This window comes from Solanum dulcamara, chromosome 5 (assembly GCF_947179165.1).
Source record: "Solanum dulcamara chromosome 5, daSolDulc1.2, whole genome shotgun sequence".
Taxonomy (NCBI): domain Eukaryota; kingdom Viridiplantae; phylum Streptophyta; class Magnoliopsida; order Solanales; family Solanaceae; genus Solanum; species Solanum dulcamara.
Genome location: NC_077241.1, coordinates 13,256,171 through 13,328,259, shown reverse-complemented (window position 1 = coordinate 13,328,259; position 72,089 = coordinate 13,256,171). Strand labels below are relative to the sequence as shown.

The 72,089-nt window shown below is 33.8% G+C and overlaps 3 protein-coding genes across 4 annotated transcripts; 2 read left to right on the top strand and 1 right to left on the bottom strand.

Annotated features, from left to right (window-relative positions):
• Positions 1-36,602: 36,602 nt before the first annotated feature.
• LOC129889046 (calcineurin B-like protein 7) lies at positions 36,603-40,828 on the top strand. 2 transcript variants are annotated; one of them, XM_055964155.1, is made up of 9 exons: positions 36,603-36,690; positions 37,431-37,557; positions 38,262-38,344; positions 38,412-38,471; positions 38,689-38,797; positions 38,877-38,929; positions 40,133-40,213; positions 40,303-40,415; positions 40,520-40,828. In XM_055964155.1, the coding sequence occupies exons 2-9, from the start codon at positions 37,473-37,475 to the stop codon at positions 40,593-40,595; spliced, it is 660 nt and encodes a 219-aa protein (XP_055820130.1). In that variant the 5' UTR covers positions 36,603-36,690; positions 37,431-37,472; the 3' UTR covers positions 40,596-40,828. The 2 variants fall into 2 exon arrangements, with proteins under 2 accessions (XP_055820130.1, XP_055820131.1); XM_055964156.1 differs by lacking the exon at positions 40,133-40,213.
• A 955-nt stretch (positions 40,829-41,783) lies between these two features.
• LOC129889045 (aladin) lies at positions 41,784-46,380 on the bottom strand. The gene is made up of 2 exons (XM_055964154.1): positions 46,091-46,380; positions 41,784-43,835 (listed from the first exon to the last, which is right to left on the bottom strand). The coding sequence occupies exon 2, from the start codon at positions 43,731-43,733 to the stop codon at positions 42,411-42,413; it is 1,323 nt and encodes a 440-aa protein (XP_055820129.1). The 5' UTR covers positions 43,734-43,835; positions 46,091-46,380; the 3' UTR covers positions 41,784-42,410.
• A 1,692-nt stretch (positions 46,381-48,072) lies between these two features.
• On the top strand, positions 48,073-49,867 carry LOC129890480 (uncharacterized). The gene is made up of 3 exons (XM_055966025.1): positions 48,073-48,109; positions 49,045-49,547; positions 49,760-49,867. The coding sequence occupies exons 1-3, from the start codon at positions 48,073-48,075 to the stop codon at positions 49,865-49,867; spliced, it is 648 nt and encodes a 215-aa protein (XP_055822000.1).
• Positions 49,868-72,089: the final 22,222 nt, after the last annotated feature.

Below are 72,089 nucleotides of genomic sequence, written 5' to 3'. Positions count from 1 at the left end.
GAACACAGCTTGAAGTCTAAGTACAAAGCCAGGTTGGTTGTTAAGGAATTTGGTCAAAGAAATGGTTTTGAATTTGACAAAATATTTTCTCCTATTGTGAAAATATCCTTCATTCGTACAGTTCTTGATTTGACTGTTAATCTTAATTAGAGATTGAGAAGATGGATGTGAAGATGGATTTTCTTCGCGATAACCTAGAAGAGGAGATTTATATGGAACAACCTGAGGGTTTTAAAGTAAACGGTAAAAAATAATTGTGTGCAAACTCAAAAAGAATCGTTATAGCCTAAATCAAGCTCCTAAACAGTGGTACAAGAAGTTTGAATCTGTTATGAAGGATCAAGGCTACAAGAAGACTTCCTCAAATCACTGTGTGTTTGAACACAAAAAATTTGACAATGATTTTATCATCCTTTTGCTATATATGGATGATATGTTGATTGTGGGCAGGAATATTTCTAAGATTAATGAGTTGAAGAAAGAGTTATGTAAGTCTTTTTCTATGAAAGACTTGGGTTATGTCAAGTAAATTTTGGGCATGAGAATTACTCGTCTCATAGATGAAAGAAAGATTTATTTCTCATAAAATAAGTACATTGAACGTGTACTGGAGCGATTCAACATGAAAAATGCTAAGCCTGTTAGCACATCTCTTGCTGGTCATATGAAGTTGAGCAAGAAGATGTGTCCTACAACTAGGGAGGAAAAAGAGAGCATGGCCAAAGTTCCATATCCCTCAATCGTTAGAAGTTTAATATATGTAATGGTATGCATTAGACCTGATATTGCTCATGCAATTGGTGTTGTCAGCAAATTTTTCAAAAATTCAAAAAATAGTGTTGGAAAGCTGTAAAGTGGATACTCAGGTATTTGAATGGCTATACTCAGCAAATTTCTCGACAATCTAAAAAAATATTTTTGTGTTTTGGAGGATCAAATCCAATCTTGAATGGTTATACATATGCTGAAATGGCAGGTGACCTTGATAATGGAAAAAATCCACTAATGAATATTTGTTTACTTTTCAGGAGGAGCTATATCATGGCAATCGAAGTTCCAGAAGTGTTGCACTATCTACAACTGAAGTTGAGTATATTGCGGCTACTGAAACTGATAAGGAGATGATATAACTCAAGCAATTTCTTCAAGAGCTTTAACTTGCATCAAAAGGAGTATGTCGACTATTATAATAGTCAAAGTGCAATAGACTTGAGTAAGAACTCCATGTACCATGCAAGAACGAAACACATTACGTGAAATATCACTGAATTCGAGAGAAAAGATAGAAGACAAATCTATGCAGATTGAAAGATCTCTACAAATGTGAATCCTGCAGATATGCTTACCAAAATAGTAACAAGAGACAAGTTCGAATTGTGCAAAGAACTTGTTGGCATGAGCTCTCTATATTAAGACAGAGATATCTCTTTCTGGTGCATGAGATTGGAAGGGAGGAGATTTGTAGAGGTCCATCCCATGCCACAAATATTTTTACTTTTACAAGGTTTAAAATTAGATAGTCAAAAATATGAATTTGGTAGTTGAAAAATCTCAACAACCAACATATCACCATTTTTGTCAAATCAAATTTCATCTATAAACCTACTAAAGTTTAAAATATTTGTTTCTTCATGATGTCACTAATGACATCACAGGGATAAATTTTTTCAGTAAATAGAGCACTCTTGCTCATTTGTAAGTACACACCAAGATAGAGAGAAAAAATATTAGAGAGAAAAGTGAGATATTCTATAGACTATAAGAAAATAGTCTATAAAGAAAAATAGAGTGTGAGCGATATTTTTAATAAGCTGAAAAATCAAAAGAATGTTATTCCTTTTGAGTGTGTTGAGTGTTATTCCTTTTGAATGTGTTGTGTTCACTTTGAATATTGTACTCGTGACTACCTAATGTAAAATTCCTTATTATAGTGAAATCAGTTGCTCCTCTTGGTCCTTGATTTTTTCCTTATTTAAAAGGGTTTCCACGTAAAAAAAATTGTGTCATTATTTTTTCATTTTATTTTTACTATTTTGATCATTTATATTTTTGTGTTAGTCCGCATTTTTCCAACAATGTATTTGGTTTTTTATACTATACAGGTGGTCTCACATTCCCGGATCATTTTAAAATTTTCTCTTATCCGTGGAATGTAGATGATTTTCCTTTCCTTTTCAACGGATCTCAAATTTCTACTTCTCTTCCATTTCGTACCTTCCATCAGAACGAATACTTTTGACACATGTCATTCATTCGATTCTATTCCAAGACACATGTCAACGTGTGAATGGTCCTTGGGGTGAATTAGTTTATCGAAGCCGTCACACCCCAACCTCAGAGTCAAAATTGATATCTGATACTCTACTTGATCGACAATCATAATTTTTGTGTTTAAATAAAAGTCAATATATACAATCGCAATTTTTGTGTTTAAATAAAAGCCAATAAATAAAATAAAAGAGAAGTACTCCATCATATTTATAGTCAAAGTCCCTGAACTTGAAATTAGATAGCCCAGTTCATCTCCCTTGAAAGAAATATAGGAGTATACAGCGTGAAGTTAAATTATCTCTGCTGAACTTTCTAGTCACTAATTTATTTGATAAATACAGTAAATATTAGTAGCCACATACTGAAAAGTGATAATTATACATTTTTCTATATCTCTTTCTTGTCCTAGTCGAATATAAATCTCTCCTTATTGAGCAACTATAAAGTCAAAAATAAATTCTGAAAAAATAGCCTTTAATAGAGTATTGTTAAAGCAATGATATAATATAATTTAGGGTGAACATTATATTCACTTCCCAATTTTAATTTATAATCAAACTTCCCTCTTAAGTATAAATAATATGTATTCTTCTTCTTTTAGTTTATGTAATGTCTATTTTATCCTTGACACATTTTAAATCTAGCATTTGTCTAGTTTTTTTTCTTTCTAAATCTACGTATTTATAGATTTTTGCTTAAGCTTATTAACTTTGCAAGTAAAATAATATGGTCCATGTTTTACTTCTCTCTGAAGGAGATTTGACGGGTCACCCACGTGGGTCAATTCGGACCCATGAGAGATTAAATATATAATTATGTATTATATATATTAATAAATATAAAGGAAAAAGACTCAATTATTTGAATGGAAAAGACACAACTATTTGAATAGTTATATCCTTTTAGACTTATAAAAGGTTTTTGTTGAAAAGAAACAAGACATCTTTTCCTCACTAAAATTAGAAAGAAAAAGTTCCTTCTTCCTTCTTCTCCAATTCATGTAAAGTTTTAGGTAAAGATTCTTGTGAAGTTTTCTTCTACGAAAAGCATTGGAACTATTTTGTGACAAGGTACGATTCATATTCTTTGGTATAGTTCGTTTCTATATACATGTGATTACACTAGTAGACTAGTGAAACAAATTCAATGATCCTGCAAATTGTGTGTTTGAATTAGATTCTTTATTGGCATTAGAGCCCATATTATTTGTTTCCTAGATTACCGTCGCTAAGAATAAAAAGAAATTGACTCACGCCACAATTTTTTTTATGCGTGACATCTTCTCACTGGGTATTGCTTTTAAAAATAAAGTTGTTGTGTTTTGTTAACGTAATTGGACAAAATGATATGTCCAAGAAATTATTGAAACAGTATAATCTTTTTTCCTATTATCTCTTACAACTTACAAGGAAGATATTTGATGCAGTAATGTGACAAAGAATGATTTTTTTTACTCTCTTAATTGTGACCTCTCTAGTTTGGAGGTGCTTCTAAAACAATTCTCTCCTTGATTGGTTCATAAGCCAAGTGTCTTAGGTTTTTGAGATATAAGATTAACTTTTTTTTAATCTCTTTCTAAGTACTATTGTGAATAGTTTTTGAACTAAGAATTGAGAAAATAGAGGCGATGCATAATTGATTCTTCGGCAATTTTTTTTATGATTCTGCTTTCTAAATAATAACAAATGGCATCGTTTCAGAGGCAATGAACCATTGTATATATTTAGAGAACATTTCTAATTGTGTTCGTATATAAAGTGTTTTTTGGTAAAACTTTATTATTGCCTACTTTTAGTATTTACATGTGTACATGTGGTTAATTCTAAAAAAAAGTTAGTATGTGTTACAAATAAAGGACTTGAATCATTAAATAAGTCTCATAGTTTGATTTTTGTCTGGCGGTTGGGACGATTTGATTTTCTTAGAATTAGACATCAAATCTCAGAAATATTTGAGAGTATAGATCGTAGTTGATTTTCTTTCTTAAACCCTTACAAGATACTTTTATACAAACTATTGTATAATTGTTTCATATATGATTGGTCCTAATAATTTTTCTGTATGTGTTACAGAAAATCATGGTAATGATAAGGACACCCAAACGAGTTTTCACAGTGCAACCGTAGAATAGAATGAAAAGTTTAATCGACAATTTGGTTAATCCTTCATCAGAATCCAATGTTCAAGATGATGATGTTACAAGATTTGTGTTAATTCAAGAAGTTGTGTGGGCTAGGGTTTTATTAACCGTAGAGAAGAAATATGTGGCTATACGATCAACACTGTTACACCCCGTACTTTGGTACCTTGGAATGCTTCTTAAGCTTCTTAAGTTTCTGGGAAGGCTCTTAAGTTTCTTAGAAGTCGTCATGTGAGTCAGATAATCTATAACGCTATCAAATAATCCTAAGAAAAGGAGAAGGAGATACTCCATATGTGAGAAGATTGGAAATAGGGTTATAAGAATCCGGAAGAAGTTGGAGGTTAAGTAGTGAGTCGTAAGACTCAACTTACTTGTGAAAGCTATTACTTGGGACATTTTACATACTAAGCTACTTGAGTACACATCGAGCTTAAGTAGCAAGGAATACATAGGCTCTTGAAGTAAGATAAGATTACGAACCCACGGAAGAGGCGGAAGGAGGCGTAGCACCTACTCGGAAGCAAGTAGGTGATGCACCTACTTGGAAGCAAGCAGGTGATGCACCTACTTGGACCAAGTAGGTGACACACCTACTTGAGGTGGGTCCCACATTGCCACATGCTGGCTTTGGGTTGGATGCATGGATGAGGTGGCGCCCTAGGGGGCTTCCACGTGTATCAACCTAAGGAAGTATATATATACATGTGTTGATGACTAAGGATTCATTTCCTTAGTCTTTTACCTTGGAAAAAGTTGGAGAAAAACTAGAGAGACATGGGAGAGTAGCTACGACAGCAGCTAGGCCAAGATAAGGCCTCCATTATCACTCCGTGAATTAATTATTTCAGATAGCCTACGGTTATATAGCGGTGTTTAATAATATAAAATCTCATTTTGGGGCAGCAAGGAAGAGATACAAACTGTCCGCTAAGTTTCAGCATATTAAGAGAACTTCCGAGATAAGTTTTAGCAAGGTATGGCTTGGTTCTATTCTCTCACGTTTTGGTAAGGGTTTGGAAATGAAATGAAGGTGTTAATAATGTAAAGTTATGGTTTGGAGAAGCACAAAATAGATAGCAAACAACCACAATATTTCAGCCGCAATTAAGGAACTTCCGAGGCGAGTTTTGGCAAGCTTTGGTAAAGTTCGGGTAAGGTAAGAGTTTTTCTTTCAAGTTGGAGTTTATGGTGTGATTATGGAGTGTATTACACGTTTTATATGTGGATTGAAGTATAAAAATTGCACAAGGATACTTGACGTTAGAAACAAACTACACTAAGGTCGTTATAGTTAAACCGAAGTCGAGTAGTGTATTGTGGTTGTTGTTCTGTTCTTGCAGGTGGTTTGATTGTGTGTTGCAGCAATGAAAAGTGTTATAAAAGGGGTGTACGTGCTTCTGGTTGCATCCACACGACCCTCCATTTTGTAGGATTAAAGATTTTATGAAATAGAGACTAAACACCCTATTTTGGTATCGTAGTTTTGAAAGAGTTGTTTGGAGTTTGTATCTTGTAATGTTGAAGTGAATTACTTGTATATGTGCTGCATGTTGTTGTTGTTAGTTGGATGTGGCAATTAGGGGTGTAATTATAAGTTCAGATAGGGCATGTTATAGGGAAGGTGCTGCCCAATTTCCGTTAACTCCTTAACTAACTAAGGAACTAGTAATGAACTAGTCTAAGAAAATGGATAAGGGAATAGTTCCTATGGGCAAGTGGTGGAAGAATTACAAGCTGAGAAGTTGAAGGTCACTAACCTTAGAATTACTTTCATGTTAAATAGGTTCAAGAGATGACGAGGCGAACGTGTTAAGAGTAATCGGTAAGAGGTATGTAAAGAAAACATTTCCTTCTTTTGGCATGTCTTGGCATATGTATGTAAGGCTTATACTTTCTTTTAGCATGTATTTGACATAAGTATATAAAGCTAATCTCCCTTTTTGACATGGTTTTTACGAAATAAGTATATGACTTTCATATGATTCCCAAGAAGTTCCTATTCTTAAAACCACTAGGATGGCCAGTTTCTTGACTTCCAAAATATATTTTGTTATGCCCTAATACGTGTATATGATTCTCAGAAGTTCTATTTTGATATAGTCCATAGTGACTTTCAAAAGGTACTTTATATGACTCTTGTCTCGATTTTGAACAAAAGCTCATTTTGATTATTCCGTCGAGTCTTAAATATGATTTAAATTGCATATAATTTCTCACTACTCCACTCGTGAATGCCTCAATGTTTCCTTCACCAAGACCGGGTCAGGTTTTGTGGCATATGTTCACCGAGTCCCATAATGGGGCTGGATATGGCATATGTTTTTCTGCATACATTATCTGTGGTTATGAAAAGTATTTTGATATTCTGGATATTTTGCTCATTTTTGCACCTTCTGTTCTGATAATGGCTTTACTTGTTACAGTCCATGCTTTATATACTCAGTACATATATTGTACTAACCCCCTTTTCTTCGGGGGGGGGGGCTACATTTCATGCCCGCAGGTACAGATGTTCATTTTAGAGATCCGCCAGCTTAGGATTTCCACTCAACTATGTTGGAAGTGCTCCACTGTTTTGGAGCCTAACTTTTGGATGTTGCTCATTCGATGTATATATTCATTTATTTAAGGGTACGATGGGGGCCCTGTCCCGCCATATGATACAATTAATACTCCTAGAGATCTGTAGACATGTGTATGTGGGTTGTTTGTGAGTTTGTTCAGTTGTAAATGTTTTTATGATATGGCAGCCTTATCGGCTTGCGTGCTCTTTCATGATATGATATGATATGAATGAAAGAGGTTACATGTACATAAAAATGTTATTATCCACTGGGGTTCTTGTGTATAGTTCTTATATTTGACAATTATGTTTACGGAGGTCCAGGTTGGACCCCAGTCGCGGCCTACGGGGTTGGGTTGTGACAAACACAGCCTGATGATTTTCAAAAGAAATTATTTGATAAATCTTAGCATAAGTTACATCTCAAAAAGTCGAGATCTTACAAGTCATTGGTCTAATATTTTATAGATAAATGCATTGACTTGATAGTTAAGAAGATTATGTGTCATTCTCATTAGTTGCCTATAATATATAAATTGTCTATGGACTTGCATATAAATTTTATTTTATCTATTCCTATTCACAAAGAAATATTACATTGATAATGTGTATATTATTTGTAAGTATTTGTAGTTGTATGAATTTAAATTTATATTATTTATGCAATTACATTCTTAATAGATTTTTTTCTGTATTTGTTATAGAATTATGCATATTTAGTCTTGAATTATGTGATTTAAGATAAGTGGTTCTTAGATGATTGATTGTGTTAGATTTATGACATATAAGAATTCTGATGATGATTGGGAACTTAGTGAACTTTTGAATCTGATCTAATGTGAAATAAATATTGACATAATTAATTATCTTAAGAACAATTATGTATATGCATTTAGGCTATAATTTATACATAGTTGTCTCATGTTATTTTATACTAGTTTAATCTATATGTTAACTGGTGCAAAAAAATATTATTGTTGAGATTAACAGTGATAACTGTGAAATATGGAACATGAAAATTAATTATGTCCAGAAAGAGCATTAAACTCTTGAAGCTCTAAATGTGTCTATGACACTTCCTAAAAATGGTAATACCCTCCAACATATGAAAGTCTCAAACAACCTTAAAGTTAATCAACAAGGAGAGAAAAATATCCCTACTCCAAAGATGTATAGAAATATGGCTAAGCTTAAGTGTTACAACACTAAGAGCAAGGGACACTTTGCTCGTGATTGTCCATCCTAAAAAGGTGCATGTCCTTATGAACAATTTACATAGTGATGTAAATGTTTTTTTGTCACACCTCAGGAGGGTATCCTAGACGTGGCCGACACTCAACAACCATTACTGACTCTCAAGAGAACCACTTGTCCCGATCTATCATCCGTTCATTCATTCAATCAATGGAAGACTTAAAATAAAGAGATAAATAGGTGAGAAATTTCAATCAACAATCTAACTCAACGAAGAAAGGCCATAGGCCAACAAATCAAACTTTAATCTATGTCATGAGAGTAGTCTGACAAGAACAATTCAAGGAATAGAAATACTTCATCAACCCATCTCTATCTAGTATATGAAGCCTCTATCGCTACTGTCTAACTGATGTTAATAACAGGTTCATGTCTACATCAAATCAAAATGAAAAGACTAAAGTCAAAGTAAGAATAACATCAGTGGTATCCTCCGAATGCAGGGGAGGATTCACCAATTAGCTGAATGCGAACATATCCTCAACGGTGCGCCTGTTGATGATCTCTAAAACCTATCTCTGATTCATGAAATGATGCAGGTCCAAATAGAAGGTAATACGTGGAATGTACGAGTATGTAATATGATAGAATGAAATATGCATCCAAGTAGAATAATATCAATTCAGATATCTCAAATCAAAAAGATGAGAAACTCAATCAGGATGTCATTAGTCTAAGTAACAATAAAGTTTAGACAGAGACCAATCATATACAATCCAATCCAATCATTAGAGTACTATCAAGACCTATATAGGAGTTTCTCTTATCCAACAACTATTACCTATGAGCCGACGAGGTACAACAAGCCGACATCATTGGCACATCCATCCAATACTTTGCCAGAATAAGGGACAAATCAACCAATCAAGGATCCACAATCAATCATTAAAGTCCACTTTAGGGACAATAAGGGAATTCATCCAATTTATGGTACAATCCTCACCTACGCTGGCTATGTAGTTATTAAGTTCGAGTTGTTAGTTATTCTTACTCAATTCGGTGCTCCATACTCCTCATGACACTCAATGCTCATAAGACTCTATCCAATTAGTTCAACCTAATCATTCGACAAGTCTCATTTGAAATATCAATTCATTAATTCTACCACAATCAAACCTATCAGCCAATTATACTATCTAATCATACCCATCATTCAAGTGAAATAACAACATGCATTTATGAAAGTGTTTAGTTCTACTCAGTTATCCATTCTCAATCTTAGATTTCTAAGAAGACCTTCAAGGTTTATTAAGGTTATGTTCATATTCACTCTCACTCACCTTCAAACATTCATACTTTATGCCTTCCAATCCATTCAATACATTTAGACCTTCAATTATCACCATCATTTAGTTAGGGTTCTTGTAAGGAGAAACGTAATCATTTATTTCAAGTGTTTAATTTATGAAAGCTATCAATTATGCAAGGTTATGCAAAAATATACTAGGATTTAAAGAGAACTTTCAGGGATTCATTCATGGGGACTCAAATAACTCACTACTCAAACAATCATATACTTTTGGCACATGAAAGAACTTGATACTTGCTTTTAGTTAGCCTTAGATACCTGGAAATTGAAGTGATAATTGAGACTTGAAGGAATGGCTTAAAAACCTTGAACCCTAGCTTTCTTTTTTCTCTCCAATTCTATTCTCTCAATGCTCTAAGTTTTAAATGAGAGAAAATACCCTTTGGGTACTGATAAGGGATTAATTTTAGTCCCCAAATGGTTTGGGTTAAGTATGGAAAAGGTGGAGAAAATTTTAGAATGACCTTCATCAAAACAATTATGAAAAACAAGTTCAGGCGCACTGTTGGCGCACTCCGCCAGTAACAAAAATACTGCAGCTTGTTTGGGTGCACTGCTGGTGCACCGCGCCAGGACCCAAACTGCTATAACCTGAAATTCTAATCTAGCAGTCTCTGGTAAAATGCTCATAACTTTTTACTTCCAACTCAAAATGAGGCAAATTTGGTGACTTGGAAAGAAAAGACGTATATCTTTAATTTGATAGGTCATGGACAACCTAAATCTTAATATTAAGAGAGCTATGGTCATTTGAAGTTGATCCTTATATGATTTTATATGAAAACCTAATCGGTAAAGGATCTTTGAACTCGACTTAGTACTAGAGCTTCCTTATAACCCTAATTTACCTCTAATATACCTCGAATACTTAGGAATTGATCCTAAAAAATATATACAATTGGAAGTCATTGAGCCTGGGAATATACACATGAGAAGAATGACTCAGGTGTTAGCTTAAACTTTTTTAGAGTATAACAATATCTCCCCCTTGGGATAATTCGTCCTTGAATGATGAGTAAACCAAGGATGAACTTGAGGCATGAATAACAATCAAGAATTAATCATTCAACCAATTAAATGCTCTGAATAATCAACTATTCAAACTCAAGGATGGGCATACTAATGTGTCGTGAATTTATGACACTTTTGATACTCGAAACGGTAGATTAGTGTACGTTGCAAGCATGTTTTAGTAGATATGATGTGCATTTTATTGGTTTTGGAGTGATCAACAAGTTTGCTGTGGAAAAACTAGCTAAGTGTGGGTTCATGTGAGCTTTCATGAGTTGTGGACAATTGAAATCCCCGTGGTAGGGCATCGTGAAAAGCTTGATGAAGACTGTGTTGAAGAAATTATGTGAAGTGCATTCACACGACATCCTTCATGTGGTGTGGAGGTTTGCACGAGCCGTGAAAGGAGTACGTAGATGGTGAGAAAAAATTGGATCTAGAAAAGTGAAGGAAGACTCCACGAGCCCAATCACAAGTCATTAACAGTTCTACATATCATGCATAGTGCCCTTGAAGAAGCTACATAAATTCAAAGGAAAAGTTAAAGGAGATGTTAACGATGCATTTCACGAACCATGGTATTCTGAATGGACCGTGAAAGATGGTCATGAAGATGTTATCTATGCAACAGATCTTTGAAGGAGAGAACCACGACTGCATATGACGGAGCATGAATAGCTCCACGGCTCGTGAAGACACATCGTGACATGCACCAACCTAGATTTCCTAGTTGGTTTAGGATTAAGTTTTGTAACTCCATAAATACCCGAATTTAATATATTTTTAGGGTTATACATTATATTTTTGATTATTATTGTGAACACATTGAGGATACATTCTACTACTTTTTGAGATTGATTCTTAAATTACAATTTCGGTTCTCACTCTTAATTCATGGTTCGTGTGTGTGATTCAAGGTTTAGTTCTTCATTCAGTAGGTATTGATTTATGAATTCCACGCGAATTCTTATTCCTTTACCAACAATTATGAGTAGCTAATCTCACAACTAGGGTTGTGGGAACTATGACAACATAACTAGATAGGCAAATGTTTAAGTGTTATTCGTGATTTATTTTTGCATGTATTGCGATTTCTTTATTCAAAAGTCATTTTTAGTGAGTGCACGCATTAAGAACTTGCCTATATTCATTGCTTGCCTGGGAGGGAGGGAGTGATTAGGAAAAGAATATCAATAATAGAAATTCGAAGAGTCTGACTTTGAAAGAAGGGATAAACTTCGTCTAAGTTACTTGAGCCCAGGAGGGGATAATACTCTGAGATCTAGAGCAAGGGTTAGTAAAACACATATTCTGAGACTGAGAGGAAATGAATGATATGTGTCTAAGAAGGACCGGGAGATGAATTAGATGTTACCTAACTCGCTAGATTTTGTATGCAAAATATTGAATCGACATCATGAATACGAGTTGTCTATTACGTTAAAAGTCATGGGGATCATAACCCTAGCCTATTTTTATATTGTTTAAAACTTTAATATTTTTTACTTGCTATTACATTTTCATTTGTTTTAAATCAAAACCAAAACCTCCACTTTTAATTTATACATCTTTATTTTTGGGAAGTAGCTCCTACAACTGAATAGTGATAGCGAGCAAAATTGTTTCAATATATTCCCTATGGGATCGACCCCAATTCTTAGTTGGGTAAAATATACTGCTAATGATCATCTATATTTCTTTCAGAGTTATAATTGATAATTATCACATACCAATTCAAATAAAGAATAGGGACATTACCTTCAACATTCTCATCGATGGGTATGAATAGATCCAGCTATTTGTCTTTCATATCTTCCTTATCTTTCCATGTGGCTTCCTCAACAAATTGATTCCTCCATAAGATTTTGACTGAGGTAATCTCTTTGTTCCTTAATTTGATAAATTGATGATCAAGAATTTAGACCGGAACCTCTTCATAGGACAAGCTATCTTTAACTCCAATACTATCAATGGAAACTACCAATGAACGATCTCCCAAGCACTTCTTCAACATTGAGACATGAAATACCAGATGAATGGTGGCTAACTCAGAAGGTAACTCCAACTCATAAGCGACACTCCCAATTCTCCTCACAATATGGTAAGGACCAATGTATTGAGGACTAAACTTTCCCTTCTTCCCAAATCTCATAACAACCTTTATGGGTGATACTTTCAAGTACACCTAATCATTCACCTCAAACTCTAAGTCTCTCCTTCTCACATCAATATAAGATTTCTGGCAGCTTTGTGCTGTCTTCAGCCTCTCTCAAATAACCTTCACCTTCTCCATAGATTGGTAAAAAATATCAGGTCCAATCAACTCAGTTTTACCAACTTCAAACCACCAAATTGGTGATCTACATCTCCTTCCATACGAAGCTTCATAAGGGGGCCATCTGAATACTTCCATGATAGTGATTATTATATGCAAGAAGAATGATAGTAAGTGATCATCACAATTACCTTTGAAGTCAAGTACATATTCCCTCAACATATCCTCCAATGTCTGAATGGTACGCTCTACCTGACCATCTTTTTGGGATGAAAGGTTGTACTAAGATTCACCTTTGAACCCATTCTTTTATGAAAAGATCTCTAAAATTAGGAGGTGAATTATGTTCCTCTATCTGAGATGATAGACAAGGGAACCGTATGCAATCGTACAATCTCTCAGATGTACAATTTGGCATAATTCTCTACGGTATCTGTCGTCTTAACTGCCAAGAAGTGGGCTGATTTGATCATTCTATACACATTAATCCAAATCAAATCATACTGCTTTCGAGACCTCGGAAAACCTATAATAAAGTCCATATTAATCATCTTTCACTTCCATTCAGGGATCTCATAGTTCTGAGCCAACCCACATGGCCTTTGATGCTCAACTTTAACCTGTTGACAATTTGGGCACTTGGAAATAAATTCAGCAATATCTCTCTTTATTCTACTCCACCAATAGACTTCTCTCAAGTCATGGTACATATTTGTAGAACATGGATAAATAGAGTATCTGGAAATATGAGCTTTATCCATAATCCTCTCTTGGACATCATCAACATTCGAAACATATAATCAACTCTGGTACCTTAACATACCATCTCCCCCCTTTGGAGAAAACAATCACCTTTTGATTATGAAAAACTTCCTTCAATTGAAGTAGAATATGATCTTGGTCATTCTTTCCTTTCACCTTTGCCACCAGAGATGATGCAGGCCCATTTTGAACATTAACTCCACCTTCACCAGACTTCTCAAGTTGGACTACTAATCGAGCTAATCTATGCACTTCTTTAGCCAATATTTTCCTTTCTTCCTCAATATGGGTAGTGCTACCCATAGACAACATGCTTAAAGCATCAAAAAATATTAGCTTTATCTGAGTGATAGAGAATACTCATGTCATAATCATTGAGAAACTCTAGCCATCTCCCCTACCCCAGGTTGAGCGCTTTCTGACTAAAGATGTATTGAAAAATCTTATGATCAGAACACATCAACATGCACTTCATATAAATAGCAGCTCAAAATTTTAAGAGCAAATACCACAGCTGCCAGCTCAAGGTCATGAGCTGGGTAATTTCTCTAATGAATCTTAAGCTACCTAGAAGCATAACCTATCATTTTCCCCCTTTACATCAACACATAACCCAAATCAACTCTAGATGCATCACAATAGATTACAAAATCCTCTGTTCCATTGGGCAAAGTTAGAATAGGAGCAGTAGTCAACTTGGTCATCAATTTCTGAAAACTCTCCTCACAAGTATCGAACCGTTGGAACTTAGCCTTCTTTTGTGTCAGCTTAGTCAATGGTAATGATATGGATGAGAATACCTCTACAAACCTTCGATAATAGCCAGCTAAACCCAAAAATATTCTTATATCAGTTGGGGATGTGGATGTGGGCCAATTATTCACTGCCATAATTTTCTAGGTATCAATTCGAATACCATCTCCAGATATAATATGGCCTAGGATAACAACCGATGCAAACCAAAATTCATATTTGGAGATCTTTGCATATAATACCTTGTCTTTCAGAGTTTGGAGGACAACTCTAAGGTGATAGGCATGCTCTTCCTTATTCTTGGAGTATACCAAAATATCATCAATAAAAATAATTACGAACATATCAAGATATAACTTAAACACCCGATTTATGAGATGTATAAAGGCTGCAGGTGCATTTGTTAATCCAAAGGACATGACCAAGAACTCAAAATGGCCATAACAGGCTAAAAAACTATGTTCGGTATATCACACTCTCTCAGTTTCAACTGATGGTAGCCTAATTTTAGGTCTCTATTTGAGAAATAAGTGGCAGCTTGAAGTTGGTCAAATAAATCATCTATCCTGGGGAGAAGATATTTATTCTTTAGGGTGACCTCATTCAGTAGTCGGTAATCAATGCATATTTTAAGGGACCCAACTTTTATCACATGAATAGGATAGGAGCACTCCAAGGTGAGACACTCGACCTAATAAATCCCATATGTAAGAGATCATTCAGCTTTTCTTTTAACTCTTTCAACTCGGAGGGAGACATACTATATGACAGAATATAGATAGGCTACATATCAGGAAGGACATCGATCCCAAAGTTGATCTTTCTATCAAAAGAAACTCTGGGTAGATCCTTAGAAAATACTTTAGAAAAATCATTAACAATCCGAACAGATTCAAGGCATGGAGACTCCACACTATCATCTTTAACTCGCACGATATGATAAATACACCCTTTCGAGATTAACTTTCTAGACATAAGGTAGTAAATAAATTTACCCTTAGGCATAACAGGACTATCTTTCCATTCTAAGACAGACTCATTTGGGAATTTGAACTTAACAATCTGATTTCTATAATCACCAGAGGCATAACAAGCATAAAGCCAGTCCATGCCAAGAATCACATCAAAATCAACCATGTCACACTCAACTAAGTCAGCCATGGTATACCTATGATAGATTAACACAGTACAATCTTTATAGACTCTGTCAGCTAAGATAAACTCACCAACAAGATTAAACACACCGAAAGGCTAAAGAATACACTCAGGGATTTTATCAAATTTATTAGCCATATCAAACTTATTAGCCATATAATCAAGCAAAGTATAAAATCAAAAGAGAAGATTCGAAGCATACCGTGACCACATTTGGTGAGTTCTCCTGATCCTGGAGGTTTTCCATAGCATATAGACAATTTGAATCCCCACCCGTACCTGAAGTGGTACATTTATGATTAACTCGAGCTGGTGGTGCCATAGTAGAAGACAGGGCTCTATTGCCCCACATCGGACAGTCACTCTAAAATTTCCCACTTGAACACATTTATAACAACCATTCCCGTCCTTTCTAAACTCTCCCAAGTGGAGCTTACCAAAATTTCTACAAGGTGGCTTCTCCTTCGAACCTTGAGCCACGCTCCCTTGGGAACGAGAACTCTGGACTCTAAATTTCTGGTGACTATGTACCTTCTGATCATGCCTATTTTTTGGCGCAGGTGCACTTCCCAATAATGGAGCATAGTTAGAAAACTTCTTTTGGAAGAACAACCTTTTGCCCTTACTTTGCCTTTTCTTATTCTTATGTTTGGCTGATTTGGCTGCCTTGTTTAGATGCTCTTCATTATCCTTCTTCTTATCATCCTTAACCTATTGTGCATACACAATTTGTATAACAATGTCCATGTCAAAAATCAGCAATGATGCCTTGTACTCCTTCTTCACATATCTGCACAATCCAGACACAAACTTCCTCATCTTAGACCTCATAGTTGGGTTCATCTCTAGAGCATATCTAGACAACCGGACGAACTTAAGACCATACTCTTTCACTATTATTCCCATTTTTTAGGTTCATAAACTCTTTAACCTTTGCTTTTCTCAACTCTCTAGGAAAGAAATGATCAAGGAAATCACCCACAAACTAATCCCAAACAGTAGGCTCAACATCCTTATCTCTACTTTCCTCCCACTAGTTGTACCAAACATTTGCCACATCCTTGAGCTGGTAGGAAACCAACTCAACTCCCTCAACTTCAGTAGCATACATCTCAATCAAAATTTTCCATATCTCATCAATGAAGTTCTGGGGTCCTCTTCAGCCTTATAACCTGTGAAGACTGGTGGGTTCATTCTTAAGAAATCTCAAATTCTCACAGAACCTGACAGTTCATAAGATCTTGTAAGATCCTAGAAGTTAGAAAGTTATAAAGAAGAAAGAATCTCAAGAAAATGAGACAAATCTCAGGTTTACAACTCTATCTATGGATCATAGGCATTTCTACGACTCGTAAAGATGAGTCATAGAATCAACCCTTGAGCTTGTGCAGGACAATCTTAAGAGAGACCTTACCGCTCAACAGGATGAGTCATAGTAAAGTTGACGATTCGTAAGGATGATTCATAATGAAATTTCAGAGACATGAAAAAAATTGTAAGTTTTTAGACCTGCAGGACGACTAGGGTCTACGACCTATAATCCTTTTGATAAGTAGTAAAGACGACTTGTAGATGCAACTTCAGAGACCCAAACCTTAGGGACTTCTCAGACCAACAGTACGACTCAAGTCTATAATCCGTAGACTTGAAGATGAGCCATAGGAATCGACTCATAGGGTTCAAATTCTGAATTAATGAAGGACAATATTATTTTTTTCCCAAGTTTGGAATAATGAACCAACATAATTTTATAGCTAAGTTCAAAGCCTATAAATACCCATTTGTTCAAATTCCCCTTCTATTCTAATTCATTCTTCAAAATTTTCCTAAGGCAAGATCAATCAATTCTCTCAAGGCTCTCTCACACACTCAAGCTAGGGTTTGAAGAACAATCAGTTCTTGTTCAATTTTTGAGTTAATTTCATTAAGGTATGTGAGGATTGATCCATGGGTTTCTTTCACCCATGAAGTCCCAACGTTTCTTCAAATATCTCTTTAAATTTCATTGGTTTTCTAACCCAAGTTTTGATGAATTGTATTGGGTAGTTTCAGTTACATTTTAAAATTGTTATCAATGATCATTACAAGCATGATTCTATACAAATTGTATGATTTCAAGTAGAGTTATGAATTCCCATGCATAAAGCTATTTTTAATGATGATTTACATAAATCATGATTATGAAGTTCAATGATTTTCAAAGAAAGTTTTAAGAATGAAGTTGAGATCCATGATTTAATGATGAAAGTTATAATGATGACCAATGATGGTCCAAGAAAGTTATTTTGGTAAGATAAGGACAATTCTCACATAAGTTATGATTTAAGATGATGATAAAGAGAATTCTCACCAAAGCTATGGAATCTTATGAATTACTAAAGTTAATGAGCTATTTTAATGACTATTTTCATGATAAAGTTAATTATAACGCTTCTATGTTTTTAATAATTTATATTGAGATATTGACTAAGCATCTAGATGACTTGTAGGTGGGGTTTGATCCGGTCATAGTTAGTTATCCAAGGGAATCCTAGTAGCAACCTAAAGTCCCAAACTATGTTGCCACCTTAGATTGCCTTATGGCCTAGCTAGTGGATCTGTATATAGCTCACAAAGTTAAAGTTGTTCTCAGGGAGTCTACCTTGGCATGTAGCCTCTCTCTTCTCGATGTAGGAGTTACATCAGATTCTATGTTATATCTCCCATGGTCTTAGATGTCCGTTAAAGGTCTTATCCCATACAAGTTGTTTGGAAAGATCTAAGTTATACTATGAAGTCCTATGATGCATTGACCATAAGATTTTATGTGATTTCAAGTACTTTTAAGCTTTATTCATATTCATTTATGATTGATCAGGCATCCTATGTCATATTGCTCATGTTCTATCAATTGTTCATGCATAACTCACAAATATTCAAGAAAAGAGTCTTCTAGAAAAATTCATAGAATTAGAGGAACTCCTCTTCTTGGACGAAATGATCAAGGAACCTTATATGTACTAACACATATTTTGCCTACATTGACTCATAATATACGGACGGACGATACTCACGCTCCTCACATTCGTGGCTAGAGTTGACTTAGCATTCTTGAGTTGTTATTTGTGAGTCCTCATTCATCGAGGATAGGAATTTCTTTCATATGTTACTTTGACTTCTTTTATGATTTGGGTGAGCCCCCATCAAATTTAGTATAGAGGCATGTTTAGACATTGAAAGTTGATGCAGTCCATTTTGGACATTTGTATTGAGTTTACTTTTTTTGAATTCTATGTTGAGTTGATACTTCCGCTTATCTTATTATATTCTTTTACCTTATGTATGTGATGTATGCTAAGATGGCTAGGTTAGGATCCTTTGGTTTTCCGATCGCCGTATTACGTCTAGGCCATAGGCTTGAGTCGTGACAAACTTGATATCAAAGCATAAGGTTTAGAAGTGTCCTACGGAGTCTAATATGTCGCGTTATGTAAAGTCTTGTTTATCGGTGTGAACTGTGCCATATTTATGAATAGGAGGCTATGAAGTGTCTTAGGAAAATCTTACTTCTTTCATGATCTATGTCATGTTGTTGAGTGGTACTCTAAGTCTTTCCCTCTAATTCTTGTTCTATGCGATTTTCAAAAAATGCCTCCACGAAGATAACCCATTTGAAGGAATGTGGTTGAATAGGAGCAACAAGCTCTAAATAACCCTTTGAATGACCAAATAACTAATGTCGAGTAGGGGTGGGCATAAAATACCAAAAATCGAATTATCGAACCGAACCGACAATTTCGGTATTTCGATATTCGATATTCGGTAATTCAGTTTGGTATTCGGTATTGAAATATTAAATTTTGATATTTCAATATTTATAAATATACCATTTGGTATTCGGTATTTACCAAATACAGAAATTAATCTGTTGGGCCACCTAACCTAAAGGACTCCTTTTAAACATAAAGGGCTATAGGCCCATTGGTAAAATTTAATTCTAGCCCAATAATATCTTTAACTTATCTAACCCTAACACACTAATACACCTTTGTTATCATCTTTATCTTTATAGCGAGGAAGAGAAGAGTAAGCTGTAAAAATAGGAGTTTTCACCTTCATTTTCAAAGGGTCAGGAGATGAATGGAGTGCTAAGCAATACAAGGGTGATCTAGAAGCATCTGCTTCTTGTACCTATGATCTTCAACACAAGCTTGTTCAATCTGATCTTTCTTCTGACTCTTCTGGTGGTGTTCAATCATCTTTCTCCTTTATTACACCTTCCTCTGTTGTTTTCCAGGTGATCATTAGTGGTGGTGGCGGTGGTGGAGGAGCAGTAGTAGCTCCTTCTGGTGGTGCAGCAGCTGTCAAAGCAGCTCTAGTTGAGGAGAAGAAGGAAGAGAAAGAAGAGAGTGACGACGATTTGGGATTCTCACTCTTTGACTAGATTGGCATTAGTATATAGTAGTATAATTTTTGTGTTACTGCATCTTTTGTTAGCTTCATTTTATTGGTTCTAAAGTTTTGATAAATATTGGATTTTTTTATTTTTTTAAAATTAGAAGCCACTTCTTATATTTTCTCCAAATTTCAATCTTTGTTAAAACATATAGTACTATACTAACATACATAACCAATACAGAGAGCACTAAACAAGTTATCTCCTTATCTAAATCATTTGGTAATTAAAAAAACATATAAATTTGCTAAGATTCTTTAAGGTGCTAGCCTTGACACCTACAAGCAATAGCTGTAGTTCTGGTTGCTATTTAGGATTTAGGATTTCTGGAAAAATATTGAAAAGATGAACTCAAATTCAGTTCTTTGAAAATATTTTCACATACCCCTTGGCCTTGAGATTGAGTGTCTTTGATGATGGTTTGGTTCTTTTCCATTTTAGACTAGTTTGGGAAAAGGTTGGATGTAGAGGAGATGGAGATCATATGGAGTCTAGTTTATTTAATCATGTTTCTCGTAAACATTGGATTATCAGTTGTTGTTTAAGTGTCTAATGACATTGCTTTTTATTTTTCTCCAGAAAAAACACACACTAACACTTAAGTTAAGACCTCATCACCTCAATACTTTAGTTTTTGAAATTGGTCATGTTGCAAGGGAGGTAATCTCTTTTACTAGGTGCTATCCATGTTCTCCATTTTTTTAATTCTGTATGCCATTATTTTTTTGAATCAACTTCTGAAAAGTGAGGATACCATATAAAGAAGTGGTACATTGATAGAAAAGCTTGGAGCCAAAATTGATTATACCTAATCAAGGAGACAAGATATTGCATGAAATTTCAGTACCAAAATACTGAAAAGAGAGTTTTGTAAGGTTACATGTTAATACACATACTATTTTGTTTTGTTTTTCTATGATTTTTAAGGATTGCAGTGAGCACGGTTGATCCTTCATGTTGAGTTAATCAGGCAAGTGCTTGAGAAACATTTTCTGAAATTATGTCTACTAACTAGGAGACAAAGATACTATGATTCTCTAATCTGTTCCAAGATAAGGTTGTGGTGTGTGACTCTTCCTTTTGTCAACATCTAAAGGATACAATGATGCTCTAAAGAGTTTCTGGCTTTTTGCAATGTCGGGATTTTCATCACTGGGGTTATATGAGTTGTTGAAGTTGGGAGATTTTAAATAAGCCATAATGTACATGTTTTTACAATTAGTTTGAGACTCAGTTATATTTTTGTATTCGATCCATTGTTTAGTTTGTTATTAAAAATCTTTGCATCTCTTATTATTGCTATTGTGAATATGATCTACTATCATATTCCGTGTGGACTTCAACTTCAATATGGTATTACCGAATACCGTACCGAACCGAAGTTTGATTTACTGATTACCGAATTACCGAATCAAAGTTTGAAATTTTGGTATTTGATATATACTTTAAATTACCGATTACTGAATTACCGAACTTGAATTTTAAAAATATCAAACCAAATACCGAACGCTCAGGCCTAATATCAAGTTTCAAGCGGCCTTTTAAGTACTTGCTCAAGCCGTGATGGCATAAGCTAACCGTGAGGTGGTTGCTACCGTGAACCCAAGTGTGGGTACGGTAGCAACGAGGGTTTGTGACTTAATGAGGATGAATCCTCTGTAATTTTGGGGTTCTAAAGTGGAAGAGGATCCACAAAAGTTTGTTGATAGCATTTATAAGATTTTAGAGATTAAGGGGATTAGCTCGGTTGAGAGGGTGGCATTGGCTACTTATCAACTGAAATGTGTGGCTAGAATTTGGTTTGATCAATAGAAGAGTAAGAGGCCTAGAGAGGCAGATTTCGTGACTTGGGAAGAATTCGAATGAGTGTTTCTTGATCACATTTTCCCATTGGAGTTGAGGGAGTCCAAGATACAAGGGTTCATCAATATTAAGCAAGGAGGTATGAGTGTGAAGGAGTATGCCCTTAAGTTCACCCAATTATCAAAGTATTTCATTCATGGTTGCCGACCCAAGAGCTCGTATGGCAAGTTTGTGTCGGGTATGTCGGATTTTGTTTCTAAGAAATGTAAGATAGCCATGTTTATTTAGGAAATGGACATATCTAGACTTATGATCCAAGTGGAGTAAATAGAGGCTGAGAAGCTAAGGGAGAAAACTAGGGAGTCCAAAAGGGCAAGGACGATGGTGGTGATTCCTCTCATGTTAGGTACGAAAGTGTTGGACATCCTCATTTTTGCCAAATATATTCCGGTCAAGGTTGTTCTAATGCTACTACTCCAAGGTTTGAAAAAGATAGGGTGCCAAACCCCAAGCCTCAGGGAGGTACTCGTATTAACCAAGTTACCCCCGCATTCAAAAGGTGTGGAAAGAACCATAAGAGAGAGTGTCTAGAGGGTTTGAATGTGTTCTATCGATATGGCAAGCCGGGTCCTCATGCCAAGGAGTGTAGGGTTAACGATGGTCGTCCTCAAGAACAAGTTAGTCATGGAGGCCAAGTGCAACAAAATACCCAAGTGCAACGAAAGGATGGTCAATGCAACAACTAGTTTTATGCTCTTCATGGTAGGTAAGAGGTGGAGGAGACTCCCGATGTTGTCATCGATATGTTACGGGTTTTTCACTATGATGTTTATGTCTTACTTGATCCGGTGCAAATCTGTCTTTTGTTACTTCTTATATGGCCATGAGATTCGATGTTAACCCCAAAATATTGTTAGAGCCTTTTTATGTTTATACTCCTGTAACTGAGTCAATTGTGGCTAAGAGGGTCTATAGAAATTATCCGATTTTGGTTTTCTATAAAGTTACCATATGTGATCCAGTGAAGATTGATATAACCGATTTCAATGTTATCCTTCGTATGGATTGGCTATATGCATGTTATGCTTCTACTGATTGCAGAACCCGAGTGGTTAAGTTTCAATTCCCTAATAAGCTGGTCCTAGAATGGAAGGGTAGTAATTCCGATTTCAAAGGTCAATTTATTTTGTTCCTTCAAACTCAAAAGATGATTTCTAACAGTTTCATATACCATCAGAGATACTAATTTTGAAATACCTAGTCTAGAGTCGTTCACTATTATTAATGAGTTTTTGGATATGTTTCTCGATGATCTGCCCGATGTTCCTCTCAAAAGGAAAATTGACTTTTGCATAGACCTTCTTCCTGATGCCAAACATATCTTCATTCCTCCTTACCAAATGGCTCCAGTGGAACTAAAAGAGTTAAAGGATCAATTGAAAGACTTGTTAGACAAAGGTTTCATTAGACCTAGTATATTCCCATAGGGTTCTCCCATTTTGTTTTTAAGGAAGAATGATGGTTTTCTTCGTATGCGGATTAACTACCGGCAATTGAAAAAAGTGACCATAAAGAATAAATATTCAATTCCGAGGATAAATGATTTGTTTGGCCAATTGCAAGAGGCAATTTACTTCACTAAGATTGACCTCCGATCTAGTTATCACCAATTACGGGTAAGAGAGTGTGATATTTTCAAGACGACATTTTGAACAAGGAATGACCTTTATGATTTCTTAGCTTTGTCGTTTAGATTGACTAATGCCATCGCGACCTTTATGGACTTGATGAATAGTGTGTTCAAGCAATATTTGAACATATTTGTAATTGTGTTTATTGATGATATTTGGTTTACTCTTGGAATGAGGAGAAACATGCTAGTCACTTGAGGATTATATTGCAAACTCTAAGGGACAAGAAATTATTTGCAGAGTTCAATAAGTGTGAGTTTTGGCTTAGGGAGGTTGCTTTTCTTGGTCATATTTTATCCCTAGAAGGGATTATGGTTGATCCTAAGAAATCAGAGGTAGTTAAGAATTGGCCTAGGTTGTTGTCCCCTTTGGAATTGAGAAGGAAGGACGCTTTCAGAGGAAAAAAGCTATGGGGAGATACCATCTGTGATTCATGGATCTCCGATCGGGAAACCGTATCCAAGCTCCGTGGCTAGTCTGCACTCTTTGTACTTTTTTCGAATATTAAGGGTTTCTTGGGATTAGCCGGATATTGTAGAAGGTTTGTGGAAGGCTTTTCATTGATTTTGTCACCCTTGACTAAGTTGACCCAAAAGAAAGTGAATTTCTAATGGTCGGAAGCTTGTGAGAAGAGTTTTTTTAAGAGATAAAAGATCGTCTTACTACCGCTCCTATTTTGACATAACCAGAAAGGTCTGATGATTTCGTAGTGTAATGTGATGGCTCAAGGGTTGGTATTGGTTTTGTTTTGATGCAACATGGTAAGGTGATAGCCTATGCTAATAGGCAACTTAATATGCATGAAAGGAATTATCTGACTCATAACTTAGAGCTAGCAGCGATTGTGTTTGTTTTGAAGATTTAAAGACACTATCTCTATGGTGTCCATGTGGATGTGTTCACCGATCATAAGAGTTTACAATACGTGTTTAAGAAAAAGTACTTAAACCTTCGATAAAGAAGATGGCTTGAATTATTGAAAGACTATGATATAAGTGTGTTGTACCATCTAGGTGAAGCTAATGTTGTTGCCGATGCACTATATAGATTGTCCATGAATAGTATTTCATATGCCGATGAAGGTAAGAAGTAATTGGTTAAGGATATGCATAGAATGGATCATTTAGGTGTTCGGTTGGCTGACTCCAATGATAGAGGTATTTGTGTTCAAAATAGTTTGGAATCATCTCGTGTAGCGGATGTCAAGGCCTAGCAAGATAATGATCCAGTGTTCGTTAATCTGAAGAATTAGGTTGCTGAAAAAGCCATTAAGGCTTTATCCCAAGGGGGAGATGGTGTGCTTCATTTTTAAGGCCGGTTGTGTGTATCTAATATTGATGGTTTGAGAGAATTGATATTAGGTAAGGCCCATATTTCTTGGTATTCTATTCATCCGGGATCCATAAAGATGTATTGTGATTTGAGAGAGGTGTATTGGTGGAATGGCATAAAAAAGTACATATTAGAATATGTGGCAAGGTATCCTAATTGTCAACAAGTGAAGGTTGAGCATCAAAAATTGGGAGGTTTAGCTCAAGACATTGACATTCCTACTTGGAAATGGGAAAACGTAAATATGGATTTGGAACAGGCTTGCCACGTACTAAGAAACAACATAATTCTATTTGGGTTGTTGTAGATAGAATGACTAAGTTGGCCCATTTTTTACCGATTAGGACTTTTGATAGTGTCGAAGATTATGCTAAGTTGTATGTCTGTGAGTTGGTTAGACTACATGGTGTTCCATTGTCTATTATTTTGGATCAATGTACTCAAGTCACTTCACACTTTTGGAAGTCGTTCCAAAAGGGTCTTGGTATGAAAGTTAAGTTAAGTACCGCTTTTCACCTTAAACCGATGGTCAAGCCAAAAGAACAATCCAAACTTTAAAGGATATGTTAGGGTGTGTGTCATTAATTTCAAAGGAAGTTGGGATAAGCATCTACCGTTGATTGAGTTGCCTACAACAATAGTTATCACTTTAGCATCCAAATGGCTCCTTTTGAAGCATTGTATGGGAGAAGATGTAGGTCCTCGGTGGGATGATTTGAATTAGGTGTGATGTCCTTGATTGGTCACGAGTTGGTGATAATTTCTATGAAAAAGGTGAGACTCATAAAGGAGAGATTGAAGATGGCTCAAAGTCGTTAATAGTCCTATTCGGATGTTTGGAAAAAGGAGCTCGAATTTGAGGTGAATAATTGAGTCTATTTGAAGGTTTCACCCATTAAAGGTGTAATATGTTTTCGTAAGAAAGAAAAATTGAGTCCTGGATATATGGGACCTTATAAGATATTGAGACGTATTGGCAAGGTGGGTTATGAGTTAGATTTACCATTTGAGTTAGCTATGGTTCATCCGTTGTTTCATGTATCAATGTTGAGGAAGTTCATGGGTGAGCCAAATTCCATTGTGCCCTTAGCAGATGTGAGTGTTGAAGAGAATTTAACTTATGAAGAAGTTCCGGTGGGTATTTTAGACCAATAAGTAAAAAGGTTAAGGAACAAAGAGGTTATCTCTGTCAAGGTATTGTAGAGAAATCAACAAGTAGAAAGTGCAACATAGGAAGCGGAGGCATATATGATGAAATGATACCCGTATATCTTTTCCTCTACTCAAGCCTATGGTATTAATACATATGCATGCATGTTCATGAAGATTGATTTTAAGTCATGTTTTATGTTAAGTTTGAAAATCTCATGTTCTATGTATTTTAAGGTGTCATCATATTCATGTTGGGTTGCTAGTCCTCTTTTCGTTCCTTTCTATGCTAAGTTAAATCTCATTCCAGTTCTCCTAATCCTGGAGGTTTTCCATAGCATATAGACAGTTTGAACCCCCGCCCATACCTAAAGTGGTACCTCTATGATTACCTCGAGCTGGTGGTGTTGTAGTAGAAGACAGGGCTTTGTTGCCCCATATCGGACACTCTCTCTGAAAATGGCACACTTGACCACATTAATAATATCCATTCTTGCCCTCTCTATGCTCTCCCAAGTAGAGCTTAACACACTTGCCACATGGTGGCTTCCCCTTCGAACCTTGAGCCATACTTCCTTGGGACTGAGAACTCTAGGCTCTGAATTTTTGATGACCATGTGCCTTTGATCATACCTATTATTCAGCGCAGGTGCACTTGCTGATGATAGAGCATAGTTAGAAGACTTCTTCTAGAAGAAGGACTTGTTTCCCTTACTTTTCTTTGCTAATTCTCATGTCCGGTTGATTTGGCCTTCTTGCTCAGATGCTCTTCTTTATCCTTTTTCTTGTCATTCTCAACCTGTTACGCATACACGATTAGTATGGAAATTTCCATGTCAGAAATCAACAATTATGCCTTGCACTCCTTCTTCATATGTCATCCCAATCCAGAGAAAAACTTCCTCATCTTAGACCTCATAGCTGGGATCATCCCCGGAGCATATCTGGACAGTTGACGAACTTAAGACCATACTCTTTCACTATCATTCCCTTTTGTTTTAGGTTCACTAACACTTCAACCTTATCTTCCCTCAACTCTCTAGGAAATAAATGATCGAGGAAAGTATCTTCAAACACACCCAAATAGCAGGCTTAACATCCTTACATCTACCTTCCTCCCACTAGTTGTACAGAACATTTGCCACATCCTTGAGATGGTAGGAAACCAACTCAACTCCCTCAAATTCAGTAACCTACATTACTTTCAAAATTTTCCACATCTCATCGATAAATATTTGGGGGTCCTCTTCAACCTTAGAACCCGTGAAGACTACTCTTCAAAACTAGAGCTATGAGCAGGTGAACTATGGTTACCCCTCTGGCCAGCTATCAGCTGAGTGAGCATGACAATGGCTCCTCTAAATTCCACTTTTGAAGTAGGAACGGGCTGAAAAGTAGGCATTTAGGGTGTATCAGTAGACCTTGTAGTTCGACCCTAGTTCTCGGTGGAGGCATCTCTAAATGTGGGATCTCAGTGCTAGAATTGTTCCTTTAAATGGTTGTACGTTTAGGAGGCATTATCTACAAACGCATAAACATATGAATTAGAAAGGTACTTTTTAGAGTTAAACTCTTTTGCACGAACTCAGAATATGAAGAAGTGAAATAATTCCTAATGTTGTATGGACTCCTGATTATAAGTGTGGTGCACGACACACCCATAAATAAGACTCTACTAGATACGGCTTCATAGACACCCTAGGACTGTTAAATTTTGTGCTCTAATACTAAGTTTGCCATGCCTCGAGAGGGTACCCTAGATGTGGCTACCACTTAAAAACCTTTACTGACTCCCAAGCAAACCACTTGTCTTGGTCACACACCCGTTCATTCATTCAATCAGCGGAAGACTTAAAATAAAAAGACAAATAGAAGGGAAATTCCAATCAACAATCTAACTCAAGGAAGAAAGGTCATAGGCTAACAAATCAAACTCCAATCTATGTCATGAGAATAGTATGACAAGAATAATTAAAGGAAAAAATACTCTATCAACCAATCTCTATCTAGTATGTGAAGCCTCAATCACTGTTGTCTAAATGGTACAAATGACAGGTTCACAGCTACCTCAAATCAAAATAAAAAGACTAAATTCAAAGCAAAAATAACATAAGTGGTATCTTCAAATGTAGGAGAAGACTCACCAATCAGCTGAATGTGAACAAATCCTCAACGGTGCGCTTGTTGATAATCTCTAGAACCTGTCTCTACATCATGAAATGATTTATTCCCAAATGAATGTCAGTACATGGAATGTACGAGTATGTAATATGGCAAAATAAAATATGCATCTAGGTAGAATAATATTATTTCAGATATATGAAATCAAAAAGATGAGAAACTCAATCAAGATATCATTAGTCTAAAGTAAGAATAAAGTTTGGACAGAGACCAATCAGATATAATACAAGCCAATCATTAGAGTACTATCAAGACCTATCTAAGAATTTCTCTTATTTAACAACCATCACCTATGAACTGGTGAGGTACAACGAGCCGATGCCTTTGCCACGTGTGTCCAATACTTTGCTAGGGTAAGGGGTGAATTAACCAATTAAGGTTTTATAATCAATCAATCAAGTCCACTTTAGGGACAATAAGGGAATTATCCGATTTATGGTACAATCCTCACCTACGTTGTCTATGTAGTTATTGAGTTTGAGTTGATAGTTACTCTCACTTAATTTGGAGCTCGATACTCTTCCCAAAACTCAATTCTCATAATACTCTATCCAATCAGTTCTAGTCATTCAACAAGTCTCATTTGGACTCTTATCAAGTCATCAATTCTATCACAATCAAACCTCTCAACCAATCATACTATCTAGTCAAACCCATCATTCAAGTGACATAAAGATATGCATTTATGAAAGCGTTTAGTTCTACTCAGTTATCCATGCTCAATTTTAGATTTTTAAGAAGACTTTTAAGGTTTATTAAGGCTATGTTTATATTCACTCTCACTCACCTTCAAATATTTATACTTTATGCCTTCCAATCCATTCAACATATTTAGACCTTCAATTATCGCCATCATTAAGTTAGGGTTCTTGTAAGGAGAAACATAATCATTTATTTCAAGTGTTTAATTCATGTAAACTATCAATTATGCAAGGTTATGCAAAAATATACTAGGATTTAAAGAGAAATTTCAGGGATTCATTCATAGGGGACTCAAATCACTCACTACTCAAATAATCATATACTTAGAGCACATGGAAGAACTCGATCCCTACTTTTAATTAGCCTTACTTACCTGGAAATAGAAGGGACAATCGAGACTTGAAGGAATGGCTTAAAAACCTTCAACCCTAGCTTTCTTTCTTCTCTCCAATTCTCTTTTATCAATGTTCTAAGTGTTAAACGAGATAAAATACCCTTAGGGTACTGATATAGGATGAATTTTAGTCCTAAAATGATTTGGATTAAGTATGCAAAAGGTGTAGAAAAGTCTGAAATGCTCTTCATTAGAAAAATGGGTTCGGGCGCATTACTGGTGCGCCGCGCTAGGACCTAAAATACTGCAACTTTTTTTAGCGCACTGCTAGAGGTCCGCGCCAGGCCCCAAACTGTTGCAGCCTGAAATTCTGATTTGGTAATGTCTGGTAAAATGGTCATAACTTTTTACTTCGAATTCAAAAAGAGACAAACTTGGTTGAGTTGGAAAAAAGACGCATCTAACTCTTAATATTATGAGATCTATGGTTGTTTGAATCTGGCCTGGCCCTTATATAATCTTATACAAAAACTCAATCGGTAAAGGATCTTTGAACTCGACTTAGTACTAGAGGTTCCTTATGACCCTAATTCACTTCTAATACACTTTGAATACTTAGGAATTGATCCTAAAATATATATACAATTAGAAGTCATAGGATTTGGGCTTATACGCATAAGAAGAATGACTCGGGTCTTAGCTTAAAAAATTTTGGGGTATAACATTCTTGTTCTGTTTTTTTCAACTAAGTCACTTCTTATGTGGATTGTAGACGCGGGAGTTACCAAATACATAGCAATGAAAATAGATGCTTTTGCAGATTATCGATGAATCCCACGAGGATCCAAATGGGTGTATGTAGAAAATAACTTCAAAGATGAGGTTAAAGGGATTTGTACCTGCAAAAATTGAATATGTGGTGGCCGAACTCTGCTCCTACATGATGTATTATTTATCCCATCAATTAGTCGTAATCTAGTCTCTATCAGAATGTTGATTAAGTAAGAATTTAATTTATTCTTTCATGAACATGGTATGAATATGTATTTGGACAAGACAAAATATGAAACTGATATTTTTAAGATCAGTTCTTTGTATTGGACTTTTGTCTAAGTCCCAATAACAATGATATTAGTTTTTTCTTATTTACATCTTCTGATGGTGAGAATGATGTAAATAGTGGTTTCAGTGACTGATATGTATAGTAATAAAGGCTTCCTGACGTTGTAGGCACTAGAATGGAAATGGTCAATAGTATTTCTGCCATACTTGAATTCTTATTATTTAGAGCTAGAAGCCTCGGCTCGCCGTGCACTACTTACAGAAAAAAAAAAGACTTTTCCCTCTAGTAGAAACATGCTTAGCTTTCAAGAGTAAGTTCTCTGATGAGATGTAGAAAAAGGAATCAATCAAATTCCTTTGGATCATGAGCAAAAAAATGGTTTTCCACATGGAATGCTAGGCTTGGTCAGATTGGTCAACAAAAAATGAACCGCTTAGCTAAGAAGATTTTCTTGGCACAATAGATAAAGTAAAATTTTCTACTTGTGAATCTTGCCTAGCCGAAAAAATGCAATAAAATCATTTGAAAAAGGCACAAGAGTTGATACTCCATTGAAATTAATTCATTCTGACATATGTGGTCCAATTAATATAAGAAAAAGACATGGTGTTATTTACTTCATCACTTTTATTGATGATTTTACTCAACTTGGTTATGTATATTTGATTTTTCACAAATATGAAGCTTTAAGTTGCTTCATTAAGTTTATGAACTTAATTGAGAATCAATTGGGTAGAAAAATTAAAGCTCTAAGAACCGATCGAGGAAGAGAGTATTTGTCTGATGAGTTCAAAGGATTATGTAAAGAAAAGGAAATTCAAAGATAATTAACTACTCCTTATACTCTACAACAAAATGGTATTGTGGAACGATGAATTAGAACCTTGTTAGAAATGGTAAGGTTGATGATGGCGCAAGTAAAATTATCGATCACCTATTGGGTGATTCTTTGTTCACTGCTGCATTAATACTTAATCGCGTCCCTTCAAAATCAGTTACGACTATGCCATATGAGTTATGGACCAAACGAAATCCTGATTGAGCATTTTGAAACCTTGGGGTTGTTATGTGTCTTTTCATAATTCTTCTTCCCAATATAGAAAATTAGGCCCGAGGGGAAGAAAATGTATCTTTATAAGATACTCTAAACAATCTTAGGGTTATGTGTTCATAGGTGAACAAAATAGTGGCACTGTAACTGAAATTGAGTCACGTGATGTTACATTCATATAGAATGATTTTTCTAAGCAAGGCGAGATAGGTCAAGACTTATCTCTTTATGAAACTACGGACCGAGACGTTTTCACTGTCAAAGTTCAAATGGATTTGAGTGGGAGCCATTTTAATGATAATGGATCAGTTACTATTTTCACAGATACACCATCTGAATCAAATCTTGTTGATATTTCTAATTTGAGTGGGAGTAACTTACCAATTGATAAATCAATTTATCAATCTCAACCTCAATGAATAAGTCGTCCACAAATTCCCCATCGTCGATTTAAGATCAAAGGGGAATCATTTATAGCTAATGAAGATCCAAGAAATAATAAATGAGGCTCTTACATGCCCCGCTAAACAAAAATGGTTAAAAGCAATGGATGAGGAGATAGAGTCAATGAAATCTATCCAAGAGTGGGAATTGGTTCATCTACCTATAGGCCAAAAAGCAATTGGAAATAAATGAATTCTTAAAATCAAGTATAAGAAGATTCAAAGCTCGCCTGGTTGCTAAAGGGTACACACAACAGGAAGGAATTGATTGTGAAGAAACTTTTTTACCTGTTGTACGCTTCACTTCAATAAGATTAATTTTATTTATAGTAGCTAAATTGGATCTTGAATTACATTAAATGGATGTGAAAATTGCATTTCTCAATGGAGAACCAGAAGAATAAATCTATATGGAATAACCTGTAGGTTTCGTGAAAAGAAGAGAAGAAGAAATCTATATGGAACAACCTGTAGGTTTCGTGAAAAAAAGAGAAGAAAATAAAGTATGTTGACTTCAAAGGTTGTTTTATGGCCTTAAACAATCTTCTAGATGATGGTACTTACATTTCCATAATGCGATCATATCGTATGAGTTTGTTATAATTCATGAAGATCATTGTGTGTACATTAAAATATTCAAAGATAAGTTTACGATCTTATCATTGAATGTAGACGACATATTAATAGCTGCAAGTGACATTGATTTTATAAAATAAATAAAAAGTGGTTATCATCTACTTTTGAGATGAAAGATATGGGTTAAGCAATATACATTCTTAGAGTTAAGATTTCAAGAGATCGTTTGAAGAGATTGTTATCTCTTTCACAAGAACTTTACTTTAAGAAAGTTCTTGAATGCTTTAATATGCAAGACTGTAAATCTTATACACACCAGTTTCTAAAAATGAAGCTTTGAACTGAATGATGTGCCCTCAGACTCCACATGAGAAGGAACAAATGAGAAAAGTTCCTTATGCTAATGCAGTTAGAAGTCTTATGTATGCTATGACATGTACAAAAACATATATTTGTTATGACGTTGGGTTGGTTAGAAGATATCAATCCGATCCAGGACCACAACATTGGAAAGTAGTTAAAAGGATATTGAGGTTTCTTAAAGGTACAGTCGATTATTCTTTATGTTATCAATGAAATGATTTGCAACTCAAATACTACACTAATGCTGATTGGGGAGGAGATTTAGATGAAAGACAATCCATCTATGGATATACATTCTTGCTTAACAATGGTGTCATATAATAAAGTATAAAGAAGCAGTCATGCATAGCCTTGTCTACTATGAAAGCTGAATTCATAGACTTTCATCTACTGTGCAAGAAAATATTTGTCTTAACCGTTTTTTGGTTCACTTGAGCATGTATAATGTTGTTGAGCCTATCACAATCAGTTGTGATAGTCAGACTGCAATAGCCTACACAAAAGATCCAAAGTACCATAAAAATATGAAACATATTGACATAAAATATAATTTTATAAGAAAAATGATAGCACAAAAAGAAGTGAATGTGAAATACATATCTACGCATCAAATGATAGCAGATCCCTTAACAAGACCCATAGCATGTGATTCTTATAAGAGAGAGATGTGAAGTCATTAGGTTTACGTATATGTTAGTGTATTTATATTTTTCTTTCCCAAACATGTTCATGTAAATTCACATTATTGAAGTTAATGTTGATTTATGCCTAATTTTCATTCTTGTTGGTTCATATATATATATAAATTTTTTTATGTAGTGTACATAAAATTCTGAGGATAAAAAGTATGTCAAACAGACAAAACGATTAACCAATTCGCACAGGCAATCGAATCTATTGTCTAAGTGACAAGTAGAGATGAAACAGTTATAAATTAATTATTGTCAGAAGTGATGGTAATAAAGAGATGAAAGTTTATAATCAGAATGTCGTTTGTTAGTTTGTGTTTAATCATGTGTGATTAAAGGTGAGTTAGTCTATTTCTAATGCAAGATGTGAGTTCTGAAAAATTAAATTATGAGCAGATTTGTGAACTCAAAGTTAGACATGAGTTGTCTGAACTATCATCTTCACAATATTTGTTAATGAAAGACATACGCTCCATGGGAAAGGAGTTAGTACTGTGATACATGTATCATACCATGTATGCATATAGTGACCCATAAGGGCGATACAAGTTTAGTCTCTACTTGTTATCGTGTGAAGCCCTAAAAATTATAAGTAATTTTCACATTGTATCCTCGTGACTTTAATCAGTTTCTTGAGATTCAATTTGGGCTTGCTATCTTAGTATATTGCCAAGAAATCGTGCTTGATTCGATCTAGCGGGACATTTCTAAAAAAGCATATCACATTGAGATTAAGAGATTCATAAGATGACGAAGATAATTGGATATTATCACATCAATTATGTTCATTGACGTCCTTTATGTTTGTCTATGAGACAAGTACATAATGATGAACTCAAAATTAAAAATAAGAGATGATGAAAAATATGAATGTGATAAATGATCTAGGGTATTGCATTTATAATCTACTCTAAGTTTCATTGATCGAGATGATGTATATTCCTAACAGATGTATAGCAACGAAGCTCTCAATGTATGCACTGGTCACACAGTCTAATCGTAATGTATGAAAGTTACAGAATATGAATGAGAGTTGACCCACTATGTGTGAGTGGGAGATAAAGGAGATTGGACGGGTCACCTAGATGGATCACCCCAGATCCATGAGATATTAAATATATAATTATGTATTATATATATTAATAAATATAAAGGGAAAAGACAACTATTTGAATGGAAAAGACACAACTATTTAAATAATTGTATCCCTTTAGACTTATAAAATATTTCTGTTGAAAAGAAACAAGACATCCTTTTCTCACTTAATCATAAAGAAAAAGTTTCTTCTCCCTTCTTCTTCTCCAATTCCTGTAAAGTTTCAAGTGAAGATTTCTTCTACAAAAAGCATTGGAAGTATTTTGTGACAAGATACTATTCATAGAATGTGGTTATTTGGTATAGTTCGTGTCTATATACATGTGATTATACTATTAGACTAGTGAAACAAATTCAATGATCCTACAAACTGTGTGTTTGAATTAGATTCTTCACTCTCTTATTCTCTAATATCTATATAGATAATTAATTTTTGGTTGTCAATAATGAAATATTGTTAAATTAAAACTTACAAATTTATTTACAATTTAAATAGATAATCTTAAAAAAAATTGTCATATATGTGTGTGTATATATATTTGTAAATTATTTTTGTATTACCTACATTGAATTATATTTAAAAAGCTATTATTATCTATATTTTACCTGTATTATTATTAATAGATTTTAAACTTTTGGTTATTATTAAATATTAAATTTTATATTCTACTCATTTATTTTATTATATGACGTTATTAATTTATATACTTAATTAGTATTTCTCATTTTTCTTTTTTAGTTAGAAAAATAATATTATGGACTATATAAGAATGGAGAGGGATGAGAAGAAAGCCTATCTGCAAGCAAGAGCTTAGCCAAGAGTGGACCTAGCTATATGAAGGTCTCCCAAAGCCAGATCAGAAGCAAAGATCCTTCTCAATTATTTTGCTGCAGTAAACAAGCATCCAAAATTTGAAATTAATTTTATCTGGAAAAAATTTCCCACTACAAGAGACCGAGAAGAACCAACTAACGCTTAGAGTTTGGTGTGAGGATCAACTTGTACCCTTTTTTCAGATAGTTAGCGCTTTGAACGAGATGAGAGAGTGTAGATAGATGCGGATAAGAAAGCAAAGATCATGTTTGAACTAATATTGGCGGGTAATTGATTCTATGAGCCGGATAAGGCCTAAGAACCTAAAAGGGGAACTAAAATAAGATAACTTATTCAGCTAGGAAATGCGTTAAAGAGTCATTATGTAGCATCTGAGAACAAGAAAGCAGACACGCACACAAATTATTTTTTTGCAAGACTAAGGTAAGGCTTAACTTAATTTTTTTCATAGAAAATTTATTATATAAATTATTTTTTAAAAATCATGAAATTTTAAAAAGTAAAAAGAGAAGACAAAATTGATATATAATGTAAAGGGTGAAATAGGCATTTAAACAAGTTAATTAAGATAAGACACAAGAACATTTATTATTCATAATTGAGAAGAAATTTAAATTTTAAAGCAAAGTTGGAGGATGAAAATGATTTTCACCCAGTACCATGATTTGCTTTCTCCTTCACTGTTGAAAGCAACTAATTTATTCCCACGCATTTTGTTTCCCTTTGGAAGAGTAAATAGCAACTTAAAAGAAAGAAATAGGTAATTTAGATGCACTGACGTTATACAGTTTTTTTTTAATCATCAGGTTAAAATGACTAACAAATAGGTAATTGTGTAGAATAATTCGAATTTCGTAACTTAAAAGTGAAACGAATAATCTGCTATAAACTATTATTAAACTATATTATATAGTAAAGATTTTCCACACCTGGACATGGTAAAAATGATATATCTTCTCTTTTCAGGGTTAAATTATATAGAATAAGAAAAATAGATTGATTAACGACACTAACCTAGGAACGTATGTAAATTAAATCCTTTTCATAATGTCAACCATTTTTAGTAGGAAATTGGAGGGTCACAATGTCAAAAGTGCAGACAATTGAGGCTTACACGTACGTAACTGCATTAATTAATGCACAAAATACTACTAATAATGTAACTACATTAATTCATAAAATACTAGTAATTATGTAACTACATAAATGCATAAAATATTGCTAATAATGTAACTAATTAAATATTGAGGAATTAGAAAGAGCATATATTATTAGTTGGTATTCTGTACGATGACTTTTACGAAATCATTTACCTAATAATGAATCTCACTTTCCCACTATTAAAAGATTTTATTTTTAAAAAAAGAAAAAGGATAGTGAAGACATCATCAGAAGACACTTTTGAAGGATACAAATAAATCCCCAAATCAGTACTAATATAACAGCAAACAGGTTAGTTCATTTCTTCTTCTCTCACAATCTTTATTCTTCATTCTAGCTTCTCAATCATCATGGCTATTTATTTCTAATTACAATTTATTTATTTTGATATCGTGATACCAGCTTGCATAAATTTCTAACAATATTATAGATACTTTTTATTTCCTACTAGCGCAGACACGAACGATTACTTCTAGTTACATATTGCCATATGCTTAAAGTAAAAGTGGTTTACGCAATCATACGCTTAATGGGTCCACAAGGCATGAATCTGAAATAATCGGGCTAGTAGGTTCCGAACACTTAATGATTATAGTAGGAAAAAAAGTAGCAATCATGATGCTGATTGCAGAGATACTTAAATTAGCATTTCCATGAAACTAGAACTGCTTAATTGAATTAAGCTAATGTTTCTAAAGGCAACTTTGATATTAAAGTCTGTCAAAAATGATCTAAATAGCCCTTTACTAAGACTGAGGTTATGATAATTTCTTCTGAGGTTGAATTATGTAGGTTGTGAATAGCACCGTGGTGGTATGTTTGTGATTTCTCAACTCATTAACCAGAAGTCTCGCTTTCGAACTCGGGAATAGAGAAACCCATAGTACAGAGCTCTTGTCTCTTTAATAGGTCATACACAACACGAATCTAAATTAGTTGGGCCCGTGGATTTCAGATACCGGGTGGTTATAATACCCAAAAAAGGGTTATGAAAGGCATGGGCATTTAACTTTTCTGTTGGATTGTGACAGGTGAAATCTTAACCTGTGGTTCTTCAAGTCCTCTGCTGGATTATGCATTCTCTGAAGAACTTCTTTTGTTTGAAGAAAACTAGACATCTGCTTGAGGCCCATGATACTCTTGCTTCTGAGACTTGTTGTGAGTTAAAAATGCCACTATAAATCTAAATTAGTGCTAAATAAATTTGTTTTTTTTGATGTCCTTATGATATTTTGCCCTGTTTTTGCCCCTTTTACTTGTTCTGGTGAGAGATGTGCAATCATTTAGATACTTCACCAATTGGAATAGTTTGAACATCCAACTGGAAAATGTTTCGTTCAATACATTCACGAAAAAGAGAGCAGGATATATCCTCAATAACATCCTTTACAACATGGGACGCGTTGTAAATTAAAGCGTTTATGTTGTATTTGCTATCTCCTATCTGATGTGAGATATCTCCTTGATTTTGTGATCTTCCGGCAAAATAATGAGTATAATAGAGAATATGTTAGATATTTACAGTGTTACTACTATTCATAGACAGGATATGACACACTTGCCTCTTATTGAGGACATGACCGCAGACAGGAAGATATGAAAGTTGAGAATTAGGTTAGAAGGTAGTCGAGGATGTCTAGTCCCCTTATCATGATTGTTATTATTACTCACATACTATCTTGCTATCGGGTTTTATTACTATTGGAAATAGCCTTACTACATTCACAAGGTAAGGTTACGCACCATCTTCCCTAAGCCCCACTTGGGGAATTGCATTGGGTATGTTGTTGTTACTATTATCCATAAGTACTTGTTTTAAGGTGGAATTTAGCATCTTAGAGTGCTCTGTTGTACTATTGCAGTTACTGTGAATGATGTGGAGGCCTTATATATTCTATACAAGAAACTAAGCAGCTCCATAATTGATGATGGTCTTATTCACAAGGTATTTTTTTATCACAAGCAAAATACTGAAAGTTCATTTTGTGGATGATTTCTAATGTTCAATGCAGGAAGAGTTTCTCCAAGCTCTTTTCAGCTGCAGCCATAGGCAAAATCTCTTTGCAGACAGAGTAAGTAATTCATCCTTCCTCGTATAATTAATTATTCATTAACATAAATCATATATATGATCGACAGTTTGGTTGAGACGTTTTCATTTACAAACAAATTCGAAATGTTATATAACTGATGTGGTCGCTGGTTAACTATTTTGGGGCAAAAAGCCCCTTGCTTGACCCTTTAGCCGGCCCTGACAAGAACCTATAACTACTTGTCACATTATTGCAGTTGTTTGACTTATTTGATGTTAAGCGTAATGGAATTATTGAATTTGGAGAATTTGTTCGATCGTTAAGCATATTCCATCCAAAGGCTCCAGAAGAAGATAAAATCACCTGTACGAGATATGTCTGGAATTTCATTTTCTTATTGAAATACAGTGGTTGCTGCTTAACTTTAAAATAATGTTGTGACAGTTGCATTTAAAGTGTACGACTTGAAGAACACTGGATACATAGAACGCGATGAGGTAAACAACTCAAATGAATGTTGTTGTCTGGTTTAAATTTGCTCTACATTTTGATTCATAATATAAGTTAGATTTACCCTTACTGTCATCAAAGTAGACTAGATTTGCCTTTATTGACTAATAGCATAACCTTTCCAGGGTGTGCAAAACCCTATTCACAATATCTTACTAGTTCCTAACTTTAATTTTCCCTTTTAGCTTTCAATTCACACTTCACAATAACTTTGAATTCACAACTTCACATTATACAAATCGTCAAAACCTAAAGTAAGAACCCTATTCCTCTTAATTTCTCTGTGTTGCACCTGTATAGTTATTTTCATGTTAGTTATTATTGTTTCTATTTTATGAGTGTTCTGTAAAGTTACATTGTAGTCCTATTGCGTCAAATATTTATTTCATATGCATTTTTTGTTGGTTAAACCGAAAATCGAACAGTTAAAGATCAAAACCGATAAAAAAATATCTTATTAATTTGATTATTGGTTTAACATATTTAAAAAATAAAAAACAAAAATCGATCGATACACACCCCTATAATTCCAACCTTTGGGTCTTTTTTTTCTAGGGACAAGGTCAAAATTGACCTTGAACTATGTAAAATGGTCCGGATTAGCCCCTAAACTTTGAAGAATATAGGGTCACTATTCCGAGAGTGACACCACCATCGTTTCGAAAGTACTGCAAACCTCCAACGGCTGATCTCTATCCTCGAGCTCATACTAATCGCCTTCAAGCCTCTGATCATCCCAAATGGACCTCAAGCAATGATCAATTGCACCAAAAAGTTGAATTTCAATCTTTGTAAGAACTTTATCGACACAACTTCATCATTAATCCTTCTCAGATCATCAATAGTGATGACAGAACTCCGCATCGAGCTCCTAATACTAAAACAAACCTAGCTACACAGTGCTAAAGATGAAAGTGTGAAAGAGAGCATCGGAACAGAATAGTTTTGTTATGGAAATTTTAATCATACATTGGGATTTTTTATTTCCATAAAGATAAGGCATTCGGATCAACTCAACCCCAAGCTAGCTCATGAGGGAAGAATTATCAAGTCTATACAACAGGCCACCAGTCAAATTCCCAAAACTCTAACACACTCTACCAATCTCTATGATCATTCTATTCATATCACAAGTTGGAGGTACTCAAAATTTTAAAATTTTCATCGATCGTTGTTCAATCTTCATGTAGCTGAAGGATATGGTATTAGCTATTCTCCAAGAATCAAAATTGACACTTCCAAATGATTCCATTGAAGCAATAGTCCACAAGGTTAAAAAAAACGCTTCGTTCAATTTATTTCACAGATCCCAATGATGTTATCATTATTCAGATAGCTAATTTTGCGCGCTAATGAACAGACTATTCAAGAGGCAGATCTAAATGGCGATGGACGGATTGATCCAAAGGAGTGGAAGGAATTAGTTACAAGATATCCTTCTTTGATAAAGAATATGACCCTCCCATACTTAGAGTAAGTTTTTAGAATTCCTTCATTTCTAGCCTGAAATTGCTGCTTGATATTGGGAAAATATATGAAGAATTCTAACATGAACTCTAATATTTTGTACATTCCAGGGAAGTAACTATATTATTTCCATGCTTTGTGATGACAAGTAAAGTTCGGGACTCAGAATTGGTATTTGGAAACTGATCGTTCAATCAATTATGGACTGATCTTCAAGAACTTGAAGACTGTCTACTTTTTTTCTTCTTTGTTCTTGTTATATGGTTGTTAGTCTGTGCTAAGATAACTTTAGTTCAACACTGGTTGTGTTTGGTCAAACCTCAAACAGTGGCATTGATTGTAGATGTACTGGCTTCTTTTGTACAAGAAAATTTCATCTTACCGTTTGTGAACGTTAAGTGTTAGTATAGTATATTTTACCACTATTTTCGTTTTTCATGCACTTGTATATTCCATTTCTGAGGTGCATTGGTAGTTTGACTAGTTTATAAAAAAAAAATTATATCTAAAATAGCCAACATATATTTGCACAGAATTTCATGAGATCTAAATTTTGTTTTAATGTTATTTCCACAAGCCACTCTAGAACTCTCTTCAATTTTTTTATCCTCTATTTTTCAAATTTATATAACATGACATATAATAATGTATATATACTTTTTTTACATTATTATATATTACATATACATCTTTATATATTGGATATGCACAATATATATATTATGTACAATAATGTATATACAATGTATCAACACTATTATACAATAACAATACACTTCTTATACATATATGACAAACACACATTATAAACCGAACTAAATAGACAATTCAAGAAATTATAATATAATAATATTTAAGAAGAATTACGCAAATCTAATAGTGTTAAGAGCCAATTACATCATATCCCTATTCTTTTTTCAAATTATAAAAATTCCTTAAATTTGATAAAATCCGAATACAACTAAAAAGGTCCTGATATATCACTTCAATTCATGTATCCAACATCTCAATACATCACATAAAGTAATGTCTCCAACCAATACATCACGTAAAATGATGTATTCAACCAATACATCATATAAAGTAATGTATCTTACATTTTGATACATCACATAAAGTGATGTATCCAATCGATATATATCGCGTAAAATGATATATCCGAGAATATGAGAGAGTGAAATTTTTTTTAATTTTTTCAAATGATAGTAAGTTTTAAAAAATATGGTGAAAAAAATTGTGTATTGAAGTAATTTTTCTTCATATTTAATGTTGAAAATTCCACTATTTCTTAATTTGCTGCAAAGTAGTGGGGGGCATGGAAAAGGTAGGAAGACTTCAACGCAAATTAGATTGTCGAAGGACTAATTGGGGTAATAAGCAAATAATTGAACTATTTTTGATAATTTAGATGCCCGAATGGACATTCTGCTTAATTTTTCCCTAATTTGAATGTTAGGTTGGCATTGCCTATTGTAATCTAAAAGTTATGTTGCTCAGATATCCTGAAAATGTTGTCATATTCATATTATATTCTACAAATATGCATATTTTTTGAAGGATCAAATAACAAAGGTGACAACAATTTTGAAGTATCTGAACAACATGACGGAAGAGTAGGTTGCACATTCTCACTTTTTAGTGGATTTCACTCTCCTTTTGCAAGGCAGAATGAGTGTAAAACAAACGAGCTCCTCAGTTGTCCCTTCATTTCCACATATAGCTCTGGTCTACGACCGAAAGCATCAGAAATTGGAACGATATAAACATCTTGACAACTTCATCATCGGAGCTTCTTTTTTTCTTTTCTTAGTTCCAATGTTATATTAAACCCTCCAAACAAAGGTATATAATGTAGGAACTTCTCCAAATGACAGAAAAGGAGTTGAAAATGATGCATCTCGAATTATGAAATCAGTTTCTTCAATCTAGCATTTCCAAATATTGGATAAAATTGTTTTTCTTACGTTGTAGTTGATTGTAAAACTTTTGCTGTACCTTTGATTATGGAAGAACATGTGAGCGAAATATGAGGGGATAGGTGCAGCAAAGTCCACTACTCCAACACACAGAAAGCAACGGTCCCTGCTTAAACTTGTCATGAAATGAGAAGGCTATTGGCTTGGGGTTATCTCCAGGACCCCTAATGAACCCAACCAAAGATGCTGAAATCAGTGGACTTCTTCTGACATCGTATATTGCTATGAGACCCCTGTACAAGTCATCCCCATCTCGATAAGACAAGGCTAGACGTTCTCCTGAAGCATCCCATGCTATCTTATCTATTCCTCGACTGCCAGTCAAGGACACTATCTCTGGCAACTCAACGGGTATAAGATGTGCATCTAGGGACGGTGGCCTGGTTGCAAAGTGAATGGAACCCAAGGTTGAAGATTCAGAGAAAGCAACTAGTATTCTGCTACCATCAGGATCCCAAACTGCTCCCATGACAAAACCATTTGTTGAGGACCATGGTTCTGATGTCCATGTATTAGTCTCCCAGAGATAGAATGTCCCATCAAATTTCGCAGAGAAGAAATAGTCTCCTGACGGGGACCATCTCAATAAAGATATGCCCCCTAAGCCACGTCGAATAGGTGTTCCCACTCCTTGAGCAACATCCCAAATGATGAATGAAGAACTCTCAAATGAAGCTGATGCCAAATACTTCCCATTTGGGTTCCAGGAAAGTGCAGTAATTTGTTCATGATCAGGACTTAGAAGGAAGTCCACAAGAGTCCATTTAGTTCCTGAGCCTCTAGAGAGAGTACCCAATGTGACACCTGATCTCACTGAAGCTGTATTGCCTGGAAATGAAGCAGCCCAAATGCAAATTCCACCCTTGCAGGCCACAGCAAGTGCCCTCCCACCATTTGGCCGCCATGACAGACTTCTAACATCTTTTTGGGAGTCATTGATCAAAATGCAAGGACTCCCTCCTTCAGAATCTTCATAATCACGAATTGTCACCTGATGTTGTCCTGAAATAAAGGCTAATATATGTTTGTGCTGGTGCCAATCAAGGACATGGAAATCAACATCTTGTAACAATTTTACATCAATGGGGTGAAAAAAGTGCTTCAGCGAACCAGTAGAGACTGCCTGCAATGCTGTCCAAAGTAGGCCACTCTTCCTCTGGTCGGCACCTTGTTCAGAGCTCAGTGCACTCAACAAATTTTCTGATTGAAAAGGAACTGGACTGAATATAATTCCAAGAACCTTGCCATAGGTTTCCTTAGCTGCATCATCAGAGAGTTCATCTGCAGTAATGAGGTCTCGATTGATCTCGCAGATGGTAACTGCACCTGGTTGAGGAAATGACAGCATTTTTTTTCAAGCAAGAGACAGAGATACGGTTTATGGTTTATGTTTAGTGTTGATTCCTGCCAGCTCTTCACCTTTTCTAAACATGCCTTGCGGAATGGAAGACTGGAAAAAAATCATCAGAGCTTTAAGCACAAAAACATCATGCCAACTCAAAAGGCAGACCATAGAAAACCCAGAGAATAGGGTTAACCAATTAAAGTAAAAGATGCAGAAAGAAAACAATCCAAGAGAAAAAAAATTGTATGGCCAAAGTATACCTTGCTAGCTATGTCATGACCAAGAATGGGAATTGTTTTGAGGAAGAAAACTAGAGTGGTGGCCTTAGATGAATTTAAATGGATAAACATGGGCAGTGAGGAATAAGCCTTACACCAATGCAACAATACAGAAAGCAGTTAAAGTAAGAACCAGGTTTACTGATCATACCAGCAGAAAATATGTAGCATTAAGAAGCAGGGAACAGGGTCCTGGTTAACTGACAGAAGTCTAGTGCGCAGAAGCCTTCAGAGTTTCAACAAAATATACAGAAATAAGAGGAACACACAAGAAACCTTTTTATTTTTTTGGATCTGTAACTTCGTATACTTCTCACAAATAGTACATAGGTTGTACTGAAAACCATATTTACAAAATTTACTTCAAAATCATGCTAACTCCTACTTAAATTGAATCTAGAACATCAATTATGGAGATAGTGTCATTTGAATATATTTGATTACACCAAAAACATAGTAACAAAAGGCAGTTTAGCTTAATCTTTTGCATACTATTCTCTATGCAGACACGAAACCCTTTTTATGCAATGGAACTTCTGAAAGAGATTTAACTCTCAACAGTCAACACTACTCAAAGATGAAGCTAAAAGAAATTATACCCATGGAACAAAATCAGAGGCAATATACAAGAGTGAAGCCCAGACCTTATTCAACTATAGCAATCCAGATTCAGTGCACCACGACAAGGTATGATATTATGCAATACACAAAAATAGAGGACATACACTAGTTCCAAATGTCTTTGGTGCTCAGTATGCTCTAGAGAATTAGCTCGTATGACATCCTCAATAATTTCCGAAGCCAGTCAAGTTAGTTCAGTTACTACCGAAGCAAATAGGTTTTTGTGGATTTATATGTTCTAAACCTTGAATTCTATTGAAAATTATGGCAACAACTGTCTATGACAAATTTCAAACTCTCAATTAGAGTAAAGAAGCCAAGAATTGCAACAATCATGAGAAATTCATCCCATTAGACATTAGGGGAAGTACACACGTATTGAGATGCATTGCAATATAAAAGACAGATTTACAATCAATAAACAGCAGCCTATATGGGTTCCATTTAACACATCAGTACCTTATATTAACCCTTCAAGAAATTCTTGAGCTATTAATCTAGATGCCACGGCGAGAGACAGCAAGGAGCCTTGACACAACAATATAAATCATCCTTTGGTGACTTGTTGTGACAGATTTGAGGTCTGGATTAACCTATTTCTAGAAGTAGAAGGGAAGGCTATGTACAGTAGGTATACATAAACTCTCCCTCTACCCCACATTAATTCTGAAGCATTTTGAGTACAGGGTAAGCCCTAATCTAAGATACCCAAACATGACTACAAGGTCTCCCTTCATCAGAATATTTCAGACGTCAAGGGATAAGAACAACACAATGCCAAGAAAACAGGCACCTATTGAGCATTGGCCAACTGATTAAACCCATAATGCAAGTGCTACTTTCGTTTTAGCTAGTATTCAATGAGCATTGATGCAAAACCTATTTGTAGTACAGATTTCAAGGGATAATCCAAAATACAAAGCAGATTTAAGTATTAGCATTTCTGGTAATTCAAAAAACTCAGAAGACACTAATAACGTAAATGCCTAAACACGAGGAGAAAAAGAAATCACAAATGATGATCAGGATAAAAGGAACACACACAAAAAAAAAAAAAACAGAAACATGAAACATTAATTAGATTAGAAACAGTTTATTGCACCTACCTGTGCTTTGTTCTTATTCAGTAATTTTAACTTATCAACGATTAAGTTGATATAGAAATTAATCGATAAACGTCAAACAACCCCTCAATCTTGAAGGTAATGCTCGTGAAATCTTAGTCTACCTGAACTTTTGATACCCCACCTTGTAATCCCCTACCCAAATATTATTTTCTTAAATCAGAAACTTAAGATAATTGAAACACATTGTAGAGACTAATCAAGATAAAAGAGTTCATTAGCCGGAAGTAATTTATACAATCATATATGAATTGCAAACTTCAATCCCAAATTCACTCCGACAAGAACGTACTGCATTATATATTTGTATATTGAAAAGATAAAAGAAAGTTCGAACCTTTAATAAGAAAACTGGCTCTTTAACCAGCCAGCAATCAACATACCCAAATGCTATAAATTTTTAGAACTGATTACAAACCAAAAATTGTGGTGAGTGGTTATGGCTGCAGCTACAGCAAAACTTAATAGCTAGGGCTTTATCTCTGTGAGAACGAGCTCCTAACCCTAAGATATAATATTACTTATAAATTTAATTGAACACTAAACAACAGAAGCGCTCCCACTGTACTGACCGGGGTTCCATTCCCCGTATGCTCAACAACCTTGTTTTCCTCTTTCTTTCAAATTAAGGTGTTGTATTTCTCTAGGTTTTAATTTATGGAAAAGGGTTATATTCATACTTGCACATATGCATGTAAATTTATTCCATTTAAAAAAAAATTAATTTAATTATTATATCCAACTTAATATTATACCCACCCATCTAACTCATAAAATTAAGATAAAAGGATCAAAAATACTCCTCAATTTTCATCTATTAGTTGACTTTGCATTTACCCTCGTCATTTACAAACTTATCACACATAAAACTCGATTGGATAGAAAGTCTCAAATCAACTAAAATTATCCAATTTTCTCTTTTAATTCAAACTCAACCCATTAAACAAAATAAACTTATACTAAATTAAAAAACCCAAAACCCATATCTCCAATCTTCTTCATCTCCTCCTTTCATTAAAATCCAACTACAAATTTGTGATGACCCTTTTAGGGTCTGTTTGGAAAGTCACCTGGTAATTAGAATTAATATAATTACTAGGGTAGTAATTACTAGCCTAGTAATTACACAACTAATTAATTATGATGACTTGTTTGTTTGCCACAGTGTAATTACAATTGCACTGTTTGGTTGCACAAAAATAATTACAAGGTTATATTAAATTTTAAAAATAAAAGTTAATTATCTAAACTTAAAATTTATATTAGACAAATAAGGACCTTTATAAATGATATTAAATTAAATATTAATTAATAAACATATGCTCTTAACTAATATTATAAAAAATAATTTATTTATATTTTTTAAATCAGTATATTTTAATTAATTTAATCAAAAAAACTAAAAGTATAAGATTTTTATGAACATCATGAAATGTATGTTTGAAAAAATGTTAATATTATAAATAGGAAAAAGGCATAAATTCCCCCTGAAGAATTACCGAAAAGTCAGTTACATACTTAAACTATCATGGCGACCTATTACACACATAAACTACTTAAAAGTGAATTTATTACCCCCCTAAACGTATAACACCACTCTCATAGTATGTGGTGTATTACATTCGCTTCCACGTGGCGCCATGTCAGTGCCACGTCAGAAATTATAATTTTTTATATTTTTTTTCTTTTCTTTTTTTTATTAATTAACTTTTCTTTCATTAACTATATTTTATACTAATTAAATTCTAATTAATAATTAACTATTCATTCAATTTTTTATATTTGCTTTCTTTTCTTTTCTTTATTAATTTACTTTTCTTTTATTAACTATATTTTATACTAATTAGCTTCTAATTAACTATTAACCACCCATCCAATTTTTTATATTTCTTTTCTTTTCTTTATTAATTATTTTTTCTTTTATTAACTATATTTTATACTAATTAACTCATAATTAATTATTAACTACCCACCTGATTTTTTATATTTTTTTCTTTTCTTTTATTTATTAATTAACTTTTTTTATTAACTATATTTTATATTAATTAAATCATAATTAATTATTAACCACTCATCCGACTCCCCCCCTCCAAACCCCAATCGCCTTCTCCACCAAAATATGGAGAAGAATTCTTCTTCTTCTTAATGAGTTTTGAAAGAAAAAAAATCAAGACTCAAAATGGGGAGTAAATAGAGGTGGGTGTAAAGAAGAAGAGGGTATGTGGGTGTGAAAAAAAAGGACGTGGGGGGTGGGTGATTTTGTTTTTAATTTTTTTTTACTTTAATGGATTTTGAAAGAAAAAAAAATCAAGATTCAAAATGGGAGTTAATGGAGGTGGGTGTGAAAAAGAGGAGGGTAGGTGGGTGTGAAGAAGAAAGGATATGGGGGTGGGGTGATTTTGTTTTTTTAATTTTTTTTACTCTTCAGAATTTCTGACACACTGCTCCTTTTTTTCCACATCAGTTGTAGGGGGTAATAATTTCACTTTTAGGTAATTTAGGTGTGTAATAAATCGCCATGATAGTTTAAGTGTGTAACTGACTTTTTGGTATAACTTTAGAGGGGAATTTATGTTTTTTTCCATTATAAATATAATGTCATAAAATTATTAAAACATTTGACAAAGAATAATCTATCAAGTTTAACTAAAAAATAAATAGTTTACAATGTGAAATATCAAGTCAATACTACTAAAACGAATGAAATTGAAAATATGACATAAATTCTAAATTCAAACACAAAAAATTTAACATAATACTCATATATCAAATTTTAACAACGTACATAAATATGATTTTAAAAATTAGAATACTAACAAAATTATGTAAATAAAAAAATAATAAAATAAATAAATAATATGAAAAATTGCATGGTATCACATGAAAAAGTAAAGGTTGAGAATGAGAAGCAAATAAAATATAAATAATAATAAAATAAAACATATATTTTTAAAAACTATTAGACTAACAAAAATACTTTTTAAAAAAAAATAGAAATAAAAAAATTAATTAAAATGAAAAAATATAAATATAAATAAAAGAAGAATTTTAAAAAGTTTCATGTAATTACATGGTATAATTACACCAATTTTTTATCCTTTCTTAGTAAGAGGGAGACGGGTTTTCGTAAGTTGAGAGTAGGATCGTGGAACATAGGGTTGCTTACAGGAAAGTTCATAGAGCTAGTGAAGAGTCTTAAGAGGAGAAAGATTAATATATTATGTGTTCAAGAGACTAGATAGGTAGGTTCCAAAGCTCGTAACGTGGATGAATTTAAATTATGGTACTCAGGAGGCTCAAGAGATAGGAATGGAGTAGGTAGTCTAGTTGACGCGGATCTTAGGGAGTGTGTGATAGAGGTGAAGAGGATCAGTGATAGGATGATCTTTATTAAGCTAGTTGTAGGCAGGATTTTTGTGAACATTGTTAGTGCGTATGCACCCCATGTGGGTTTGGATGAAGAAGTCAAAAGGCTCTTTTGGGAGAATTTGAATGCAGTAGTAAGAGGTATACATAGTACTGAAAAGATTTTCATTGGTGAAGATTTCAATGGTCATATCATTACAACTTCAAATGGTTTTGACGATGTCCATGAAGACTTTGGTTTTGAGGAAAGGAATGGAGGCGGGGTTTCTCTCTTGGAGTTTGCCAAAGCTTTTGAGTTGGTTATTGCTAATTCGTATTTTTTAAAGAGGGATAATCAATTGGTCACCTTTAGTAGTACAATAGCTAGGACTCAGATTGACTACTTACTCCTCCAAAAGGGTGATAGAGGCCTTTGTAAGGATTGCAAGGTTATTCTGAGTGAAAATATTACCACCCAACATAAGTTTTTGGTAATGGACTTGGAGATTAAGAGAGATAGAAAAAAAAAACCTTTATGATTGACCGAGGATTAGATGGAGGATCCTAACTCCCGCCTTTTCTCGGGAGATGGGGGAAAAGTTGAATGGTTTAGAGGCCTAGAGTAATAGCGGCGATGTGAACAATATATTGGACATGACAGTTGGTTGTATTAGAAAAGCAGTTACCGAGGTTCTTTGGGTATCGAGAGGAATCTTTGGTGGTCGTTAAGGAGATTGGTGGTGGAATGGAGAAGTACAAAGCAAAGTGAAAGCCAAGAAGGTTACCTATACAGAGTGGTTGGAGTGCGTGTATGAGGAGGAGAAGAATATGCTTAAAGATATCTATAAGAAGGCAAAGACGGAAGCAAAGTCGGCAGTCACTAGTGTTAAGACGGTAGCTTTTGAACGCTTATATGTCGAGTTAGGGGAAAAAGATGGGGATAAGAGATTGTATAGACTCGCCAAAGCGAGAGAGAGAAAATCACGCGATCTGGATCTAGTAAAGTGCATCAAGGACGAGGAAGGTGAAGTGTTACTGGATGAGACCTCTATCAAGCAAGGTGGAAAACTTACTTCCACAGACTCCTAAAGGCATTGTACTGGGTGATTTGGCTTATTCTCATAGTCTTCGAGACTTTGGGTACTGCAGGTGTTTTAAGGTTGAGGAGGTTAAACGTGTTGTTAGAAGGATGAGGAGGGTGAGAGCAACAGGGCCCGATGAGATTCCGGTGGACTTTTGGAAGAGCACTGATAAGGCAGGTTTGGAATAGTTGACTAAGTTGTTTAATGTTATTTTAAAGACTGCTAAGATGTCTGATGAATGGAGGTGGAGTACTATGGTTCCATTGTACAAGAACAGGGGTGATATCTAAAACTGTAATAATTACAGAGGTATCAACTACTAAGCCACACTATGAAGATTTGGGAGAGAGTGGTTGAGATGAGGGTGAGGAGAGGAGTGTCAATCTTAGAGAACCAGTTTGGATTCATGCCGGAGCGATCGACTACTGAAGCAATCCATCTTATATAGATACTGGTGGATAAATTTAGAGAAAGAAAAAGGGATCTCCATATGGTGTTCATTGACCTTGAAAAGGCTTATGACAAAATTCTTAGGGATATTCTCTGGAGGTGTCTAGAGGTTAAAGGTGTCCCATGGTGTATATTAGGGCGATAAAGGATATGTATGCTGGAGCCAAACTCGGGTTATAATGATGGAAGGTGACTCCAAGCATTTTCCTGTTGAGGTGGAACTACATCAAGGATCTATGTTGAGCCCTTTTCTTTTTGCCTTGGTGATAGATGAGCTGACACGGTCTATTCAGGAGGAGGTTCCATAGTGTATGCTAGTTGCGGACGACACAGTTTTGATTGATGAGACTTGGGATGAAGTTAATAATAGGTTGGAGGTTTGAAGGCAAACGCTGGAGTCCAAATTTAGTGTTGCAATGGATGAAGAGGATAGGGAAGTCAGGCTTGTCACCCAACTTATACCCAAGACAGAAGCTTTAAATATCTTGGATCCATCATCCAGAGTAGTGGAGACATCGATGATGATGTCACATACCGCATTGGGGAAACATGGTTGAATGGAGGATAGCCTCTGGAGTCCTGTGTGATAAGAAAGTACCACATAAACTTAAAGGTAAGTTCTACAGAATGGTAGTTAGACCGAAGTTGTTATATGGAGTGGAATGCTGAATAGTAAAGAACTCTCATGTTTAGAAGATGCATGTTGCTGAGATGAGGATGTTGAGATGGATGTGTGGACACACTTGGAGTGATAAGATCAGGAATGAGGTTATTCAAGAGAAGATAGAAGTTGCATCCGTGGCTGACAAGATGAGAGAAGCGAGACTAAGATGGTTTGGGCATGTGTAGAGGAGGGGTGTCGATGCCCAGTTAGGAGGTGCGAGCGGTTGGATTTGGGAGCTATGCGGAGGGATAGGAATAGACCGAAAAAGTATTGGAGAGAAGTGATTAGACAAGATATAGCGCTACTCCATATCACCGAGGACATGACCTTAGATAGAAAAGAGTGGAGGTCACGAATTAGGGTAGAAGGCTAGTAGGGATAGAATTATGTCTTGCCGTGTGTCAGTTAGGGCGGTCGTAGGTCTAGGCGTTTCTTTATAGTTGTGTTGCTATTGCATTTGATTATCGTAGTAATTTGCTATAGTTATTGTTCTTGTCTTGTAAATTTTGCATTGCATCTTACTTTATTTTTTTAATATTTTATTTATTTATTTATTTATTTTTCATTATGCTATATATATATATTATCTTTTTTCCTCATACTTAGAATTGTGACTTTTGAGCCGAGGATCTTTCGGAAATAGCATCTCTACCTCCATGAGGTAGTGATAAAGTCTGCGTAGATCCTACCCTCCCTAGACCCCACTTGTGGAATTTCACTGGGTATGTTGTTGTTATTGTTGTTGTAATTACTCCCCTTCAATTATACCCAATTCTTCTTTTATCAAGTAATTATTTGGTCTATCAAACATGTCAAAGAGTGTAATTATACTAAATCTCAATTATATTGTGGTTTTTCAAACATGCCCTTCAGGAATTGACAAAAAGAAGACAAAATTATGGAGTGGGAAAAACAGCAGCCACCGGTTTCAGCACCGGCGGAGGAATTGAACGGAGCAGTAAGTGGTGGTGGAATGCAGGGCAGTCTTAACCCCTAGGCCACTAAATCCATTACTTGAGGTTCCATATTTTTTGGGGGGCCCAATTTAAAAACAATACTTATCGAAATGGTTAGCTCCATCTATAAATCTTTTGCATCCAAATTCGAATAATTCAATGGATTGGAATGAATTTTTTTATGTACTTCTAATTTTATTTTTAAAAAAAGGGTAACAAGTAAAGTGTCGTTAATTTCCACTTTCCTAGGTGAATGAATAATTTTTGGGAATAGTTTCCTTATGTGGGAAATTGTACTTCCTTATTTATTTCCTAATAATTTGAGCCCATATTATTATTTACCTTATATTCATTTTTTTATTCACTATTTTTTTAATTATTTTTTTTCAATATTGAACTCTCTCCTACAAAACTTATTGAATTAATGTAGTTTACAAGTTACAAAAGAACAAAATATGCTTTTTCATGTCTTTTTCAAAATTTTAAGAAGTGTAACAAGCCAACAAGCAATTATTATATTGAAGGAACACAATACTATTTCGATATCGTTATATCAATTTATCAAATTCTTGAACCAAGTTTTATTATTCTAACTTTATTTTATAGTTTTTCTTGAGAATTTGTTATTGTCGATATTCTTATTAGTTCATAAGTATATATATTCTTGTTTTAGTTATTATTAAAATTTAGTCAATTTAAATATGTCAACTAGAAAATATGATTTCGATTTTAAAAAAGAAAGAAAAAGAGAAAATTTGAACAATTAAAATAATCAAAAAAAGGAGCACTTGTTAGATTTTTAACAAATAATAAAAATCTTGAATCGAAAAATATGGGAGGATGTTCTTCAAATGAACAAGTCAATAATAGGGTTGAGTTCAGGGGCGGACCTACCATAGGTCAAGTGGGTTCATATGAACCCACTTTGTCGGAAAATAGCATTGTATATATGTATATTTAATCAGTTTTTGAACTTTTATAGATATTTATTAAATTTACACCCCACTAAAATAAGTGCAATGCTAGCGTAGTGATGAAGTGGGTTCAAATTAAGTCAAATGACCCAAGTTTGAAACTGGTTGTCAACATTTCAGCTTTTTTTTAAAATTATTTCTGGATGTTTGCTTTTTGTATATTTATTTTTTATATTTTGAATCTACTTGATAAAATTTCTGGGTCCGCCACTGATTGAGTTAGATGGTGATAACATATAAGAAAAAAATCTAGAAGAAGTTGATAAAAAATATGACATATCCCCAATAATCAAGAACTCCCAAATAAATTAAATAGTTGCATTCCTAAAAAATAAATAAATGTGAGGATCTTCTTTTTTTAAAAAAAAACTAAATAAATAAATATTAGGGCCCCTCTATAATGATTGGCTTTAGGCCCCCAATCTCGTTGAGTCGGTCCTGATGGGATGTTTGTGAAAGTGATGACGGATGAGGAAATGGAAGTTTTAAGGAAGCAAATCGATGTTTATGCTACCATTTGTGAACAACTTGTTGATTTGCTCAAATCCATGATTTCATCTCTTTCTGTTTCTTCATCATCTTGTTCTTCTTATGTTTTTTGGCTTGTTTGTTTTTGGTCTTTTTTTCCTCGTGGAATTTAACCTAAGAGAAAATAAAAAAGGAAATCGTTTTAAAATTCTTACATTTTCTGCTACTTGGTAAAACGAATTGATTCAAATAGTTCTATTTAACTTAAATGTCTCAAAAATTTAAAGTCTTGTGTTTCCTTTGGGTAAAGAATTTCATTCTATTGATTCCTTGTGATTTTCAAAGTTTTTAATCTCTTTTCTTTTGGTATAGAATCTCATTTGATTCTTTATTTTTATTTCTTACTCTTCCCATCCAATTATAGTTCTTTATGTTTTCACTCTTTAAGAGTCCTGTAAAACAATGGGCAGCCAACCCAATGCACTAAGAATTTTAATGGAGGAAGGAGATGAAGAAGATTGGAGATATGGGTTTTTTAATTTGATATGAGTTTATTTAGTTTAGTAGGTTGGATTTGGATTAAAAGAGAAAAAATTGGGCAATTTTAATTGAAATTGGGTATAATGATTAAATTAAAAAAAAATTAATGGAATAAATATATATATCATGTAGGTACGCCACGTAGGCGCCATGTAGGATATAATAAAAGTGGACATAAGGCTTAACGGTTCAAAGGCAAATATCTATCTAAAGTTGAATGACAGGGACAAATATATCATAAAATTATGACCAAGGACAAATATAACCCTTTTCAGAGAATATAGGGGCAAATATGACCCTTTTCCCTTTAATTTATATTCATAACTTTTAACACATCAAGAAAATATAATTATTTCTTTTCTCTATGTTTTGCCTTTAACATTAATTAGAATTCTTTAAACCATTTCTCAAGATCCAATATTAAACATAAATTAATATGGGTATTAAGGAGATAATGTAGAAGTACCCTTCTATAACTGAAATCTCAGGGACACATGTTAACTTAAATAGGTCTTATGACCCCTTCAAACTCTTTTTTCAATATTTTCGTGCACTTTTTGTACTATGTGGCACCTTCAACCATGTCAATTGGCAGCATTGTACAACACGTGTGCGCCGCAAGTGTAAATATTTTTATTTTTTTAAAATCTTCTTATTTTCTTTATATTTTATTAAAAATTAAGTTAATATACATAAATTTTTTTTAAAAAAACCATTCTGCCTTGTATTTAAACTTTTTTTCTTCATTTTTTTTACCTTCATTCTTTTTTTTCTTTTGATTTTATTTATTCTTTTTATGTTCTTTGTCTTTTATTTTGATTTGATTTCAAGTTTAATTTCAAATTCTTTGTATTTAAAAGAAATTAATTTTGGACGGATATCAAAATAAGTGAAAATAATCAAATAAAAAATTAAAACGTTAAAATTAAAGGACACTTTTTATTTTATTTTTTAAAAAGTACACAGAATTTTTTAAAAATAATTAAAAGTGAAAAAATAAGAAATTAATGAAAGAGAAAAAAAATAAAAGTTTAAAGTGAGGAAGAAATTAAAATAAATATTTTACAAAGAATGAAATGAAAAGACACATATGTCCTTTTTAAAAAAGGACATCTGTCCAATTATTTCGCTCATCACTTACCTTCAAGAGAATGGGCACTCTCTATGTCACGTCAATATTTAGGGTGTATCAGAAAGAGGAGCGTAGTTGAAAAGTGTTGATAAGCTTAAAAGCTATCAGTCATATCGCTTAAGTCATAATAGTCCCATTCTTGTTTCATGCCTAAGATACTCATATTTTATGTCAAATAGCTTCAAATAGAGTGTGACTTATGTTCAAATCTATATCAGTCGTACGCTATGAATCCATGTCAGCTAACTAAGATACTCAGACCTTATTAGCTCTTCATATTCAGATGTATCACGTGAATCATGCCCATGATTCTTTTCCTAGAAAGTTATGAGAAATTTTGATGAAAGCCTTTGAGGTAATAGCCCTCATATCATTTCAGATTCAACACATATATACCATGTGTTTTAATGTTTTAGATTCTACATTTATGTTTGTGCCTTGTATCTTTTGATTCGCGATTATGACTTTGATAGTAAGTTCAGTCCAGAAAGGATAGGTGAGATGTTCTCCCATTTTTTCTTCTTTAGTTTGACTTTATTTGAGGACGAATTAACCCAAGGAGGAGATATTGTAACACCCTAAAATATTTTAAGCTAAGACCCTAACTATTCTTCGTATGTGTATAGGGTCGTATTGGCTGATTCAATATTGTCCATAGGTGTTAAGCTCAAATTCTAAGTGTGAAAAGTGTTTTTGATATGAATTAGGGTCGTAAGGAACCTGTCACGCCCCGGGAGGGTACCCTAGACGTAACCGGCACTCAGAAACCATTTCTGGCTCCCAAGCGAACCACATAGACTGATCACACATCCGTTCATTCAATCAATCAGCGGAAGACAAAAAAAATAAAGAGAATATTCGGTGCGCAACTCAAAACATCGATCTAACTCAAAGAATAAAGGCCATGAGCCAACAAATCAACTCTAATATTTGTCATTAAAAATAGTTTGACAAGAATAATGTAAGGAAAGAAATACTCAATCGACCCTTCACTATCTAGTCTATGAAGCCTCTATCACTACTATCTAATTGGTGCCAATGACATGTTCATGGCTACTTCAAATAAAAATGGAAAAGGCTAACTCGACGCAAGATTTCAAAAGCGGTGTCCTCCGAATGTAGGGAAGGACTCACCAATACGCTGAGTGTGTATAGATCCTCAATGGTGCTCCTATTGACGATCTCTTAAACTTTTCTCTGCATCATGAAACGATGTAGGTCCAAATGGACGTCAGTACATGGAATGTACGAGTATGTAATATGGCAGAATGAAACATACCTCAAGGAAGAATAACGTTGGTTCAAATATCTCCGAATCAGAAAGATAAGAGAGACTCAAATAAGGCGTCATAAGTCTAAAGTAAGAATACATTTTTAGACAAAGACCAATCACACATCATACAATCCAATACAATCATATACAATACAGTTCAATTAAATTGTATACCATCCAATTCAATCCAATCATATACCATCGGTTCAATTCGGTCATATACGATCCGATCCAATCCAATCATATACCTTTCCATCGTACACTATCTAATCACATATCATATAATCCAATCCATCACACATCACCTAATCCAATCATATAAAATCAACTCAACAATCAACTCAAAGGACTCAACTCAATAACTATGCAAATTAAATTATGCAATGTTTTACAATTCAACTCAATCATCTACAATCACATTCAAACCAATCATATCAAGCACAATCCATTCAATTGGGAGTTTCTCTAACCGACAACCATCACTATATGAGTGAGTGATAGTACAACAAGCCGACGTTGTTGCCACGTTCGTTCATACCTTGCCAGGGTATGAACGAATCAACCAATCATGGATCCAATCCAACCAAGTCCTATAATATCAGGACAATAAAATGGGAAGCATCTGACTTTAACGGTTTCATCCCCTCCTACGTTTGGCGACGTAGTTTATTGGTTCGAGTATGGACTATACTCTTACCCAATTCGGTGCTCGATACTCCTCCCAAGACTCAATATGCTCATATCTATCAAGTGAGTAAAATACTCAAAATACTCATTTAGTCTCATTGGACTCTTTCAAATCAACTCATTTAGTCTCATTGGACTCTTTTCAAAACTCAAATCAAATCTGGCCTCATTGGACCTTCTTTCAAATCGACTCATCTCAAATCATCAAACTCTTCTCTTTAAATTGATACCATCTCAACTCAATGGATGTAGAAAATATTATATGCATTTAAAATATAATTCCAACTCCTCAACTCTACCTCAAAATAGACATTTTTATGTAAAAATATTCAACTCATTTATACTCAAAATACTCATGTTCAAAATAATTAAAAGACTTTTCAAACTCAACTCATGCTTAAACTCTTTTTAAATCATAGATGAAATAATTACTCTTTAAACTCAAAATAGTGTATAAATAATTTATGCAAAAATGGTTTCAAAAATCATTTATTTTCAAAATGCTCATAAGACTCCAACCACATCAAATTAGGTAAATCACATATCACATAATCACATTAGACTCCAATCCACTTCATCACACAACATCCTCATCAACATAACCTCTTCATTCACATCATCATCAAATATCATCATTTACATCGTAACCAAACATCATCATCATATATCATCATTCACACCATTATCAAACATCACCATCCACGTCATTATCAAATACTATTATCACATCGATCATCAAACATTTACTCCACAATCCTTATTTTAGTCTTATGTTCAATTTATAGAAACAAAGGGCATTCTTAACTATCCAATTCATTCTTTTCATTCCAATCAATACACATGTACACAAAACCATCCATCTCAACTCAAGACAAAATATGACCAAAGAAATCTCATCTTGGGTTTATGTGAATGAAACATGAATCCATACTCTCAACAAAACTCAACTCAAAAATATCGTCAACATCTATAAATCTATATACAAAGGTACATTCGTAGTCAATAATTATAAAAGATAACTATTTAGTAACTCAAGTCATTAAAAACATCAATCAACCAAAGGTAGCTAAAAACATTCTATAGTTTAGGAAAACTTTCAAGAAAAAACTTCTTAGAAGGTTCAACTCTTTCACAAATCCTATCCAACACATCTATGGGCATATGGAAGAACTCAATCCATATTTTAGGTTAGCCTTACATACCTTGTGAAGACTTTGAAGAGACCTAGTTGTTGGGTCTTCAATGGGAGACTTGAATCCTTGAAACTCTTGAAGGCACCCTTTGTTGGAGATGGATTTGGGGAAGAAGAAGAAAAAGAGAGGGAAAATTTCTAGGGCTTTTTAGAGAGAGAGAAAAGCTGAAAATAATGGTCCAAAATGCTCAAGGATGGTGTATATATAATTTGGAAAAAGTCCAAGTTGCCCCCCTTCAAAAATCTGGAAAGTTGGGCAAAAGTCTTGCTGGCACTATAGTGGCGCGTCGCGCCACTGCAGCGCCAAGTCAAAATAGGCTTAAAACCCTGTACATCTAATAGTGGTGCGTCGCGCCAAGCCCCAAACTACTGAGGCTGTTTTCTGGCGCTATAGTGGCGTGGGGCAAACTGGAGCGCCAAGCCTAAATTTCGCCCAGGCCTGAATATTCCTACAGTACTAGTCCGTAGTAAAATGGCCATAACTGTTCACTCCGAACTCCAAAAATTGCAATATTAGTGGCGTTGGAAAGAAGACTCGAAGACCTTTAATTTGGTAGGTTGTGGGCCACCAAGTTCTTTATATCCTAGGAGATATGGTCTTTTGAAGTTGAACCTTATACTAACTCATCCAAAAACTTAATCGATTGGAGTTCTTTGGACTCGATTTGGTGTTAGAGATCCCTTATGACCCCTAAACACATCTAAACACTTCAAATACTTAGGAATTAATCCTAACTCATGTGCAGAATTACAAGTCCTCCAGTCCGAGTCTACCCACATGTGGAGAAAGGTTTGAGTCTTTGCGGAAAAAAATCTGGGGTGTTACAGAACCTCTAGTACTAAGTCGAGTTCAAAGATCCTCTACCTATTAAGTTTTTGAATAAAAAATACAAGGGTCAGCTTCAAGCGAACTGTTACGTCCTGAGAGGATACCCTAGATGTGACCGTCACTCGAAGACCATTGCTGGTCCCCAAGCGAACCACTTGGTCTAATCACGCATCCATTCAATATAAATCAACCAGCAGAAGTTTAAAATAAGGAATTAATTTAGTGGGCAACTCAAATCATCAATCTAAATCAAGGAATAAAGGCCATGGGCCAATAAATCGAACTCCAATCTATGTCATTAAAAATAGTTTGACAAGAATAATTCAAGGAAAGAAAATACGCAATTGACCCATCATTATCTAGTCTATGAAGCCTCTATCACTGCTATCTAATTGGTGCCAATGACATGTTCATGGCTACCTCAAATCAAAATGAAAAGGGCTAACTCGATGCAAGAATAACATAAGTTGTGTCCTCCGAATGTAGGAGAGGACTCACCAATACGCTGAGCGTGTATAGATCCTCAATAGTGCTATTATTTACGATCTCTTAAACATGTCTCTGCATCATGAAACAATGCAGGTCCAAATGGACGTTAGTACATGGAATGTACAAGTATGTAATATGACAGAATGAAACATAGCTCAAGGAAAAGTAACGTTGGTTCAAATATCTCAACTCAGAAAGATAAGAGAAACTCAATCAAAGTGTCATAAGTCTAAAGTAAGAACACAGTTAGGCAGAGACCAATCATAAACCATTCAATTCAGTCTAATCATGTACGATATAATTCAATTAAATCATTCAATCCAATCCAATCATATACAATCAACTCAACAATCGGGTCAAAGGACTCAACTCAATAAATATGCACATTAGAACTTAGAAATATTATATAATCCAACTCAATCATCAACAATCCCAATCAAACCAATCATATCAAACACAATCCACTCAATTTAGAAGTTTCTCTAACCGACAACAATCTTACCACCTATAAGTAGGTGATGCATAATGAGACACGTCATTGCCACGCTCGTCCATACCTTACCATGGCATGAACGGATCAACCAATCATGGATTCTATTAATCAGTCAAGTCCTATCATTTCAGGACAATAAAATGGGAAACATCCGAATTTAACGGTTCGATCCCATGAGAAGCATCCGACTTTAACGGTTCAATCCCTTCCTACGTTGGTAGCGTAGTTTATGGGATTCGAGTATAGACTATACTCTTACACAATTCGGTACTCGATACTCCTCCCAAGACTCAATATGCACATATCTATCAAGTGGGTAAAATATTCAAAATACTCATTTAGTCTCTTAGGACTTAGTTTCAAATCAACTCATTTAGTAGGGGTGAAAAATGAAAAAACTCTAAAAATAAAGACTAAAAAAAGTCAAAATCTAAGAAGGAGATAACAAAGAGGATCAGGCGCCAAAAGGCGTATCAATCATAAAAAGTACAAATTCAGTGTAACGCTCAAGGAGAGATTAAATCACTTTTATCCCAAATAAATATCCTACCCATCCTTAAGTCTACATTACAAGTCAATAACAAGCCCTACATGATCTCATTCCAAATATTCTCACATTAGTGGAGACTTTACATGCAAACCAAGCATATGGTATCACAATTGTATGTGTTGAACATTCTTGAGAGTGTGAGTGCACTTTGCAAAATGTCTTCAAATCATACACTTCAGATATGTGTGAAATAAGACTTTCTTTATTGTGAGGGCACTTGAAACATGAGGATTGGTATAATTCTAAACCTTTGTTGGAAGCAAGATAAAAAATATCTTGTCGACACTTAAGTATGTTTGAGGTACTACTTGAAGCTATAGGAATTACCTTGAAGTCAATCTCAGTTATAATAAAGAAAATGAGAAATATTTCTATGCAATCCTAACTGTTTACCAATTGTAGTCAAAATTTGACTATCTCTTTACATTCTCTAAAAAAAATTCATTTGTCCTTTGAAATTGGATGGTTTTCTCTAAATAATATGACATCAGGCTAATCCTATCGGTGTGAGATGTTTATTTTACTTCATTGGATTGTCCATATCAAAAGGGTAGCATATCTCGTGTTTTTAAGATGAAAATATTTCAAGGAAAATATTTTTCCATTTCATTATGCTCATATTACACATTGTCTATTGATGGTCTTGTTTCAGATTTTGCATTATTCATCATCCACAGGTTGAAACTACATTTGACCTGATTCCTGCACCAATAGGATATGTAAGCGCCACAATGGCTTGGTCGTGTTCCCCGTAAGATTTTCATTTTCTCCCTTACAATGAAAACTGAGACAAACTTTTTGAGAAGATCTCAAAAATTCACTAGAAGATACTATCTCCAGCAAGTCAAGATTGAAGATCATATTGGTATATGCATCTGGGACAGAATTTTTGAAAAAATATCAAAAATACATAAAAATATCAAAATTCTTTTTTCAGCAGCTCGAGATTTGTCAAAAGATATAACTGGGACAGAAAATTTGAGAAAGATCTTAAAAATTTTGTCAAAAATTGTCAGAAGTTCGAAATCAACTTCAAATGATCTCCAACATTGTTAGAATGAATCAAACACAAATTTAATATGCAAGCCACCGATACCTCATATAAACTTCCATCAAAGACATGAGTCCCAACAAATACAAATTGTTTAAGAAAAAATGAGGTAACATGTGAAAGCATCAAGATGATGACACTTTCACAATTATCGAGCCATCCGCCTCGTTACAATGGACAATCATTCAAATCATCCAAGAGGATGATATTGCATATTCATTGCCAAAAGGACCATTTCATTTTCATTGCATTATCAAGAGGGTCATGCATCATTCAAATCATCCAAGAGGATGACATTGCATATTCATTGCCAAAAGGACCATTTCATTACATTACATTGCTGAAAGAGCCATTATCATATCATTTCCAAGAGGGTCATTATCATATCATTGCCGAGAGGGGCATTTCATTACATTGCATTGCCGAGAGGGACATTGTCATATCATTGCCAAAAGGGTCATTATCATATCATTGTCGAGAGGGTCATTTTATTACATTGCATTGCCAAGAGGGTTGTACATCATTCAAATCATCCAAGAGGATGACATTGCATATTCATTGCCAAGAGGGCCATTTCACTGCATTGCATTGTCGAGAGGACCATTATCATATCATTTCCAAGAGGGTCATTATCATATCATTGTCGAGAGGGCCATTTCATTACATTGCATTGCCAAGAGGGTCGTACATCATTCAAATTATCAAAGAAGATAATATTTGCATATTTATTTGCCGAGAGGGCCATTTCATTAAATTGCATTACCGAGAGGGCCATTATTATATCATTGCCAAGAGAGCCATTATCATATCATTGTCGAGAGGTCCATTTCATTACATTGCATTGCCGAGAGGGATATTTTATTACATTGCATTGTCAAAAGGGTCGTGCATCATTCCAATCATTCAAGAGGATGACATTTGCATATTTATTTGTCGAAGGTCCATTTCATTATATTGCATTGCCAAGAGGGTCGTGCATCATTCAAATCATCCAAGAGGATGACATTTGCATATTTATTTGTTGAGAGGGTCATTGTATATCGATCTCCTCGAAGAGAAACATCAGCATTTTCCAGCGTTGTAAACGCATAAAGGGCATACGTAAGGCGCATCAAATATCAGAGAAGATTTGAAGTGCAACTTAAAAATGGATCATTATCCTACCGACGGAGCAACATATATCCTATCAATGCATCATATTTATTTGTCGTATTGATGGACATGCAACGTCATCCTACCAATGGATCATCATTCGTCCTATCGATGGACCAACATATCCTACTAATGAATTTTCATTCGTCCTACCAATGGACACGCATTTATATCCTATTAATGGATCTTCATTTGTTCTATCGATAGACAGATAGTTATTTTGTCAAAATATTCTACCGATAAATCACCTTCATTTGTCCTATCAATGGACATGCCATCATATTCTGTTGATGTATCACCTTCATTCGTCCTATCGATGGACATACGACATCATCCTACTGATAGATCTTTATTCGTCTTATTGTTGGACATGTATTTATATCTTATCGATGGATCATTCTCACATGTCCTACCAATGGAGATGCATTCATTTTGCGAAATATCCTATTGATGGATATTGTTTTATCCTTTCAACGAACTCACACCACGCTTCAACAATCAGATGGAGGTTGTCGGAATATATGACTTTGAAGCACCAAGACAACAACATATCCACAAGAGTATGCGAAAAAGATGACAAAAAGTATCGTAAGAGATGCTACATTTTCTTTAATTTTATTTTTACGAAAGAATTTTATCTTAATTTTTTCAAGAACATCCTAGAGGGTGCGTTCTCAATTCAACCACAAGTAAGGATCACGTCAGCAAGGATGCAATATAATGTGGAACTTTCAATCAAACCACACCCTTATCTGAAGGTCATGAGTACGATTAAAATTGGATTGGTCAATTTTTCTTGTCCATGATCTTTTTCATCGATCCTATCCAAAAAAGAGACAGCTGTTGACACCCAATTTTGGCTTGACTTTATAAAATTAATACTTTTAATTTTTATTTTTGTTAAATAGTTCAAAAGTGTATTTTTACAATCTTAAATCAATTTTATCGATAATTATCCTTATATTAGGATTTTATCAGTTTATTTTTTTAAAATTTTAGTTACATGTCATTTGTTATATTTGTTTATATATATTTTCGTATTTTTAGCACAGTCTAGTAATATATTAAAATACAGATAAATATTAAATTTTCCCACAATTATACCTACCCACTAATCACATAAATTTTTTTCACAATTTTACTTACCCCACAAATCACACAAATGTTTTCCACAATTTTACCTACCCTGCTAATCACACAAATTTTTTCCACAATTTTACCTACCCCGCTAATCACACAATTTTTTCCATAATTTTACCTATCCCACTAATCACACAAAGTTTTTCCACAATTTTACTTATCCCACTAATCATACACAATTTTCTACACCTATATAACCATTTTCAAACTCTTTTTCTCTCTCTCTTCTCTTATTCTTCCTAAAAAAATACACCCATCAACAACTAGAACAAAAGTCAACATCTATACACTATAATTTTCTACACCTATATAACTATTTTCAAACTCACTCTCTCTCTCTCCTCTCTTATTCTTCCTAAAAAATACACCCACCAACAACTACAACAAAAGTCCAACACCCCTATATACACTACAATTTTCTACACCTATATAATCATTTTCAAACTCTCTCTCTCTCCTCTTTTATTCTTCCTAAAAAACCACACTCATTAACAACTACACCAAAATTCCAACACCTCTACACTACAATTTCCTACACCTATGCAACCATTTTCAAACTCTTTCTCTCTCATCTCTAATTCTTCCTAAAAAAACACTTATAATATTTATTCTTTTTCTCCACTCTCTCCCTCACCCTCACTATAAATAACACCAATTTTAACTCTTCTTCACTTTTATCTCTCTCCTTCACATTTCTCTATTAAAACCAACCAACAACCACTAAAATTCTCTTCCTTTCCAGCCAAACACACTTTATTTTTGGTGAGGTTTGAGCTTTCACTCCCAAATCTAACTATACATAAATGTTGCTTCACTTTGTTTTATGATTTTTTTGTTCTTGTTGCTATGTTTTGTTGAATTTCCACATATATTTTGTTCCGTTTCAGATCTGGATGAAGGGGTTCAAACTCCAGACATTATTTTCTGTGTTTTCATGTTCTCCGATCATTATTCATGATTCTCCGTTAAGTTTTTATTTACTATTTTTGTTCGGGTCATTTTTAGTTAATTTAGACGTCTTTAATGTGATTATTTTATCTCAATTTTGTTTGTTTCATTTTTAAACTATTTGCAAGTCCCATGGCCAAATGAAAAAATCTCTCCGTCGATTTTTGAGGCCTTCCCATTTTAAAAGACGAAAATTTAGTTTAAGTTTATATATGTTATATTGTTTGAACGGACTAATTTATATTTTTATTTAGTTATAACTTTTGTTAATGGACTGATTTTAGAATTTCTTCTTTTTTTAATGAATTGTCTAGTTATAGAGAATTAGTTTTATTTTGTTTTATGTAAAGTGATATACATAGTGGGTAAAATTATTAATTAATTCATAATTTTATATATATGATATTTTTATTGATACACGTTTATTGTATCATTGTTTGTTCTTGCTTTTTTATACTTACTACTATTATTTTTCATATTGTTAGATTATTTATTAAAGGGTTTTAAATTATTATTATTTTTATTGTCCTACCATTAATGATATATGTATATTTTATTGCTATGATTAATTTTGGGTTGAGCCACTTTGGTTATTGCTCTATATTTACGGAATTATTTACCTTTGGAAATTTTTATTTAAATCAAGCGTGAATATATATTATATTTTTGTTAGTTAAAATTGACCAATGAAAAAATTTCTCCATCGATTTTTGAGATCTCTCCATTTTAACAGACGAAAATTTTAGTTTAAGTTTATATTACATATTATATATTACAAATTAAAATTGGTCGATGAAGAAATTACTGTCGATTTTCAAGGCCTCCCAAGTTCATGAGACGAGTTTTATTTTGTATTACTAATATTATTATTATTATTATCTATTTATTATTAACACATTTACGAAATGTCTATACAAGTGTTGGAGCACAAATCAACTGATATGCAGTCCATGTATATTTGATATACAAGAAAATTGGTGGCTGTATACGCTGATATACAGTGTATATACAGCTGTGATATATAATAGAATTCGGCCAAAAGCTCAAAACGCAGGTGACCCAACAACTTAGTCCAGATGTTCAGAAACTAAGTGTTTGACAATATTTTTATGTGTTATTTATTGTTTATTTATATTGGTTCGAGTTGTAATAATTTATTTACTTATTTTATTTATGCTTGTTTCGATATTAATTTTAATTTGTTTTAACTTAATTAGATTCCCCTAAAGATAAACCAATTCATGTTAATTTACTCTTTAAATGATTTTTTACCTTTACTTAGTCATTTGATAAACTTTTTACTTTTTTTTATACATATGTATATTATTTTTAAATGTTTAAGTTTGATCATTTTTCTAAAAAAATAATAATTTTAAAGTCTTCGTGTTCTTTTAAATTAATATTTTCAAAAGTTAGTCAAATAATTTTTCAAATCGTCGGATAGCCCGGCGTTAGCGGCCACTTTGAATGCTTAACACCTTCTCAAAGTGGAAATAAGAACTTCATACCCTTTTCTCTGTTTTTTTAACACTTAAATCTGTTTCTCTTAAATTAAGTTTTCTTAATTTTTTGGCGACTCTTCTTTTTCTAAAATTAATTTTTTCTCTATAAAATAAAATTAATTTTAAACCATCTTTTTCCGACATAACATATCATGTTATCAACTTTAATGATTAATGATGCTTTCAGATAAAATATCTTATTTATCAGTTTTATCATAATTTTTGAGCTACTTAGTATTATTCAATAGTATCAGATTATTACTGTTTCAATTAATTGCATGTTTTTCATTGGGAATTTACTTAGCACCAAACAAGCCTAGAGATAAAGGCTCCCCCATTAGTTGAGGCATAAGGCTTTTAGTAGCAATTTCTAAATCCTAGAACAATGTGCCATCACAGGTTAAAAAGGGGTCTCATGTCAGTTGAGGCCGACTTCTTAGTCTTTGCAGACATTAGCTTAGTGGATCCACATTTGCTCAAGTTAGCCTTTATACTCTGACAAAGTATATTGGGCCCTTATTATGGAGATTATACATCAAACTCCATGTAGTAGCTCACATGGTTTTATGTCTGTTTTAGTATCTCCCACAGTTCAGTCTTTCAGTTATTACATAACCAAGCATTCAGTTATTTCAGTACAATATTTTATCAGAATTTCATGTTATTTACTTAGTCAATGCATCAATATATCTGTACAGTTCAGCATGCTTAGTATTATGTTTATCATGCATATCCTACATACTCAATATATTCAAAATACTGACCGCATACTTTATGCCTTTATTGTTTTATAATATAGGCTTAGAAGTTCAACACTCAAGCTGCAGTTAGTACGGATTCCAATCAGCTTAGCAATAATATTTTGGTGAGTCCTTATCTTTCATTCAGTATTGTTATTTTCAGTTTTTAGACACTTAGAGTTAGCTGGGGGATTTTCCTAGCAACTAAACTTAGTAGAGGTTTTCAGACAATCAATTTAGATTTAGCTTATATTAAATTAGGTATTTGTATATTTAATCTTAGCAGACTATTTATCAATTTAGTTTCTGCATAGTGTTATCTTCAGTATTATTTTTTGTAATTCTTAGTATCATGCAGATTATGAGATTAGCTTGATGTCATTTATGGCTCTAAGCACCGTGTGTCGCGGCTCAAGTCATGACATAAGTTTAGTTGTGTGAGTGAACAAAATGGTGTTATGTGATCATCGCATTTATTTGTTCTAATTAGAGCTGTCAAAATGGGTTGGCCTAACCCAACACAATCCAACCCTAAAGGGCTAACGAGTTAAATGGGTTAGGACGGGCTGACCCTTTTAAATAAATGGCCTATCAAATAGCAGTCCAACCCAGCCCTAAGTGGGCTACTGGTTTGTTATGTAGAAAAAATACGGTTTAAAATTAATTTTAATATTTTAGAGAAAAATAATTAATTATAGAAAAGAAGAGTCGCCACTTAATTTTTTAAAAAAATTAAGAAAGCTTAATTTAAAAGACCATAACAGATTTAAGTCTTAAAAATTAAGAAAAAAAGATACGAGGTTCTTATTTCCACTTTGAGAAGGTGTTAAGCGTTCAAAGTGTCCGCTAACGCACGGTTATCCGACGATTTAAAAAATTATTTGACTAACTTTTGAAAATATTAATTTAAAAGGAAATGAAGACTTTAATATTATTATTTTTTTAGAAAAAATGATCAAACTTAAACATTAAAAATAATATACATGTGTATATAAAAAAAGGTAAAAGTTTATCAAATGAGTAAGTAAAGGCAGAAAATCATTTAAAAGTAAATTAACATGAATTGGTTTATCTTCAGGAGAATCTAATTAAGTTAAAAAAAATAAAATTAATATCTAAGAAAGCATAAATAGCATAAGTAAATAAATTATTACAACCCGAATCATTATAAATAAACAATATATAGCACATGAAAATATGGCCTGACACTTAGTACTGTATATATGTTGTATATAGTGTATACAATATTATTTCTGTATATCGAACTGTATACACATAGTATACCACCTGTTTGTTTTCTGTATCTATTGTATATCACTGTATATCAGACTATATATATATATATATATATTATATATCAGTGTATACAATAATATTTTCTTATATATCGGACTGTATAGATACTGTATATCAGTGTATACGACACCGTTTTCCACCTCTATTCCATCTATACAACTCAAACGATATATATTAGCTTCTTTTCCATGTATCAACTTTTCAGTAATTCGAACAAGATGATAGGAGACTCAAAACTCAATGATATGCAAGGATGGAGTCCAAAGATGGACTCGAATTGATATTACATGCACCAAAATAAAATTACATAAGCATTTACTCATTTTAAGGTAAACCAAGAAATATATCATGATATTTTAAGTTATCAAATTGATGGGCATGCTAAAAGTGACTAACAACATGCATATATGTAGACAAAGAAAAGGAAAGAAGAAATATATTCAAGTAACGAAAGAACACAGATTTAATATATACGCTATACTAGCTCAAATTTTAAAGAAAAAATTAAATCAATTAGGCCATGAAAGTTCTAATTAAATAACAACTTTAAGCATATTTTTGTTAACTAAATCATGTTAAAAGAAGAAATTGAAAACATGAAAATCTATATTGTCAAAGAAAACTATTTGAAAAAATAATGAACAAAACTAAGAGCTTTCATGAAATAATCCTAACACATGCTAGCTATCTAATTCTAACACATGCTAACTATAAAAAATTTCTATCATTAATCTAATTATTTTTAATACATGCTAACTAAAAAAAAAAGACTACGAATCAACTAAATATAAAACATGAAATAATTAAATAAAATAAAATTGAGAAAAGATTTTATCTCTTTCTGGGCAGCGAGACTGAAGACGAGCGGAAGACAACTTCACCGCCACCTAAGAGCTTGATGAAACTCTAATCCACAAAAAAAATTAAAAATTTAAACTCGAACCTTCGTGGGTTTGATGTTATAAGAACACTGTTCTTAGCCTAAATTTCGACTTCAATCTTCTATTTTCTTTGAAGAAAAATATAGATTGAAAGTTAGAAATTCTCACAACTTTTTACAAGAGTCCAAACTACTAGCCAAGTTAAGAAATTTCTAACTTTGGGGTAGCTAAAAAAAAACCCCACTTCTTCCTTCTTCTTAATGAGAATTGAGCCTTTATATAGTCTTCAAAACCCCCAAATTTTCATCAATTTTTGATGTGGGAGCTTGTTTTTTTTTTATAGAAAAAAACAAAATTTTTAAAAATACAAACTATAATTAAACTAACCTAACTAATATTGTATTTAGTAAAAAATAAAATCTTTTGAGATGATTTTTGAATAACCACATAAATAGTAATCAAAGATATAGTTATATAAAAATATGTATATTATATTAAAATTTATAAAAAGATAAAAATAGTTAAGAATGACATAAAAATATCCGTGTTTTTATAAAAAGCTAATTATTTTAAAAATGTTTGAAATTTAAAGAAATTCGATAGCTAATTTGCGTTGTGGAGGGTCAAAATTGGGTGTCAACATGGTTTGGATGGATTGGCCCTTCAATCAAAAGATGGACAACATTGACCTCTTAGAAAGACTATCGACCATTGATGAACACAATGCTAATACATCAAAAATTTACATGTTTATGAATTGCACACACTTTAGTAGAATACTTACAAAACAACAGAATAGAAAAGATACAACAGTAAACATTCATATGATTCATCAGAACAACAGACATTACATGATCATTTTTTTTCATAAACTAGACAAGAAAGGAGAAATGCAAAATTAGGCATAAACACAAAAGTAAAATAGGTCAAAGATTCATAGTTATAATAACATCAATTGCTTAGTTGCTGAAGATTTGACAAAATAAAATACTACTTAAAATATACATAATAAATATTTTTATAATTCAAGACCCACGAGCTGGCCTCTGAGGATCGCGAGTTCAGCCTATGAGGCTGGCGGGCTAAAAAGTCTCATTCTAAGTTGGTTGAAATTTTTTAGCCCAACCCCACTTAATTCAAGGGTTGGGTTGGGCCCACCTCACAGGCCAATACATTTTGAAAGCTCTAGGAATTAAGGACAAATTGACAAAAAAGATTAGCTGACGATTGTTTCCATGCTTAGGATTTTGTACAGGATGATGTCTAGTTATTTTCAAGCTTTTATTTTTTGGTATGTAAAATTCTTATAATATTGAACGAATATAATATACGAAAAGAGGCTAAATATATTCATATACTATTAAAAATAATTTAAATATATCACTCATTATACTTTCGATTCTAAATATACGTCTTTCTAAATACTTTAGGTCTAAATATAATTCTCCTGTTATATTTTGACATAAATTTGCCTTTAATTCTGATGAAGGGACGCACGACAAATTTTGAATTAAATGACTCATCTCCAATTTCAAACACCCATTTTCTTTAGAAATTCACCAGTTTAACCCATTCTCTCCCCATTGAGTTCTTTTCCTTTCATCTTGGTTTTTTCTCTTCAATCAATGATAGACTATAAAAGAACACTCGACCAAGAAAAGTAGACTCAAATGAAACTCTCAATTGCAGAGATTGAAAAAGACATTGGTGTTGCATGCATTTTTAGAGACAGAGATACCAGTAGGCAAATCAAATACACAGAACTTAAAGTGAGGGAATAGGTTAGTGATGGATTAAACAGGTGGATTTTAAATGAATCAAGTATTTATAATTAGGGTGGGAGGATCATTTGATTATGAGTTTGTCACGTGTTCCTTTATTATAACGATAGAAGTATAATTGGATCAAAAGTATAACAAGGATACATGTAATCTCTTTTTGATAGTGCATGAGTATATTTGGTCATTTTCGATATTCTTGTACTTTTGGAAATTATTTTATTTTATTCAATTTTGTATGTTTGTGCATTAGAACTAGAACTATCAAAATGGTCTTGACCTGTGAGGCCGATCCAATCCAACCCTTGAATTAAGTGGGTTGGGCTAAAATTTTCAGTCCATTTAGGAACGAGACTTTTTAGCCAGCCTCATTTGGCCCGCCATCCTCATAGGCTCAACCTGCGAGCTTCAGAAGCCAGTCCGTGGATCGTGAATTATAAAAATATTTATTATGTATGTTTTAAGTAGTGTTTTATTTTGCTAAATCTTTAGCAGCTAGGCAATTGAAGTTATTATAACTATGAATCTTTGACCTTTTTTACTTTTGTATTTATGTTTACTTTTCTAGTTTATGAAAAAAATGAACATGTAATGTATGTTATTCTAATGAATCCTATGAATGTTGACTATTGTATCTTTTCTATTATGTTGTTTTGTAAGTATTCTACTAAAGTGTGTGCAATTCATGGACATATGAATTTTTGACGTATTGGTGTTATGTTCA

Coding starts and splice junctions, on each gene's coding strand:
- LOC129889046 (XM_055964155.1), top strand. CDS start 37,473: ATGCATTCTCTGAAGAACTTCTTTTGTTTGAAGAAAACTAGACATCTG. Junction 37,558..38,261: donor TCTTGCTTCTGAGACTTGTT/GTGAGTTAAAAA, acceptor GTACTATTGCAG/TTACTGTGAATGATGTGGAG. Junction 38,798..38,876: donor AGAAGAAGATAAAATCACCT/GTACGAGATATG, acceptor ATGTTGTGACAG/TTGCATTTAAAGTGTACGAC.
- LOC129889045 (XM_055964154.1), bottom strand. CDS start 43,733: ATGCTGTCATTTCCTCAACCAGGTGCAGTTACCATCTGCGAGATCAAT.
- LOC129890480 (XM_055966025.1), top strand. CDS start 48,073: ATGGGAGTTAATGGAGGTGGGTGTGAAAAAGAGGAGG. Junction 48,110..49,044: donor TGGGTGTGAAAAAGAGGAGG/GTAGGTGGGTGT, acceptor TATGGTACTCAG/GAGGCTCAAGAGATAGGAAT. Junction 49,548..49,759: donor GCCTTTGTAAGGATTGCAAG/GTTATTCTGAGT, acceptor TGGACATGACAG/TTGGTTGTATTAGAAAAGCA.